This window comes from Astatotilapia calliptera, chromosome 11, assembly GCF_964374335.1.
Source record: "Astatotilapia calliptera chromosome 11, fAstCal68.1, whole genome shotgun sequence".
Taxonomy (NCBI): domain Eukaryota; kingdom Metazoa; phylum Chordata; class Actinopteri; order Cichliformes; family Cichlidae; genus Astatotilapia; species Astatotilapia calliptera.
The window spans coordinates 38640686-38710190 of NC_137432.1; the positions used below are offsets into that span (position 1 = coordinate 38640686).

The window sequence follows — 69505 nt, forward strand, 5'->3', positions numbered from 1 at the left end:
ACTCCTGCACCTCAGCTAAAAAACGCCTCCCAGGTGCTCGGATCAGCTCAGACTAAAGGCAGGAAGCATCATCGTGACTTCTGCTGGTTAAAGGTTGCTCCTGCGGAGGAGCCGGCTGGTGTGTGCAGAGGCTGAGCTGAGATGCAGGTGTGATACCTGCAGGGGGTTCGGTTACAGTGAGATTCAGCAGACAGCGTGCACCACATTTATTATTCTAAACCTCTAAGGACGAGAGCGGGACACTGACGGCGTCGTGACCAGCCTGTGAAAACTTTAGAGTCATGAAAAGGAGAACAAAGCTGAGGAAGAGCAGGCCCACTCATCAGTGACGTCTGAGAGCTTCAAAGTCCCTCGCTGGTCACCGCCCTGCGGTGGACACGCCTACCCTCTGGCTACGCCCCTGCTGCAGTGTAAAGCAGGTGTTTTCCAGCATCAGCAGGTGTGCAGGTCGCTCTCAGACGTCTCATTCAAACTGGATGCAAACTGCAGATCATTTGCTTATCAGGTGGAGCCTGATGATTGAAACAAATCAAAGACATTTACATACACACACACACACCTGCAGCACACAGGTGAGGCACACACAGGTTAGTCGCCTCCCTGTGGGAACATCACCAAGTGCCATAAACAAAGTCAGTAAATGTCAGGTGAACATCAGATAGATGGATCGGCTCAGATTGACTGATCAGAGTGTGTGTGTGTGTGTGTGTGTTCAGTTAAACGGCGTTACCTCATAAGTGTCAGCTGACTGTTTTATGACTTTATGAGTCTCATGATGAACTTTGACCGCCTGATCGTCACCATGACGCTGTAAGACGCCCGAACGCTCGTCTGTGAAAAACAGACTGCTTCAGATTCTGTTTAATTTCCTCCTTTCTATAAAAAGTGAAGTAAAACATTTTTATCACAGAAATCAGAGCTGCGTGTGCTTGGCTCCGCCCCTCGTTGTGATGTACATCCATATAAGGAAAAAATAAATCTTCAGAGGACCGAGTGCTCATGACAGGAGTATATCGAGTCAAGACACACACGCACAGCAGGAAGCGTGACTGCAATGATGTGAAATCATTTGATGAGCTGTCAGCAGAAAGAACCAATCATCGGTCAGCAAGTGATTCATGTGCTTATTACAAAATATTCAAAATAAAACATCTGAAAAATGGGCGTGGCTCACCAGGGAACTTATTTTAACTTAGACAAATATCTGGCCTGTTCTCAGGTGACACATTATGACCCTCACAAAGGGACAACTCTGCCCTCTGCAGGCAGAGAGCTGCAACTACAGCTGGAAACCAACAGGTTGGAAACCTGCAGCAGATTTCCACAAAAAGGATTCATCACTGGATACTGATCATGGCGGCACAGGAACACACTCCAGGAGCTGGGCGCTGCCACAGCAGCCAAACCCGAGACATTCCTGTTGGACAAACTGGACACGCACGCCGCAGTGATAGATGTAGCTACACCGAGAGACGGCAACATCAGGAAGAAGAACACGAGGAGCCTTTCCATTTCTGATTGTTCTTTATTCTAAAGTGAAAAATAAAATTGTTTTCATAATTTAGGGCGTGAAGAGATGTGACGAGAAAGGAGAAGGCGTGGAGATTTCAGTCATTTTATTCAAAAACACTCTGGTTACAGCAACACGATCAGAACACAGGAATAAAAAAATAAAATTACGGAGGAGGAGCATCGCTCCAGCTTCACGCTTCCAAACTTAACACGACAGATCAGGCCAAACGGACAACAGCACGAACCTACAGAGACCAGTTCACTTCTATTTACACAGGGACCCGTGGGGGTGGGAAGGGAGGCCGCAGACCCACAGGTGACGGGGGCGGGGTTAAAACAGTAACAGTCAATTTAAAAGAATGAAGAAAAAAAGCTTAGGGGAGGAGCCAACTACAGAGAGCTTTGGAGTCATCCAATCAGAGAGCAGAGAGGAGGGCAACTCTGGATCCATGTTTGGCGCAATCAGCTGCTGAGAATCATGGGTAGTGTAGAGTGGAGTCACAGGGTCAGAAGAACTGGGTTGACTGGGAAGAGCTCCGCCTTCCAGCTGATCAATAATCAATAAAGGAGAGACAGGAACACGCCGCGTTCTCTAGGTAGACAGTCTGGCAGCGCTGTGATGTCTAAGAGCTTGGAAAGAAAAGCGTCTGGACGTCTTTAAGTGGCTTGAAGATGTTTCATCTCTCATCTGAGACGCTTCTTCAGCTCTGCCCTCTGCAGTCCAGACGCTTTCCAAGCTCCTTAGACTACGATGACCTGGATGACTGAGAACCTTCACAGACATAATTGAGAAACACCAATCACGAAGGGCGTTCCTGGGATTGTTAAATATTCTGTTCACAGGAGTGGGGAATGGCGTGTTGCCGCCCCCTGCTGTCTGTGATGAGGATGAGGAGGTGATGAATCTGGAGCAGACTGAGGAGCTGCTGAGGTGTTCCTATTTTTTTGTCCTTCGTGACTTTCTTGAATTCCATATCTGTGCGTGACATGTCTGAGGGAACGCGGCGCATTTCTGAGCTCTGTTATCGACCTCCTGCTGACCAGCTGGCTGGCGGAGTGACATCACCGCGGTGAAGGACAGCGATGAGCCTGATCGCAGTTTCCTGTTTGTCTGGAGCTCCAAAACCACATCCTGCCAGGGTCAGGGGGAGGTGGGGAGGGGCGGGGGTGTCAGACGATATAGCGTACGAAGGTGATTGGACTACTCGTCGTCGTCATCTTCACCTTCATCATCGGCGTCTCTCTTCCTCTTCTCGCCCTGAACAGCAGCGCCGTCCTCATCTGAGGAAATCAGAGCAGCCATCAATCACCTGATCAATAATCAGTAATCAATAACATGGTGACACTGAGGAGGAAGCAACCCTGACAGAACTACGATTCCTTCACTCAGCCGAGAGAAGAGCAGAAAGCGTTTTTACCACTAGGTGGCGCTGCACTGAACGGGTTTCATTGAACACATCAATCACATGACAGCGAAACTCGCAATGACTCATCATCGGGTAACTACGCACATGTAAAAGCTGTCACCAGGGAAACGTGGCCTAAGCGTGCAGTTTAAACGCCATGATGTGATCGTTACTGTAACACAGACATCGACGGCGAAGTCACCGTGACGACCGCCACAGGGGCTGTAAAAAAACAACAACTCCCCTCCCCCCAAAAGAATCCAATCACGTTTCAGCGACACAAACCTCCATCCTCTTCTTCCTCCTCGTCCTCTTCGTCCTCCTCGACGTAGTCTCCATCGTCCTCTTCATCCTTAAAATATGTTAAAAACACGTTAAACTCAACTGTGAGCACGCCGTGAGGCAGGCTCCTCCTCCTCTGCTCTCTGTTTACCTTCATTATAAATGAAGTTGTAAGTCATGACCTCTCACCTGGATTCCCTCCTTCATCAGGTACGACAGACCGACCTCGTCTCCCTCAGAGCCTTCCTCATCCTCATCGTCGTCTTCATCGTCGTCATCTCCCGGCGGGCCGGCTTCATCATCCTCATCTGGAACAAAACATCCTAACATCAGAAACAGGACGTTCGTCCTCCCCGTGGACCACTTCCTGTCCTTAATCCGAATTAGGCGGCTGAAGGCGACCAGCAGATCTGCACGCGCTCACTGGACGGAAACGTTTATGGCTTAACGAAGTGTGCACATGAAAAACAAATAGACCCCGCCCCTCGGTCAAGCCAGAGAGACTCCGCGTTAGCAGCTCACCGTTCTCGGCCTCGGAGTCGGGCACCTCATTGTCTTCCTCGTCAAACCCGTCCAGGTAAGTGAGCTGAGGCAGCAGCTCGAAGACGCCCTCTCTGTAGTCGTCCAGCGCTGAGACCTCACAGCTGTACAGGTCCAGGCTCTTCAGGTTCTTCAGGTTTTGCTGCAGTACAAGAACAAAGCAGAGGAACCCTCAAAAACATGGACAGCAACGCCAGAATCCCCGACTTTAATCTGCTGCTACGTTTCAGGGTCTCCCATCGACAGGTTCGGGTGTTTCGTTAGCGATCGGCCTAACGAGCTTAATGAATGGACGTACCAGAGGCTCGATGGTGCTCAGATCCTTGATCTTGTTCCCGCTCAGGTTCAGGTAGGTCAGGCTGGGACATTTCTCCGCCAGCGCGTCCAGACCCCCCGAGATGGTGTTATCGCTCACCTCCAACTGAAACACAGGAAATGCATCATCATGCGTGCTGAGAGGAGGAAGCAGCACACAGACAACAACTACTCAGCTCATTCCCGCCAGATCTTTCCTCATCTATCGACTCTGTAGAAGTACTACAGTAGTACAGTACTGCAGCAGTACTTCAAATATTTTCATTCATCTCCAAAAGTATGAAACTTTGTTTCCACCACTGAAAAACAAAGTCAAACATAACTCCAAATTCTGAGTTGAAATTTCAAGTTAGTACTGCTAACCAGGATCTAGCTCGGTGGATGACATTTCCTTATTATCCGGATGCAGATGGATGATGTGTGTGGGCCATATCCCTAAATTTGAGTTCGGTATCTCAAAGTGCACAATACTGCTTTCCTGTGGCAGAAACAAGCTGATGCATAAAAGTGGAATATCGTTCATCTTCTCAGTGTGAGGGTCAGTGCTGGGGTCAAAAGTCATAAGACACATTCAGAAGGTACATCCAATCAGAGGTCACATGTGATGCTCATCACAGCACACACGCCGATCCTGACTGTGCTGTGTTCAGGTGTCGTAGCTGCGGGTGAACTGACCTTGCGTAGTTTGGGCAGTGAGGGCAGTTTGGAGAGCGAGCTGAGGCCGACATTCACCATGCTGAGGATCTCCAGCCCTGTGTAATCGTCTGTGAGTCCTTCCACCTCACCGTCGCTGGAGCGACAGTTATCCACCACCAGCTCGGCCACCTGAGCGCCACCGCATCACATGACAAAGAGTAAAATTTACACCACATTATACATCACAGGTTTATTCAAACTTTCAGTTTGCATGCCTCACACTCACCTGTTGCCACCTGGTGGCGTACACACAGACTGCAGTCTGTGACCGTAAAATATAATGTGTTAAATAAACGATCTTCCGACGTGTGCGCATTTAAAAATTACTGTAGCCCTGGGGGGGGGGGGGGGGGGGGACAGTTTGCCCGGCTATTACACACTCACACATCTCCCTGCCCACAGTTACAGTTACCCAACTTCATACACACCTCTGGGCCTCGCTTCTTGAAAACGAGACCTCATATAGAATACAGGGCGGGCCATTTATATGGATACACTGTAATAACATGGGAATGGTTGGTGATATTAAAGTCCTGTTTGTGGCACATTAGTATATGTGAGGGGGCAAACTCCTCAAGATGGGCGGTGACCATGGTGGCCATTTAGAAGTCGGCCATCTTTGATACAACTTTTGTTTTTTCAATAGGAAGAGGGCCATGTGACACATCAGACTTATTGGTAATGTCACAAGAAAAACAATGGTGTGCTTGGTTTCAACGTAACTTTATTCTTTCATGAGTTATTTACAAGTTTCTCTTTGTTCACAGCCATTGACATGTCGAAGGTTAACACGTGAGGAACGAAATCGTGTTGATATCTGGTGAACGCAGTAACCGGGTCATTGCAACAGATTTCAATGCAAGACACCCTACGAGACCACCCATCTCCCATGCTACAGTCAGCAAACTGCTTGCTAAGTTTCGTGAAACTGGTTCAGTGTTGGATTTGCCAAAATGTGGACGCAAGAAAACTGTCACTAATGAAGAAACATCAGTGGCTGTCCTAGCTTCATTCAGCAAGAGCCCACAGCGTAGCACTCGCCGCATGTCACTGGAGAGTGGCATTAGTCGGTACAACTAATGGACCCACTATCGGTACAACGATAGTGGGTCCATTCTTCATCAATGGAAACCTCAAGGCCACTGGATATTTGAAATTGCTACATGATGATGTGTTTCCCTCTTTATGCACTGAAGCTGGCACGTTCCCTGAGTTTTTCCAGCAGGATGGTGCACCACCACATTATGGGTGCCAGGTCCGAGCATTCCTAGATGAACAGTTTCCTGGAAAGTGGATTGGTCATCGTGGGCCAGTTATTTTGCCCCCAAGGTCTCCCGATCTGACCGCCTTAGACTTTTATCTTTGGGGTCATCTGAAGGCAACTGTCTATGGTGTGAAGACACGAGATGTGCAGCACCTGAAACTACGGATACTGGATGCCTGTGCTGGCATTTCTCCTGCGGTGTTGCTATCAGTGTGTGAAGAGTGGGAGAAGAGGGTTGCATTGACAATCCAACACAATGGGCAGCACATTGAACACATTTTATAAGTGGTCAGAAACTTGTAAATAACTCATGAAAGAATAAAGTTACGTTGAAACCAAGCACACCATTGTTTTTCTTGTGACATTACCAATAAGTGTGATGTGTCACATGACCCTCTTCCTATTGAAAAAACAAAAGTTGTATCAAAGATGGCCGACTTCTAAATGGCCACCATGGTCACCGCCCATCTTGAGGAGTTTGCCCCCTCACATATACTAATGTGCCACAAACAGGACTTTAGTATCACCAACCATTCCCATGTTATTGCGGTGTATCCATATAAATGGCCCACCCTGTAGAATAGAATTCAACTTTATCGTCATTGCTCATGTCACAGCTACAAGGCAACAAAATGCAGTTTGCATCCATCCAGAAGTGCTTTAGCTATGATATAGTGATCTCAATGAGATTTACCTGTACAAAGGTGAAATAAAAATATCAAAGAACACACGTAAAGCTTCACCAGCCCTGGGTTTGAGCATGCGCGGTTCATCATGATTTATATGTTTCGATGACAACGAAGACAACAACACAGTTCCAGCATGCGGGGGGGGGGGGGGGCTGCATGTGTAGAACAAGTAAGCAGGTATGGCAGTTCTCAGGTACATGAATAACCACGTGGTGTAACGCTGTATATGCCCAGCAATTGGTGAAGAGGAGGCATCTAGTAAACCCAGGTTTCAGACGTTTCACAAAACTAAACGAGGGTCACTTTCCTTCCGTTTCGGTCAGAGCTCTTCGCCCGGGCCAGCACTCCCCCTCTCCCGTTGGATCTCATCCATATAGCGGTTAGTACGTGACCAGAAAACTGGCGCTCAGCTTCACCGTTACGATCACCGGTGGGAGAGCACACCTCACCCACCAAAGCTGTGCGTGCGAGAAACTTTTTAAAAACCCTCTCCGTCGTTTAAATCCGCCTCCCACCGAACCTCGTGCAATTTTTGTGAGATTTAAGCGCGCGGCACTCGTGCGCCTGAAAACACAGCGAGGAGGGCGGGAACAGCAGACTGAACAACAACTGTTAAAACTCCAATTTAACGTGAACAAAGTATCAATTTTAGACTGCGCCTGTGTTGAGCTGACCCGTGCCGACAAAGAAACTGTGGAGACCCTTTAATGATGTTATGGCAGAAAAAATGACTTGACCTAGAACTATGTGCACTTAAACGCTGAAATGAGAATGGAGTCCGGCTGCAAACGCCATCACAGCACGACCATCGCAGATCAGTAACTCTCTAACGGTGAAGGTTAAAATGGGAGCCGGCTCGGCCGAGCGGTCGCCCCGGGGCGTTCAAACAAATGCAGCGGAGCCCATCCACAGTCCGCGACTGCATTTTCTCGGTACCGCCGAGCACCTGCGGCGGCTCTCGGCGCACTCACTCGGCCGCGGTTCTGTTATGCGGGCTGGGCACTCGGCAGGTTAGCCTGTTAGCCCGTGTGCTAGCTGTGGGAGGCTCGCGCGAGGCTGCCCCGCGAGAAGTGAGCGCGGGAGAGGGAGCGAGCCTGCACGCAGCGGATTCCTCCTCCAGGACCAAGCGGAGTTTCCTCCATGTTGGAGCCACAAACATGTCGCGTCTAATCGTTCAAAAACACCGACAGAAGATCAGTCCGCGGGTTGGGAAAAGTCGACGGCCGCCCACGCCGAATGTTATCAGCGTCGTCATAGCTTCACACTGCATCCTTCACCAGTTTCTTCAGGAAATAAATAAATTAAAGTGTTGTAGTTACTTGCCTCGGCTGGATTTCTGTTCCTCAGCTCCAGACTAATCCTCTTCTTCATCTCCATGTCGAAGCCCGAACAGAAGGCGAAAAAACAAAGTATAACAAAGGAAAAGTGAAAATAAAATGCGCGTCAGTGAGACCTTCCTTCTCTAACGGACACAAGGCGACAACTAAACCTCCATGTTCGCTGTTGCCGGTCCGCCACTGTTAGACCACGCCCCAATCTAATGAATATCCATATTTTTAAGAAGCTTAACCTGCTACTGGTCCAAACACGATCAACTCACTAAGCCCCGCCCTAGAATCTTAGTATGCAGAGACCTCGTCTGCGAGTGGCTGTAAATGCAAATACGTCACTTTAGTGTTACCAATGAGAGGATGAGCACGAAACGTTTAAACTTTACAGGCGCCCTCTCTTTGTCCTTGTTGGCGCCATATTGTAATGATCATCGTGATCATTTTTCATTGATTACCGCAAAATAACCACAGTGTTTACATCAGTAAATCACTTATACACACATTATAGCATCCAGCTTTGTGCCTTTGATCTGACCACAGAAGCTGTTTGTTGTTTCAAGTATTTATTGCAACAATAAACATGATCCATATCATAGTTAATCAAAGTAGTTTCTCAATCTTTTCATATTTATTAAAGGTTCTATTCTCCTTCTTCTTTTTCTTGTTATTAAGAGCCATGGGAGGTGACGTGGTAGAAAAATATGAAACAAATACATCAGATAATTTACTTGAACATTTTTTCTGTAAGGAGCAAAGTGACCGAAACACAGATTTTCACGTTTTCAAGTTTAGACTTTGCTTTCATCAGATAATCAGATGATCCATGATTTTCCTGACCTTTAACCTTCCACCTGTCTGATTGCTGAGGTAAACATTAGATACCACCAAAGTCTTTCCAGACACAAATCTAAAGGCAGCCAGAAACCCTCGGGAGCACCTGTGTGGGAGTTATTTGGAAGAGTCAAAATTTGAGAGTCTACAGAGTAACAGGTGTGTCTGCAGAGAACAACAGTTGCCTTAAGGTGCTTTATGTTGTAAGGTAAAGACCCTTCAATGATACAGAGAAAACCCCCCATGAGCAAGCACATGGTGACAAGGGGAAGGAAAAACTCCCTTTTAACAGGAAGACTCCTCCAGCAGAACCAGGCTCAGGGAGGGGCGGCCAACAAGCTGCAGTCATTCACGCATCACTCTCTGTAACAGTTGGAAACTTTTTGTCCATCAGCATTTTCGGCACTGTTGCCATTTGGTTCCACCAACCCTGTGCGCTGGTCAGATTTGACTCTTTCAGCTCCTCCAGTCACATTTAGACTGGGACTCATGCATGCCTGCAGGGGGCAGTGTTCGACCTCTGTGTGCTGCTGTTCTTTAGCATCTGACTTCCATTTCCTCACTGGGTGCTGCATGCATGTAAGTACGGGCATGTACAGGCGCCATGTTTTCATTTTGGTTGGTTTTCTTCAACACGGATGTTCTGGATCTCATTGTGCATGTGTGTCGTGACAATAGAAGCTATTCTATTCTATTCATTTTGAGGTTTTAGGTCACTGTGAGCAGCATTCTGAGAACAGAGAGCAGATCTCTCTGCTGAATGCTCTGAGATGAGATTATGATGCAAATATGGTTAACTTCACTGCACTGTGTTGACCCGGTGTGCATGAGCAAACACAGATATGCATAAAACAGGAGCATGGAGACCTGATAGGCTGAGAACACGCGTGTGAGAGTGGCTGAGTGGGACTGAGGGTGTGCTGTGAGCTGAAGTCCTGCTGGCAGCACGAAGCACCTAAAACACTCAAAACCAGACAAAATGTCAGTGCAGTGTCTGAAAGAACCTCAGGGAACTCTGCATCTTTGAGGTACTCAGTTTGGACTTCTTTTAGAAAGCACATTTTGGGGGGGGCTATGACTGAGTATCAGGGCCACATTAAGAAAACAATTATCACTGATCTGTGCAGATAACAGATGTTGTATCAGGACAAACTGTGAGGTCATACCTCACAATAGTTAAGGATGTGATTTGTGCTTCAGCTCACAGATGCAGGGTGGTGATCAGCGTGAGGACGCTGCAGAAGCTGCTCAGACGGGAAATCATGGAAGAGCGGATTTTTACAGCTGTGAGGTCATCGACGGCCTGGAACAGTAAGAGGACAGGTACAGGCTGATTGACTCGTTTCACTGATTGTGGCCTTTTTTATGGACCAAGCGTGGCCTGTTTTCTGTTACAGCTCCCTGCTGCACTACGTGGAGCAGCTCTCGTGCATGAAGTTCCTCGTTTGATCGTTTCCAGCGCAGATCTTTAATCATCCGGTCAGCTGAGACTGCAGAAGTCACCTGGATCAGTGATGAAACGTCCTGACGACTGGATGGACTTCCTGGGAGCGCCCTACCTGATCACTGCGTGTGGATGGAGAGGAGAGTGTTCCTCTGAAGTGTCTGAATGCAGAGTGAAAGACGAACAAAGACGAAGATCTTTATCCACCAGACTTTTAATTTGAAGAGACAGCTGATGATTCAGAGCTTTACACCCTTTCAGTATAAAAGCCTTTAAATGAGTTAAACGTGAGAAAAAAAGCAGACGACAGAATAAATAATGTGACCGTCAGGCGGAGCAGAAACGCAACGTAAACAGGATATGATGTCATCAAAGGAACAGGAATGGCTCTTTGGTCGACAATTAGCTAAAGGAACTAAAAACCGACAGAAGGAGGAAGATGACGATGACGAGGTTTTTTTGGTAATCAGCTGATTTCTGACATCAGGCTTAAAGGGTCAGTTCACCTGTTGAGGGGCGGAACTAATAAACTGCAGGCCAGCATGGATGCTCGAGCAGACGCCAAGCTCGCGTGAACTGACCCTTTAACGAGTCACGCTGGTTTCCACAGAAACGAACTTAAATGACAGCAGAGACAAGACGCTGCGATTGGCTGATTGTCTGAAACCCGTGTGAACCGACCCCTGCTGTGGTGCGTTTGTGGGCAGAGCGCGGAGGTCCTAGAGTGCGTGCTCTCGCGGCGGCAGCATGTGCAGCACCTGGTCGAGCAGCTGCAGCGCTCGGTGCAGGTGCACCTCCAGCCAGCAGGGGGTGTCCTTGATGCTCTGCCGTGGGTAGTCACACCCCCACCCTTTGACGAAGCTCAGCCGCACGATGCACAGCCTGCGGAGGTCGTCCACGCCCAGACCGGCCGCTGAGCGCACACCTGCGGGAGGAAGCACAGGTGAGACACAGAAACTAAAACATGTGAAATTAAAACCACGAGGCTTACACCGAGGGCCGAGGCCGCCCACCGTAAAAAGGAAGTGAAATAACATTAAATGCATGAAAAAGCAGGAAGTCGCACTGAGGCCCAAAAATGTCCAACGCGAATCTGACTCGATTCACTCTGCAGGTAAGTCTTTTAAGCCCTGCGTCTGGTTCATGTTATAATTTATTGACACCTGTGCCTGTCTGTCACTGGCTGTGTTGGGCAGGTGATACTCACTGACAGCAGGCGCGATTCCTCCCACACTGTTCGGACCGGGAATTGCACCGACCACCGCGGCTGCCTGAGTCTCCACAGCTGCCTGAGCCGCTGCCGCCTGCTGCTGCATCTGCCGGTGACACTGCCGCAGGTCGAACACCTGAACACAGACGGGTGAGACAGGCAGACGGGTGAGGCACGCAGACGGGTGAGACAGGTACACGGGTGAGACACCGGGGTGGCTGTAGCTCAGGTGGTAGAGGTGGTCATTCGATGCCAGTCTGCATGCCAAATATCCTTGGGGAAGAACCTACCGCACGTTTCTCTGTGATGGATCCATCCAGGTGTAAATGTGCGTGAACATGGTGGGCAAAAACGGCCACATACTGAACACGCCATAATGAGCTAGGGTTAACAAAGAGCAAAACTGCCAGCAGAGCCAAAACCACCTGATAGAAACCGTAGCCAATTCACACTTTTATGTCCAATCATGCACAAATCTGTCCTATAAAACTGTCAACAAGCTGCTGAAGAAGTTACAACAAAGCTGTCCAAGTATCGAGAAACACGGCCCAAACAAACCTCTCAGAGAAACTCGGATCTCTTCACAAATCAAGAATATCAAATCTGTAAAAGGAAGATGGACTCGCTGCTTTACTTCCTGCGATCCCCAAACACGTCTTTGTCTGTCTGTTTTACGTCTGTTTGGACCTTAGTGAATCCGAGCCCGTCTGGGCTCAGATGGTCATTCGCGGTGTCTACCGCTCACCTTGATGTATGCTCCAGGGTAGATCTTATGAACGCCATCGCCTGGTGCTCTGCCCGCCTCCCGGTCCAGATAGAAACTCTGGACAAACACAGAGTGGTCGCTAAGGCAACGCATCCAGATGTCACCCTCCCCCCGACACTCCAGCTGAACCCCCCGGCCGATGTGGAGCCTGCAGGGCAACAACATCAGCAACATTAAATACTAACACTGCAATAATTCTCATGGTGCCACCCACTAAACGACCGCTCACCTGGCGCGGTGGCTGGCGGCTGTACGGTGGACATTGCTCAGCTGTCCCAAACAGAATCGATCTCCTCCCGAAGGATCCACGTACCCGTCCACGGTCACCAGGGGACAGCTGGACTGGACCTTAAACATCTCACCAACCTGAACGTCCAGCTCAAAGTAGGAGATGGAGCACCAGAACTCTGGACCTGAGGATCGAGACACAGATCAGGACATGGCGGACCTGCTCCCCAAACATCCTGACAAACTGGAGACAAAAGTGCTTCTCAACCTTTTATTACCTGAGCTTTTACTTCTGTAAGTGAGGACATCTTTGTTTCAGGGAATTCAGACAGATAGGTGTGAGTATCAGGGCACTTTATTTTTACATTAACATTTTTTGGACCTGCTTCACTAAGAAGGGACATTTTGTATTTTGGGGACGTCGGCCACTATGTTTTGAATCTTTATTAATAAAGTGAGGTCAGAGTGAGGGGGCGGGGTTTGTGGACAGGTGTGGTACCTGGGTGGTTGGATACTGGCTGTGGATACGGAGCGGTGCTGTGATGCTGTGACCCTGCAGAAACAAACACAGACCCAGTACTCAGCAATAATGCAGTACTCGCAGTACTACGGTACTGAATAGAGCAGTAACATTTAACATGCTGTCTTACAGAAGTGAGTGTTGGGGGCGTGGTGTTGTTGATGATGATGAGGATGATGATGCAATGGTGGATGTGGCTGGTTGCCCCGCCCACTATGCGCAGAGGTGTAGGGGGCAGGGCTGTTACCTGCCCAGTTGGCTGTGGAGACACACAGGACACTCATTATACTACAGAAGTAGTACTAAGCACAGGTAGTACATAGTACTTAGGGTACAGTACCAGGTTTGTGGGGGCCACTGTACTCTGGGCTCTGCTGATGTGGGGAGGCTGGGGTCGGGGGATGGGGGGGCTGGGGAGTGTGAGGTGGATTTGAGTGAGGCGGTGAAGCCTGGCCGCCGTGGTTAGGAGGCGGAGCGATCTGAAGGAGGCCAGGTCCGTCCAAACCGCCGCCGACCCCCCTGGCAGTCAGAGCTGCGGGCACCATGGAGCTGCTGCCTGCAGGAAACACGACTGTGTTACAACAGCGTCACGGCGTCTCGCACGCGCTGACAGCAAGGAGCAGCACACTGACCTGGGGGAGACAAAGGCATGCTGGGATACATGCCGACAGGCCGTGGGTGGCCATAGGGGTTGGTGTGGGGGGGCAGGTCGATCTGCAGACACTCCTGCATGAACTCCTCTTTTATGAGAGACTGAGGACCTGTCAAAGCAGACATTACAAACATTTAGACTGTACCCCAGGTTTGACGTTTGTACCCCAGTCACTCAACTGTAGCAATCCGAGTCCTGGTGATGACTGTTTGCCCCTGTTAAAGACTGTTTGCCCCTGTTGATGACTGTCAGCTCCTATTGATGACCGTCAGCTCCTGTTGATGACTGTCAGCTCCTGTTAATGACTGTCAGCTCCTGTTAATGACTGATAGCCCCTGTTGATGACTGTTAGCCCCTGTTAATGACTGTTAGCTCCTGTTGATGACTGTTAGCTCCTGTTGATGACTGTTAGCCCCTGTTGTTGACTGTTAGCCCCTGTTGATGACTGTCAGCTCCTATTGATGACCGTCAGCTCCTGTTGATGACTGTCAGCTCCTGTTAATGACTGTCAGCTCCTGTTAATGACTGATAGCCCCTGTTGATGACTGTTAGCCCCTGTTAATGACTGTTAGCTCCTGTTGATGACTGTTAGCTCCTGTTGATGACTGTTAGCCCCTGTTGTTGACTGTCAGCCCCTGTTGTTGACTGTCAGCGCCTATTGATGACCGTCAGCTCCTGTTGATGACTGTTAGCCCGTGTTAATGACTGTTAGCTCCTATTGATGACTGTCAGCTCCTGTTGATGACTGTTAGCCCGTGTTAATGACTGTTAGCTCCTGTTGATGACTGTCAGCTCCTGTTGATGACTGTTAGCCCGTGTTAATGACTGTTAGCTCCTGTTGATGACCGTTAGCTCCTGTTGATGACCGTCAGCTCCTGTTGATGACTGTTAGCTCCTGTTGATGACTGTCAGCTCCTGTTGATGACCGTCAGCTCCTGTTGATGACTGTTAGCTCCTGTTGATGACCGTTAGCTCCTGTTGATGACCGTCAGCTCCTGTTGATGACTGTTAGCTCCTGTTAATGACCGTCAGCTCCTGTTGATGACTGTTAGCCCCTGTTGTTGACTGTCAGCTCCTATTGATGACCGTCAGCTCCTGTTGATGACTGTTAGCCCCTGTTAATGACTGTTAGCTCCTGTTGATGACTGTTAGCCCCTGTTAATGACTGTCAGCTCCTATTGATGACCGTCAGCTCCTGTAGATGACTGTTAGCCCCTGTTAATGACTGTTAGCCCCTGTTAATGACCGTCAGCTCCTGTTGATGACTGTTAGCCCCTGTTAATGACTGTTAGCTCCTGTTGCTGACCGTTAGCTCCTGTTAATGACTGTTAACTCTTGTTAATGACTGTTAGTAATACTTTATTTGAAGTGGCTGTTCGTCGCAGGACACGGACGCTTGGTGAATAAACTCTCATACAGTCTGAGAATGTAGTTAAACTGTTTATCAGAGGGAAAGTATGATTTTAGGACACTGGAGCCTGACATTAGTTTGCCATGATGTTAGCTTACAACAAGCTGTTGTTTAGCTATCTGGAGACGGCAGGTCTAAACTGCTGAAAATAATTATCTGTGACAATATCGGGAATAAATAAGCATGTTTATGCACATTTTCAAGAGTTAGAGCCCTGACTTCAGTTCAGGAGATGAAGCTGGAGGTCAGGAGGAAGAAGATGAGTGTTTGTTAAGATGGCGGTGGCGTTGTCTCTTTCTTTATCTTTGGTGAAGAGGCCCTGTTCACTGAAGAGAAAACACTAGTATCAGCCTTCATATTTTGAGTCTGAACACATAAGAAGTCCTATGACTTCTTCCCTCGTCTGCCTACATATGCAGCTGTCTGTAGCCACATGTTTAACACACCATTAGTCGGACGCACGCTCCTCTGTTGTTTTAATACTTTAATTATACGTTTATAAGAATGCTTCAGGTGGTTGGAAGACATAATTACCCACTAATGTACATGTATTTCTGAGTACAGTATCCTTTTCACCTGTTTGCAATATTAGGGGCGTGGCCTCTTTGACTGACAGGTGGATGGTGACACAGGCAACTGTAGCTTCTAACTGTCTGTTAGCTTCACCTGATCTGGACCCAATGACTGTAGAAAACATGGACAACGTGACAGCACCTCCTCCCATTCTACAAAAATGAAGCCAAAATATCCCGCCTCTGGAAGCTGCCATCTTGCCAGAGTCTGCGCAGTAGGGACTTAAGGTGGAGCGACTGTGTTACGCTCCCACCGACACACCTGCTGGACGTGACCGCAAACACGCCCCCTACACTTTTTACGTAGCCCGGCTGCTCCAGTTTATTTGCTGATGGGTTTACCGCGACTGACGACTTGTTTAATTAAGGTAAATACAACCATGTCACTGTTATGGAAAAGACACATAGATTAGCAAGGCGCTAGATTAGCCGCTAGAATACGCAATGTGTTTGAGGCTTGTTGTTAGCTAGTTAGCGATGCTACACATCCGTTACTCTAATAGTCTGTATTATTGAATGATTCAGCACTGCTTAGGTTTTGTTATCCATTTTTAGACAGTGATGAGATCATCTGCACACTCTACAGAAGCCCAGAGTTACTGTTAATATCAAAAATATAATGCTGTCCTTTGAGATTTTAACATAAAACTGTGAGTGTAATGGATCTAAAACTGTTTAAATCTTCAGAGCCATCTACTACGGTGGCCCAACTCCAAAACACTTGCAAACTCCAAAACACATGCAAATTCCAAAACACATGCAAACTAAAAAACACTTGCAAACTAAAAAACACATGCAAACTCCAAAACACGTACAAACTCCAAAACGCTTGCAAACTCCAAAACACATGCAAATTCCAAAACACATGCAAACTAAAAAACACTTGCAAACTAAAAAACACATGCAAACTCCAAAACACGTACAAACTCCAAAACACGTACAAACTCCAAAACACTTGCAAACTCAAAAACACAACGGAAGTGCTCCAGGACGCTAGGGGCAGTGTTGAGCTCTATTTGCAAAATAAACGGCAAGTTTGTCTGTATGGGACGGTCTAGTCTCTGTCGCGCTTCCCAGGTTGCCTAGCAACCATGATACTAACCGCTGGAAACGTGTCATACAACTTGGTTTGACAGAAATGAGGGAGAATATATTTTGTTCATTTGTTTGTTTCTACAAGAGCTTTGTGTGATTTGATAAGTATCTGAGGCTGAGACCACAGGACAGTAAAACATGATTTTTGGGCTTCATTTCTGTACTGAACAGTTATTTAAGATTAGTTAGTAAATAAGAATTAGCTAATGTTGTTCATGAGACTAAAGTCATATCACTTTGGTAATGTAAATATAATATGGCCAATATTATAGTTATTATATTAATCATTATTAGCTATTACAGCAGTGAACATGAACTCTGTGTCAAATACTGAGCCTCAGTACAGATTCAAGTTGCAGTTATGTCTTATCACCTTAAATCTTCACTCAAAGACAAGTATCTTTGACAGTGTATATATAGGTGTATCATATATCAGAGACAAATGTTGTTACTTCAGTATGTTGCCATTACTAAATTTGGCTCATTGCTTACATATATTTATAAAAAGAAAATGTACAAGCTGTGATAACTGTTTCTGATAGAATGAAGGGTAGACTGATATATGAAATACTCCTTTATTGGGTGAGAAAATCAGACCATGTCATAACTGCTTTAAGTCATACAGAATAGATATCAGAGGCTTAAACAGGCTGACTTCTGCTAAATGGGTCAAACTGGGCAGAAAGTCTACAAACACATATGTTAGGGAAAATATTCTAAAACACTTCTTCAGTAAAGACTCAGAGAAGAGAAACACACAGAACTTCTTGCTAGCAAGGGCAGCCTCCAGACTGAGACTCGCACTAAGAAACTGCCCCAATCTTTATTTATACTTCAGTAGGTGTGTGTGTGTGTGTGTGTGTGTGTGTGTGTGTGTCCTGCTGATCAAAGGGTCATGAGAGCACAAAAGGTACATCCTTGGTCAGGAAAGGGGGTAGTCTCCCCCACCCTAGATAACATGGTGAGGAAGTCCAGCAGTTCATCTATATGTAAAGAAGCACTTAAACTAAAACAGACATAGCTACGTTAATCCTGCCGTAAAACAATAAAACAAGGTATGAGCTCTCATGCTCCCAGACGTGGGGGTGCATTCCTGGGATGCACCCCAAGCCTGCAGCCTGTTAGAGATCACACACAATTAATTATATGCCTCTAAGTATACATGGTTGAATATTTCCTAATACAAATAACTACATGCAGTATTCTACCATATGCAAACTTATATCACTAAAAGATTATACTGACTACTAAATACAATTTTCCATTGACAACATAACATCCTTATAGAATATGATGTAACACTATAGATCAACTTACCTCAGAATATATAAAGCATATAAACAATTACAGCAATATGATGCAACACACACAGCAGCTACTGATCCAAAATACTCAAAGCTTCATAGAACTGAAACAAACATTTACTTTTAGCTCCATTCTGCTGCAGATACAGACTTTAGGTTTCTGAACATTAAACTTGTTGCTGCCTTTCATAGTGTGTAACTTGAAGGCCCTGAGTACTCTGAGTACTTTCTCCCACACTGGAAACACTGGGATGATCACATTATTTGAACATTACCTAATAAGACTGATTCAGCACAGACAGTTATGTTAAACTTTCCTAGCAGTCCTTCACAAACAGGGAACAGTCTGTCTATTCTCTCCATCTGTCAGCTGCTGCTGGCTCTTCCTCCTCCTCTTCCTCACACACTGCTGAGTTTGTCCTGGTGGATCATCAGGGCTGCAAAGCCTCACAGATGATGTGCAGCAGTGGGTCCCTCAGTCTGTCCTCACTCTGGACACTTGCAGTCGTCACACATGGAAATCAAATGTGTGATAAGCTGCAGGATTCAAACACAAGTGTAACTTATAAACACATGTTCATACTTTTATTCCACAATCAGAGAGAAAGAAACAGAGAGAGAGTGCAGGACAGACAGACAGGTGACAGTCTCAGGTGTACACACTGCTACACAACAGCACCAGAGAAGCAGGATTTAGTGTTTGTGTTATTACGAGTGTAAACAAGAAGAGTTCCAGATGGTGCAGTGGACACATGTGTGACTGCTGTGATTAAAGCATCTTTCTTTCAGCTTAACGAGTGAACCGTCAGCTCGTTCAAACACACGTTAAAGTCCGTTTGGCTCGACACCACCGAACAGAGGCAGCAATATAACATAGCTAACATTAACAGTGCAGTGAATCCTGCTTGTGCCGTGATGTTCAGGATTGCAAACCGAGCAGCATCACTGACTTTCAGCTTGTTGTGTTTGTGGATATATGACTGACTTTAATTATCTACAAAATCATCACAATCTCTGTAAGATTAAGGTCGACTATATATATATTTATTAAAGTAAAGGCTTTAAAACCAAGTTAATTCTGAAAGTACAAACATCGCTAATGTCAACTTTCCCGACATGTGGCCAACAATAATGGTTTCATGTTCTTCATTAAAAAAATATTTGTGCATAAATAAGTGACATAATATTCAGTACTTACTTCTGAAAGTTTACTCTTCCTCCGCTCCGCTTCCACTGTTTTTTTTTCGGCAAAATTATCCACACCACCACCGCACTATGAAGTCTGGGATATGTTGGGCCATGAAGGCTACACCGACCCATCCTTAAAATTCAGGGAAATTAAGGACGCATTTCAGGGCAGCCTTTGAATTCAGAAAGCCTTCTCTTGTCGGTGTGAGGTAATCGGCCTTAAAATGCGGCCTTTAAGGCTGCAAACCCCAAATCCGGTCATTGGTACTTCCTGGCTTGTGTAGTTACTAGGTAACAAAAGCTCAACACTGCCCCTAGTGTCCTGGAGCACTTCCGTTGTGTTTTTGAGTTTGCAAGTGTTTTTGAGTTTGCAAGTGTTTTGGAGTTTGTACGTGTTTTGGAGTTTGCATGTGTTTTGGAGTTTGTACGTGTTTTGGAGTTTGTACGTGTTTTGGAGTTTGCATGTGTTTTGGAGTTTGCATGTGTTTTTTAGTTTGCATGTGTTTTGGAGTTTGTACGTGTTTTTTAGTTTGCAAGTGTTTTGGAGTTTGTACGTGTTTTGGAGTTTGCATGTGTTTTGGAGTTTGTACGTGTTTTGGAGTTTGCATGTGTTTTGGAGTTTGTACGTGTTTTGGAGTTTGTACGTGTTTTGGAGTTTGTACGTGTTTTGGAGTTTGCACGTGTTTTGGAGTTTGCATGTGTTTTGGAGTTTGCAAGTGTTTTGGAGTTTGCAAGTGTTTTGGAGTTTGTACGTGTTTTGGAGTTTGCAAGTGTTTTGGAGTTTGCAAGTGTTTTGGAGTTTGCAAGTGTTTTGGAGTTTGTACGTGTTTTGGAGTTTGCAAGTGTTTTGGAGTTTGCATGTGTTTTGGAGTTTGTACGTGTTTTGGAGTTTGCAAGTGTTTTGGAGTTTGCAAGTGTTTTGGAGTTTGCAAGTGTTTTGGAGTTTGTACGTGTTTTGGAGTTTGCAAGTGTTTTGGAGTTTGCAAGTGTTTTGGAGTTTGCATGTGTTTTTTAGTTTGCAAGTGTTTTGGAGTTTGCAAGTGTTTTGGATTTTGCAAGTGTTTTGGAGTTTGCATGTGTTTTTTAGTTTGCATGTGTTTTGGAGTTTATACGTGTTTTTTAGTTTGCAAGTGTTTTGGAGTTTGTACGTGTTTTGGAGTTTGCATGTGTTTTGGAGTTTGTACGTGTTTTGGAGTTTGTACGTGTTTTTTAGTTTGCAAGTGTTTTGGAGTTTGCATGTGTTTTGGAGTTTGTACGTGTTTTGGAGTTTGTACGTGTTTTGGAGTTTGCAAGTGTTTTGGAGTTTGTACGTGTTTTGGAGTTTGCATGTGTTTTTTAGTTTGCAAGTGTTTTGGAGTTTGCATGTGTTTTTTAGTTTGCAAGTGTTTTGGAGTTTGCATGTGTTTTGGAGTTTGTATGTGTTTTGGAGTTTGTACGTGTTTTGGAGTTAGCAAGTGTTTTGGAGTTTGTACGTGTTTTGGAGTTTGCATGTGTTTTTTAGTTTGCAAGTGTTTTGGAGTTTGTACGTACGTAGGCCCGCCCCAGGAGATGGATACACCCAGCATTTCATCAACACTGTGATGAGACCTTTGGTTTGTGTAATGTTATAAATAGTCAGATACTCCCAAGAGGCTCCGGGCTTAATATTTAAAAATATATGATCCTCTCTGGTTACTTGGGTATGAATAACTATGTTATTTACCATAAAGTGATTCACACTATCTGCAAAAAACTGTGAAAGAATTCCAGATCACCAGTTTGTAGTTTAACATACAAGTGACGACCTTTGACCTTCATCAGGTTTTATTTAATTGTGTCAGAGAAACTCAAACGTGCTCTTCATGCAGCTGAGTACATCAAGTGTTTAAACTGGAAGCTGTGCAGGTCTGAGATCAGCAGCTTTATGAAACATCAAACTGAGGTCCTGTTAATGCTGATATACAGTGACACAGTTACATGAGTGATTAATCCTTTGTTTTTTGTCTTTAACTTTATCAATAAAGCTGCAGCTTTGACTACAGGACGTGTGGCACTTTAACCTTTGCACTGTTTTCATCAGTTCATTTTGCAGTTAACATGTGAACATGTTGGATGATCTGTGCTGTCACTGGGTGGTGCTGAGGTCTGAATCTGAGGGCAGCTCCTGTAATCACAAAGAGATCAGAATCATCACAAACTGAATTATAAAGTTTATCTCTTAAATCTGAAATAAAGCTGATCCTTCTGTCCTCACACTCAGGATCTGAAGCTCTTCTCTTACATTTTTTTCACTTCTACAGTTTAATCAATAGTTACTTATTAATGAGGAGTTACTGAAGCACAAGCTTAAAAAAAATAAAAATAAAATGGTGTTATTGTCTTTACACATGTGGAGACTGAAAACATGCTGTTGCTTGCACATATTTAATAATCAGCTCTGCACAGGAGCTGAAGCAGGATGCAGCCTGTTGCTTTTACAGTAAAATACTTGTAATAAAAGTACAGTAACAGTAATTAGTGACTGAGCAGCCCGGGGCGTTTCTCTTGATTTCTTCAGTCGGTGTAAATTCATTCACCTGCACAGATTAGCTAAACGAACCCTGACAGCCGAGTCCTCATCTTAGCTAGCTAGGTCTCAGGAGCTAGCTAAGGACGGTAGTTACGGATTAGCTGACAAACACGTTTAACTTACCGAAAAAGTGCAGCGGGGCCTCGGGTCCTTCTGTCGGGTAGTCCAGTTTACTGAAGAACACCTCAGGCTGTCAGGTTAAAACACTCGGTCGTGTTTTCGAAGCGTAAACGCTGGCCCTCCTCTCAGAGCTTACGCTCTATCTTCTATTCCCGAACAGAGATACGCAAGTTTCTCCGTGACTGCAGCTGCCAGTCAAAGCTGTTATGATGACGTTTCACCCCAATTTAACATCACCGCGGTAGGAATTAGAATCAGACTTATGGGAGAGGAGACCCCTTGGACATCAATCAGCATGATGAGAACTATTGATAACAAAGGAAAGAATCTTTGGGAAAAAATTATCTGAGGAGAATAAATTTATTTAGTCCCATCCGCTAACATGGAGGAGGCGGGGTTTATGACCTATACTGCAGCCAGACACCAGGGGGCGAAAGAGACGTTTTGGCTTCATTTTTGGGGAGCTGTCGCGTCATCCATGTTTTCTACAGTCATTGTTCTGGACATTTCAACTGTGTTTGTGCTGTTGGAGCCTTTTGGAGAATTTAATGACATCATCTGACCAATAACATGGCTGCTGTGAAGTTACCATAGTAACAGACCGAGAAGAAGGTGGAGCGAGTTCGATGAGAGAAATTGGATGGTTTTGATTGGATGTTAGTTAATTAACTGGCATTTCTGTGTGTGTGTGTCTGTTTCTGTCTCTGTGTGTGTGTCTGTGTGGGCTCCAGAGTGTCTTCGGAAATAGAAACGGTCACCACGGTGTTTAGTCTGACTTCTGCTCAGACACGAGGGCAGATAACAGAGACGCTCCAAAACCTTCAGAGCCCAACAGGAGCGACCACACACACACACACAGAAACACACACACAGAAACACACACACAGACACAGAAACACACATACAGACACACACACACACACACACACACACACACACACAGAAACACACACACACACACACACACACACACAGACACACACAGACACACACACAGACACAGAAACACACATACAGACACACACACAGACACACAGACACAGAAACACACACACACACACACACACAGACACACACAGACACACACACAGACACAGAAACACACATACAGACACACACACACACACAGACACACACACACAGACACACACACACAGACACACACAGACACACACACAGAGACAGAAACACACATACACACACAGACACACATACAGACACACACACACACACACACACACAGACACACACACACACAGACACAGAAACAGACACACACACAGAGACAGAAACAGACACACACACAGACACATAAACACACATACAGACACACACACAGTGTTTAAAGCTGTGACCGTGTTTCCATCAAAGCAGCAAAGACACCTAAAACCAAACGCTGCTGCAGCCCGATGACTCACGGCCCAATCAGACCAATCACAGAGGGCAGCAGGTGTGCAGGGTTACCTGTGGCGGGGGACGCTACCCTCTCGTAGTGGTAGGGGTTCACACACACGCTGTCGTACTTCAGGTCGAAGGCAAACTGACAGAACTTGACGTGCTTCAGCTCGTTCTTGTGGAGGTCTGGCCACCGCCACAGGCGGGCGTAGATCACATGAGGGAAGCCTTTTCTACCCGCTACCTGCACAGGTGAGACAGACAGTCAGCGAGGAAACATGTAAGCTTAAATAAACTCTGTGACAGCAGACTGAGTCATGCTGAGCACAAACACTGTGCGTGTGTGTCAGGTGATTATGCCAAACCACAAGCATGACATCACGTCTGACCTCAGCCTCAGAACGCTGCAAAAAGTTCAGGTCAGACATTTATATAGTGCTTTTCAAGGCACCCAAAGCGCTTTACAATTCCACTATTCATTCACTCTCACATTCACACACTGGTGGAGGCTACAGGTGTAGCCACAGCTGCCCTGGGGCAGACTGATAGAAGCGAGGCTGCCACATCGCGCCATCGGCCCCTCTGGCCATCACCAGTAGGCGGTAGGTGAAGTGTCTTGCCCAAGGACACAACGACGAGACTGTCCGAGCCGGGGCTCGAACCGGCGACCTTCCGGTTACAGATACGCTTCCCAACCCCCTGAGCCACTGTCGCCCCAGTGAGATCCCAACACAGAGCCAACATAGCTCCAGCCTGCAGGGGGCGTTTCTCTGTATTCTGTCCCCAGCTGAGTGTGGGCACACCTGAATGTCCTATTTCAGACAAACATTAGCTGCAGTTCACCTAGGGGGCGCTGTGAGATCAAAGTGAGCGGAGCTAAACAGAGACTTTGGATTTTAGTGTCCATGAATCCAGCCTGGATAAAAGCACTCTTCCTCCTTCAGTTCCTCTCAGTGAAGCTAATTCTGACCATAAAACACTAGCATGCTGCTAACGCTTGCTGATTGTGCTGCTAAGGTTTTAGGACAGGTGCCTGTTTCCACAGTTAAAGCCCAGCAGGAGCTCCAGGTGTGCAGGACAGGAGCAGCGGGGTGAAGGCGACGCTGTCAGGAGGCTGCTCGCTTCACGCCCCAAACCAAAATGGAGGACGCTGTAAAGCACCTCGCAGTGCTGTGACGTCTCTAACAAAAAGCGTTTACTGCAGGAGAAAACCTGTGAAACGTCTAAAGGTGGAACCATTTCTGCTGAGCTCGACAGCGCCCCCTATGGAGCAGGAAGTCCACAGAGAGGCGGGTCCCGAGTATTTAGAAGTTGTTCGATAAAACGTTTGATGATGAATGTTGCTGTGTGTTAACCGGGTCCCTTAATTGTAGGAAAACCCTAATGAGGATGTTTATTCTCACCGATGCGTTCACTAAACAAACTTTAAACTCAGAAAATCCCCGCAGGCTGTAAACGTCTCAAAGCCACAGGTTTGTGAATGTGCTGCTTTAAATCTGATGGACGAGGTCTGTTCTGTGTGCACAGGTGAAGGGCAGGGATAAGACTGCAGACAAAACAATCTCACACACACACGCTGCAAAAAATGTCCTCATAAACCTGCTCAAAGGGCCAGGTCCCCACACTGAACGTAAACTGAAACAGCACTTTCTTTTAAATCACCTTTTATCCACATTTTGAACGACCGCCTGCTCGTTCAGACTCTCCTCGTGTCTTTACTCTGTTTCTTAAACTTTAAGTGTTAAGTTCAAACTAATGTTTGTTCCTGTTTTCTGGGTTTTTTCCAAAGGTGTCGCCGTGTTCACCTCTCTGAGCTATGAGAAGCAGGCATGCTGCAAAAACAACATCCAAACCCCAAAACAAGCAAACAGCAACACAGAAAGATTTTAGCAAAACTTTCCAAAGATACCAAATATACCAGGGTTTGTTTGTTTGATCTGGAGAGCTTTCACATGATGACACATTCAGAAGGAACGTCTCCGGTTTCTTCCTGACTACGAAAAGTGAAAACACAAACTGCTCATCAGAGAAGAAACACACATCGCACTTTTCCTTCAAATACGAACACGTTAAAGACCGAGTTGGACATCATTTAGAAACATAACTGACGAGGTGACGGAGAATCAGGGGTTTACACGGAGGCCCGGGTAGAAAAATCACCAAACAAAAAGCACAAGAAAATTATAAAAGGACGTCTTATTGTTATTCATGCAAATCTACGACTGAAAGGGAGAAATTCAAGAAAAAAATCAGATAAAGTCAAATATCTGAGGAAAAGATTGTGACATAAATAGGTGAGATATTACACTAACACTGCTTATAATTCAAAACTAAGACAAAAATAGATTAAAAAATTCAGACGCAAAAGGTTTGATTTCAAAATCCAAAACTAAACCAATCAAATAACAAAACTATAGGATGACGAAAACGTCGACTCGCTGAACTAAAACTATGAGACAAGAAGTAAAAGTTTCATGTTTAAGACAAGAGTGAGAGCGAAACACTGACTGAAACATTTACACTCTGACACATGAAGCTGGGATTTTAACCTCTAAAAGGTAAACCTGTTAGAGCAAAACTAGGAAACGAGGAGAAAAGAACTCAAAGAGCCGACAGAAACCAAACAGAAACAGAAATATTTGATGTAAAAGTCAAGACAAAGCTCTGCTTTTGGCCACAGGCTGAGCTTCTCGATTTTTTAATGGGAGACAAAATCATCTCGTCCTCTCTGGGTCAATGTCTGCAGCAGCACGTCATTTCTTACAGTGTGGAAACTCTGCGGTATGAAATCCACCAGAGTCCCAGACGAGTCCACATTCCCGTCCTCTGCATGCTTACACACACACGCACACACACACACACACACACACACGACCCTGAACCCAAACCTGAGCCCTGAAACCGGCTCTGAAGCGAGGGCCACAAACGGGTCCTGAGTCTAACAAGGTGCTCACAAAGACAGCTGTACACACACACACACACACACACACACACACACACACACACACACACACACACACACCAGACTGTCTGGCTTAAGTTAACCCGGCCCCTTTCCTGTGTTTCAGACAAAACAAGCCAGCCTGCCCTTCCTCCTCCTCCTCCTGCTGCTGTTTGGATGTGAGACCTGCGACGTTCTGCAGGATCCTGCAGTCACACCGACGCTGTAACGTGGTTCTAACCGCTTCCGTTTTATTGGTTATGCCTTCGAGGTTTGATCTCTCGGGTCTTCCTCGCTCACATGCCGACCCTCAGACTGAAACGGCGTCAGCTCAGGCCCACCGCCCTCGCACAGGCACGCGCTCCAGAGCTCGCTCATCAGGCGACGCTGCGGCGAATGGAGGCTGAGGTTTAATGAAGCAGCGCTCCGTGACAGGAGCCTGCTACAGGTGTGCGGCTCACCTGTGTGCCCCGCCCAGCCCTGCATCCTTAAAGCATATTCCCACCAACCTGAACTTATCACAGAAACATTTTAACAGCAGCATACACAGGATGACGGAGTGGGGATGGAGACAATGTCCTCAGGTGAACCACGTCTCCTTTTACGGTTCGTGGGGTGGGGACGTTTTGGTTTAAAGGGTCTGTGAATGTTTCAGAAGTTCCTGAGAAGGTGTCGCATGTTTTAGTGGGACTGTGGGGGGAGGGGTGCGCTGTGGGCCGGATCAGCTGTTCCTGGTGTGAACCTGCTCAGCAGACTGAGGTGTGCTCTGTCCTCTGGTCTCATAATTACTGAGAGACTGGGGGACACACCCAGGCTGCTGCTCACAGCTCCATCATCATCATCATCATTATTATTATATCAGCGGTGAGGAGCTCCTGGAGCGCCGACAGAGGACACAGGAAGGACAGGATCAGGTGCAGACCAGGTGAGGGGCGGAGCCTGAAGACTTTAAAGACTTTTTCTTTGAAGTCCTGTTATCTTTCTAACTCTGTCAGAATAAAATAAGGTGACTACTTCCTCTCTGAGCCTCAAGCCTTCCTGTGGGCCCTCTGTCAGGTTTTCACCGCCATACCTGCAGCCGGCCGTCCAGCGTCCTCTGGATGGTGACACACTTGCTGGGGTGCACGCCGTTGGTGGTGACGGCGGTGATGAGCGAGTCCAGTTCGTCCTTCTTCTCCTTCAGCTTTTTCACCAGACTCTCGATGGCGCGCTTGGCAAAGCCCTCGTTCTCGCCGCCCTGCCGGTGGCACATCAGACTGTGGACGATGCTGAGGCAGGCGTCTGCGCTGCTGGGGGCGGGGCCGAGCACCGACATGGTCACCTGATAAAGTAAAACAGAATCTGCTCAGACGGCTCAACAATCAGATCCATAAAAAGACTTCCCCGGACAGATCTATGTGGGTGGGGCTTGTGTGCCCTCGGTGACATCACACAGACCCGTGATAAACGCTGAGGTCGTTGTCAGGTTTCACGTGAACCCACCAGCCAGAGGAACAGGAAATACATGACAGGAACACACAGACAGGTGGGACGCTCAGGTGTGCCCGTGGGCCAGGAACAGATCCTATAGCTGATCCACAGGTGACCTCATACGGTCCCTGAGCACAGATACAGAGCAGGGGCTGATATTGATCGTATTGTCAGTGATCAGAAGTACTCCTGTCCCCCCACACACGTCACTTCCCTCTGAGACAGACAGAGAGGTGAGGAGGAGACAGGATCACCACACATGCACATCCTCGTCTCACTACTGATTGCTTTCATTTTTTCATCAAACTGTAAGCAACATGACGTCGTGACCGTGGCTCTATGACGTCATCAGATGCTGACGATGCCTGACGCTCACTGGCTGACCCGACTGCTGCATCAACAGTTGTTCACAGAAGAATTACAAAAGCTCTCAGCGGGCTCCTGCGGCGCACTCACCGGGCTCGGCGCTCTCCGCTCGGCTATGATCCGCTGCCGGGTCCGTGAGGCCGGAGGTTCGTCCGTCGGCGCGTCCGCGTGCGACTCCGTCTGCATCCAGACTGTCTGCACGCTCACCGGGGGGAGGAGGAGGTGGGGGCTATGTCATGCTCCCCCGACGGCCAGACATAACAGGAAGTCTGGCGACCTCTGGGGCCTTCCAAAATAAGAGCACAGAGACAAAACTGAGCGTTGTTAAGATGTGGAGCGTTTACCTGCGGTTTACCTGTTTGTGCTTCCTGCCTGCACACCTGCCACCTGTCATCGATGTCACTGTAATGTTGCCTGTGTGCGTTGTCTGAGTTCACTGCACAGTCAATTTAAGTTTTATACAATGATAATTACAGTTTGCCTTATTTTTCTGCTTGGTTTGATTTTTGTTCTTTTTAAAATTTATGTTATTTTATTTTTCATGTTATTGAAAAGTGGCTATTCGGTTATTCACCTGTAATCGTGCTTTCGCTGTCTAGTTTTAGTTATTTGTCCCGTTCTAAAGTTTTCCTTTCTTTTAGTTGACCTAGTTTTACTTCATTGTGAACCTAAATTCATTCTCACGTCACAAAGAAAAGCATCAAATCTCGTTAGGGCAAGCTTACTCATTAAGGGTTAAAAACGATTAAAATGATTAACAGAAATATATTAACACTTATTAGAGATGTTTCCTGGGTTAAAGAAACGTTTTAAAACTCAACTCAACTAAAATATTTCCAAAATGCAGCTTCAAAAACTCTCCTTTCACTCATTTTCCCGCATCAGTTACTGCTGCTTTTATTTTGTGATACTGCCGGAAACACGCTTTGCCTTGTCAGAAAGTTTGTGCGCGTGACTTCAGCCGTGAGAGAGCCAATCACAGCCCTCCTGTGTGTGTGTGTGTGTGTCTGTGTGTGTGTTTGGCGCCATCTGGTGGCGAAAGTCGAGGAAACACATTTCTCGTGTTTGACAGAAACATTGAAGCTGCAGAATAAAAACAGCTGACCTTTATGATGAAACAAAAAGGGACAGAGTGACATTTGTCTGCACTCAGGCCCTACAATAAATAAAGACACAAAAACAAGAGTGTGTTCCTCTAAAACTCTGCAGCTGCTGCACACACTCTTTCACAATAAAACGTCCTCTTCCTCTTTCAGGCCAACTCTTGGCTTTCCGACCGTCTGCCATGGAAACCTCTGCGGTTTCAGTCCCAGACTGACTGGTCCTGCACCGAGGACGGCAGCTCTGTCAAGCTCCCACAGGGAGAACGCCCTCACCGAGCAGGCCGAGGCCTCCAGTCTGTGGACGTCTTTGGGGACCAGCATCCACAACTGAAGCCATGAGCGGTCAGTGATGGCGCTTTAATAGAAAACCAAAGTCCCAGCCTCAAATGTCTCATATTTTCTAATGTTTTATTTATATAGTAAAAAGAAAAAAGAATATGAAGGCAATTTTGAAAAACCCACCCCACCCACCAAGCCTGATGTTTTACTCATGACCACCTTTCCAGTCTTTAATTTAATTAGGATGTTTGTTTTTAACCTTTGATTTGTAGATTTTTCTTTAACTGTGTTTTCTCCTTTAAACCACGACTCGATGTTTTGGTTCACACGTAGAAATATCTGGATGACTCGCTCACCTTCAAACCACATGAAGAGAATCTCGTAAAAACACTGAAGTTAATACTGCGATTTTATTTTCAAAATAAGTCGCGTTTTTCTTGAATACAAAGAAGCAGTTTGTTGCTGCAACGTTTTTATCTGTGCTGGAGACAGATAGAAATGTCTATTCTATATATGAATGCTTCGTGTTGATACTGTGTGTCGTGCTTCTCTGAGGTTCATCACTAACAGTAAATCTCAGACTCACCACTGAGAGTTCTACGGCCTGCTTTGGCCATTAGGAGGAACTCTCATTTATACAGTTTTACATATAAGGCAATAATCGGATTGCTGCCTTCATATGTTCCCTGCTTGCAGTGAAACATGCTGGTCGTATCCTCTTCGTCCGCCTGAACTGAACTTGGCAAAAGAGATTTTGACCATAGCCCCCTCGGCTTGGAACGGACTGCAGGAAACGACTCTCATCAAGTGGTTTGAAATCTAAACTAAGAATCCTTGAGGCCAAGTCCACAACATGCAACTGTTTCAATTAGTTTGTCATTTTAACTGAATTTTATTGAATTATATTATTTTTTTGTAAATTTTATTTATTTTTGCATGCGTGTTTTTGCTGCCTGAGTTTAACTGAGTAATTTTTGTAAATGTGAGACACTTGCTGTTGCCTGTCGTCGCCAGGTCTCCCTTGAAAAATAGGTTTTTAATCTCAATGGGATCTTCCTGGTTAAACAAAATAATAATAATTATTGGCAGAAATAGCCTTCGGAACTGCTGGAGCCTTAAAGTTCTGCCTGCGGATCAAACATGTTTCTACACACATTCACCTGTGTGGGCTTCTGTGTTTGTGAGTCTGACACAGGTGTGTGTGCTGCTGACTTATAGATGTGAACTTGACCCCAGAGCGGGCCGTTAGCTGCGGTTAACCCGGGCAGAGCGTGACTTTAACGGCGGTTTGGCCTCTACATTTAGCGGCTGAGCTGTGAGAGAAACACCAGGTGCTGTTGCTCGCCTCACCGGAGCTCACCTAAAACCTGTGGAGAGGAATTAGCTGATCTGTAAAAACTAAACTTTGTAAAACTAATGCTAACAACAGCTTGTGGGTTAGCATTGCGCTTAATTAGCACGAGTGTTAGCAAGCGGAGGTGACCTTACAGTTAGTAACAGGTGTGTCTGTTTTAAGCCGTGAGCTTCTCCCGGTAGGACGTTCAGATACAGGTAAGCGTGGGTGACGTATTATAACTGAACAGGTGAACTGTGGAAGCTAACGTTAGCTGTGAGCGCTGCTTTTTTTGCGCGGACACAAAATGGCGGGCCAGCGCCGCTTTAGCACAGAGCGAAATTGGAAATTTCCGTGTTACCTGCGGAAACTGAGAGCGCTCACAGACTGTGTTGAACACCACGAGGTCACTGAGGCCTCCTCTTAAATTCGGCTGACCTTTGAACCACGAAGCGAGATTAATTAAATTTTTATCTGCGTTTCCGTCTCAAAGACGGGAGATATCTGTGTGAGTTAAACAGCTGTGTAAATGAACAGGGTCGCGTGTGGGCTCTTTGAAGAATGCCGATATGAAGGCAGACATCAAGAAGTGGCAGTTTTACCGGAGCTGCTGCTTTTTCCGCTTTCCGTGCTGAATGAAGCTTTTTATCCTTTTGAATCAGGCGGCAGGTGAACAGGGTCCGGCATCCAGAGGCAGATGGAGTCATCAGAGCCAGGTTCGTTTCGCCCCAGAGGAACATCGACGGTGTCCCTGCACGAGCGGTGAGTTACCATGACCTCCTGCGTCCTGCAAAGTTAAAGGTCAGGCACACTGTGCTGACGTTCCCTCCTCTCTCTGCCGGCAGCTTCTCCAGAGTCCTGGTGGAACAGCAGACCTGCTCCAGGTTGCATCAGAGAGCATCCGCTGCCCTGCCCGTGGTCCTGCTGATGAAGTCAGCTCCCTTATCGCTGCTTCTTCCACAGGTGAGTCCCAGAGGGGTCACAGGTCACCTGTGAAGAAGGGCGGCCCAGGTGTTCATCGGAGGACCACCGGCCTGCTCGTCTGACACGCTGCAGCCGCCACGTGGAGTTGAAAACAGTGAAACCATCCCTGGCGCGATGGGGTCGTGAGGTGTTTGTGGGACCAAACCAGTGTGAGGTTTTGTTCGACATCCTCGTGAAATCAAATGACAGCGAGTCTGAAACTCTGTCGCAATCTTCTTCCCTCTTTGGTATAAACATGCACGCTCAGCGCAGGTAGAACAGTGTCTGGTTGGGGGGCGGGGTTAATGATGCATTTGGTGCAGAATTCCATGGCAACCTGTACTGGATAGTTACGATAAAGTCATTTTTGCCATCGTACGTGAAAAACCCGCGGTGCATCGAGTGCATTCGTTATATCGCCCACACGGGTCACCGCTGCGTCATCATAAGGGTTCTCAGCATGTGCACACTCGTCCGATTTTACAAGTGGATGGCGAGCTACTGCACCGTAAAAGCGAGCTGCTGTGTCTCTGTGTTGCAGGCTGCCGGGAGCTCTGAGAGGGCGGAGCATCGTCACCTGAGGAGGAAGAGGAGCGTCTGGACTCGACTCGGCTGGCAGCGGGTAACTCGCCGCCCGTCAGCCTCTGCGCATCAAGGCTTCTGGAGCTTCATGAACAAATACAGGTGGAGAGCGCGGGTCACCTCCACCTGCAGGCGTGAGTATCTGAAACACGGCGCGCAGTGGGCGGGGCAGCAGTGTGTGGCCTTCTTCGCTAGACTGAAGCTGCAGTAGAATTCTCACCTGTGCTCCACCTGTGCGTGCGTTTCCTCTGCAGGAGCAGTAGGTCTGAGCGGTCGACTCGGGAGGCGGAGCCAGCTGAGACCGCTGACCTCAGGTGAGTTTCTCAGCACAGCTTCATGCTGAGCTGTGGAGAAAAGGTTGGTGCGATTTGGCCTGTTAGGCGGGGTTAGGAGAGCTGCGCTCTGATTCGTGCATCTGATGGCACAGCTACTGTCTGCCAGTTAAATTCAAAGACGTTTAAATACAGCTGGAGGGCTGACCGCCAGGGGGGCGTGTCCCAGTAGCTCGACTAAGCTGACCCCTACTGAGTCAGAGCTTTGAAATCTCCCCTCCTCAAAGGTTAAATGTTTAGAGGTCAAAGGCCCTTTGCCAGAGGCTAACGGTTGCTCTGGTGCACTGGCTGTGTCCCAATTCAGGGTCTGCAGCCTTGACGGTGCTCAAGCACCACTAAGAAGTGCGAGGCCTGTGAAATGCAACCATGACACCAACTGCTGGAAGCATTTCAGACAGCTTTATTTGAAAGAAAGAAAGGAGAAAATCTTTTGTTCATGTGTTTGTTTTTACATGAGCTGTGTTTGATTAGCTGAGTATCTGAGACCACGGGACTGAAACATGATTGTTGGGCTTCATTCCTGTGCTGAACAGTCATTTAAGATTAGCTAGAAAATAACAATGAGCTGATGTTGTTCATGAGACTAAAGTCATCTCACTGTGGTAATTAAATATAATATGGCCAATATTATAGTTATTATTATATTATGATTCATTACAGCAGTGAGCTTGAACTCTACTTTGAGTAAAGATTCAAGTTGCAGTTATTTACATTTCCAATCACCTTAAATCTTCACTCAAAGACAGTCAAGCATGACAGTCAGGGGTCCTTTTGTCCCTCTGTGGGGGGAAACTCCCACTAGGTTTATATCTGGGACTCTCCACCATTTGACCTTAGAACTGAAGAAGCTTCTCGGATGAGAGGTGAAACGTCTTCAAGCAACTTAAAGAAGTCCAGACGCTTTTCTTTCCAAGCTCCTTAGACTACGATGACCTGGATGACTGAGAACCTTCACAGACACACGTTAAAGTCCGTTTGGCTCGACACCACCGAACAGAGGCAGCAATATAACATAGCTAACATTAACAGTGCAGTGAATCCTGCTTGTGCCGTGATGTTCAGGGGTCCGTTCTTCGTACCTCGCTTACTACATCCAAGACCAAATCATCGCGCTAACCGTGAGCTCGCTAATCCGGTTCTCCGAACACACCTGCTGTTGACGATTAGTACAGCTGGATGAAGTAATGTGAGATCACTGGGTGTCGTAAAAGGGGCTACGCATCGATAGTAGAAACATTGATCGGCAACCCTCTGATTGGTCGGCGAAAATGTCGAAGGAGCGCGCTCGGTATTTTTCGGCAGCAGAGCAAGAACTCTTGATTGAGGGATTTCAGGAGTTTCAGAGTTTAATTAAAACGCAAGGGAACACTGCAAAGGCTGCAAAAGCAAGGAGAGAGGGCTGGCAGGAAGTTGCTGACAAATTAAACTCGTAAGTGATTTAATAATAATAATAATAATGGAGTGGATTTATATAGCGCTTTTCAAGGCACCCAAAGTGCTTTACAATGCCACTATTCATTCACTCTCACATTCACACACTGGTGGAGGCAGCTACGGTTGTAGCCACAGCTGCCCTGGGGCAGACTGACAGAAGCCAGGCTGCCATATTGCGCCATCGGCCCCTCTGGCCAACACCAGTAGGCGGTAGGGTAGATTTATTATATTACACTATATTATCCAATATTGGATAATATAGTGACTTATAATACAGACTGATAATACAGGACTGCAAACCGAGCAGCATCACTGACTTTCAGCTTGTTGTGTTTGTGGATATATGACCGACTTTAATTATCCACAAAATCATCAGATTCTCTGTCAGATTAAGCTCAGCTATCGAACGGCGCATATTGAAAGGCTTTAAAACCAAGTTAGTACAAACGTCGCTAATGTCACATGACTCTGCCGACATGTGACCAACAGTCATGTTTTAATGTTCTTCATTATTAAACATTCGCACATAAATAAGTGACATCATATTCAGTACTTAAAGTTTACTCTTCAGCTGCTCCGCTTCCGCCGTGTTTTCTGGCAAAATTATCCACACCCACTGCTGCGCTATGCATTCTGGGATATGTTGGGCCACGAAGTCTACACCGCCACAGCCTTAAAATTCAGGGAAATGAAGGACGCATTTGGAGCAGCCTTTGAATTGGGACAGCCTTCGTTGTGCCGCTGTGACGTAATCGGCCTTAAAATGCGGCCTTTAAGGCTGCAGACCCTGAATCGGGACACCGCCTCTATGGCTGGAGCTCGGGGTTACCTGTACCTAGTACAGAGGGGGAGGGGCTTCCACAGAACATTGCATGGTTATATTTACAGGCTCATGACTTTGTTCTGGCTTGGCTTTGACACCCAACAGGAAATGACCATGCGGGCCTTTATCCGCCCAGGAGGGAGGGGCCGAATGAGGGAGGGGCCTAAAGGGTCAGATAATAAAGAGATGAAGAAACTTCACGGTGTCTCTCAGGACACAAACGCACAAGAACCAACAGCAGGAAAACTAAAAGTGAATCATGTCTCCATGGAAACAAACCAAAGAGGGAGTGGCATTACATTGCTGACCTTTGACCTGCTGACTCCTGTTTGTGTAAATCTATCAATTTTGTTTCTGGCAGGACGAAGACGGCGCGGGGTAAAGCTGCGGATAGGCGGGGCCACCATTTCAAAGGGGCGTGGTGGCAGCAGAAAGGTGGTGCCAACGAAGAAGCAGCTGGACGCTGAGCTGGACGACTACATGTCCATGTCCCGGAGCCGACTGGACAAACAGCTGGACGACTACATGTCCACGTCCCGGAGCCGATTGGACGCCGAGCTGGACGAGTACATGTCGATGGCGGGACAGCCGCAGCCGCTGTGGGACTGAAACTGTGACGGGCGGGACCAAAGGTTTGTTCTTACTTTGGAACCGCCTCTCCAAGTGTACACGAGTTTTATTTGGTGACTGAAGGCCGCAGCTCTCAGGCTGCTGATTGGCTCCTGCTCTCAGGTGCATTAAGCATTTCTTTGTTTTCAAACCAGAGCGTTCAGTTTTCTGTTGGTTTGTATGTGTTCCTGAAGTGGTTGTGTGTCCTTCACTGACCCTCTGTGTGTTGGAATTTTTAATGGGTCGTTTGTAATTCTGAAGTTTTTGTTCCCAACATTTAAAAGAATAAAAGACGTTTGTTCGCTCTTGTCTGTACGCCTTCGCCGAGTCCTCAGGAGCAGTTCATCGATGTGTCTGTCCTCTCGGCCAATCATCATCTCTCCAGAGACGAGGCATCGGTTCGGTCACGAGCTGCACGTGTGCACTTCAGGTTACAAATCCACTTTGAGCTCCAAAAACCAAAATGCAGAAGCGGCGTCGACGAGGCCGCGAGCTGGGCGCCACTCCTCACTGAGCTCAGGTCAGCTGATGAGGAGTCGCCCCTGCTGGTAGGTTTGAAGTGCTTCGCATTTAAATGGGCTGAAGGAGGCGAGGTCGCTACAGATGCATCACCGACTTCCAGGCTACGTCCACAGTAATGCGTTTTCGTTTTTTGAAAACATTTTCTCTCCGTTTTGGCGTCCCGTCCACACTGAGGCGGCGTTTTCCGTGAACGAAAGCGCGGCGTTTTCAAAACGCTGTCGAAAACAAAAAGATTTGAAAACAGTGCTTCGCGTCGCAGTGTGGACAGCAAAAACGCAAACTTTCTAAAACGATGACGCATGTTAGTCATGTGATGCAGTCATGTGGCCAGTTAAACAAAGGTAGCGGAGGGCGTTACACAGCAGCTGTTCTGTTTGACAGCCCTGTTAAAGATGAACATCAGTCTGCACGCGCTCCAAAAAGCTTTTCCTCAAATTCTTTAACTCTCACTCGCTTTTGCAACTTTGTACTTTTGTGTTACTCGCAGCAACGACTCCACCTCCATTTAACAAACTCGCTGCTTTTCCTCCACATTGATAGATTTGAAAACGGCGTTTTCAGGCGGAAACGCCATTTTCAAATCTATCCGGGCCAGTGTGGACGTAGCCTCAGGAGACTGAACCCTCGAGACCGTTTTACCCTTCCTGTCATGTGACTCCTGTCATGTGACTCCTCTGGTGCTGGACGTTCGTGTTAAACAGGGTTTCTGATGATGAGCTCAGGCTTCTCCTGCATGTGCATGATGTCAGGCAGGACGTTTTCAAAGGTCTTCACCTTCCTGCTGGTTAGTGGGAGGAGCTAAACTGTCTCGTTTGACACAGATGAGGTTTTCTTGTCATGTACAGATAAACAGTGTAGCCACATTGACCCATAATGAAACTGTTTAGCTTTACATGAGCAGTTAGAAAGTGTGCAGCTGAAAGAAGCAGCTCGAACGAGCCGTGCGCAGATTCTCAGACTGAAGCGTCAGACAGGACGCACACAAAGCTGAGATCATGTGATCAGGAGCAAAAGTTCCTGTCTTATCTGTATTTAGCTGGAGGAAGCTGTGGTTCAACCACTGTTTGATTTCTGACAATTATTCAAACAAGACAATTTATAGAACTCAGAAGCTTTGAAAGAGCAGAACACCTGATGCCATCAGCACAGAGATGACAGGAGATGCTGTGGTCTCATCATTTGTCCTGGAGGCAGAACTGGACCTCGCCACATCCTTGAGGTGGCAGAGCTGATGACAACACTTGATTCACACAGACGGTAAAAGATGTCTCTGATAGATACGATATTTAAAACAACACCAGTAATCCCGAACAGGCCTTTGATCCAGTATAACCAGTACGGTGTACTCTCCAGAGTCTGCTGCCATCAACATGTCACCACACACTTTAAGTAAAGCTGTTTCAGTGCAGTTTGTGGGAACCAGACTGGAAAATGTCCAGAACATCGTTTTTCTCCAAAACGTTGGTTCAACTACAGAAGCTGGGAGCTGAGCCAGTATCAAGAGACGTGTTGGTTATTTCCAGTTGAGACCAGTAGACTCAAACACACTGATGTCCTGTAAGGAGCAACGTGTGCGGCAAGTCAGCTGACGTGCACGCACAGTTTAGAGCAGGGGCGTCAAACTCAAGGCACACGTCAGGTCGCGGGCCAAACAAGATAAACATTCACTGAACACAAACTGTTTTTTAAACATAAATATGAATAAAACAGACAGGAATATTATTCCAGATTAAATAAACTTAAAAAAATAAACTTTATCTTTAAATATTTTGCTCTTCATAAAAATATATCCTGTCAAAATTATGCAAGTTAGAAATAAGGACATGCTGCCAAAACCTAAGGAAAAGTAAATGAGAGCAAACACAAGGTTGGAGCCGCATGTAGACGGAGCTGCAGGAGTGGAGCTAATAAACTGTGCGGCCATTCAGTGTCTTTCCCTGAGTGCATCATTACACTGCAGCTGCATCTGAATCTGCACAGGTGCAGCTCAGCAAAGTGCGCTGACTTGGTTCAACATGACTTGGCAACAGGGAAAGTGAGGCAGGCTGCACTGGTGCATTAGTGACAGCTTCACTGCATCATACATGTCCATGAACTGACAGGTTTCCTTGCTGAGCTCAAAAACTCTATTGAGAACTTTTATCCCAACTCAGCCAGCAGAGCTCTGCATGAAGGAATGTCAGCAAACTCTGAATCTACTTCCCACATAAAAGACTGAAACTGACGGTGATTTAAACTTTTAGCTCAGATCAAATGTACGGTCTGCGTCACGGTGACCATTACATGCTGCCGCTGTCACTTGATGCTCGGGTACCAGCCTTGCTCTGACCACGAAGGACCGCCGAACTGAAACTGTGAGTGCTGCTCTGACCTCTGACCCCTGACCCTGCAGCGACAGATGTTCTACATCTGTAAACAAGAGCACTGACCAGCTCTCTGTCCTCCTCCCGCCCTCACCTCGTCCTGCAGGACAGCAGAGAAGGAGCTTGAGACGGACGCTGAGGGAGAAACAGGTACCGGAGCTGAGTGCAGCTCAGGTGTGACGCTCAGTTCACCTACTTAAGTAACCGAGCGTCGAGGAGGAAACACGGCGGCTTTAATCGGATTGGACAGATTTCCTCCGACCCTCGCGTTCATTCCTCACGCCACGCCCACACAGCCAGGACTTTACCTGTGACATCATCTTAAACGCCACACCAGGGGGAGGGTCTATGGACATTCTTTGCTGCGTCTTCACCTCAGCGCAACTGGAGACCACAGACTGTATATAAAAGATGGCTTGTTTGTGGACATCGGAGGAAGTGAAGCTGTTGGCGGTTTGGTGTGTGTCTGTAGGCGGGCTCTGATCTTACCTGCTAGACCCTGACACTCTGAGCCTTCACGTGATTCTCACTTAATTTTTCAGGTGAGGCCACCTGTTGGGTGTTTCAGGTGTGACTCTGTCACTAAACGGTTAATCTGCCTCCTGAAACACTTAATCTTTTCCTCATGTAGAAGAATTACAGAAACATCACTGATGACTCGCCTGAAGAGGCGGTACCTCTTCAGGTATTACAGTATTTGTGTAGCATGTCTGAGCTGACGGGCAGGAGAATATCACCTGTTTCCAGAACTCGCCTGTCGTTGGATGGCGACAGTTTTGTTTTGTTGCTGTTTCTTTGCACAGAGGCATCGTCACAGCTCGTACCTTCAAAACGAAGCAACCGTAATCAGGGTAAAGGTCACCTCCTCACTGAAGGGGGCGCCGTTTATCAACGGTAAAGCTCAGAGAGCCATGTGCACGATGGCGTCTATTCAGCTGGAGTCGCTCCACAGTGGACGTGAAATAGAAATGTTTATATTTAACCAATGATATCAATAAAAAGTTATTATTTATTAGAATTATCAGCAGAAAATAATCAGGCTGGACTTTAAACACCATCATCATCATCGTCACCATGACTGGTTTCTCGTTTGTTTGTTTAAGGCCTTGAGCTAAAAACAAATGTGACATTTAAATGGATTAAAATAGAACCGTGGGCCCCGTGTGAGGAGTGGATCACGTGTCCTGGGTTGACCCCGACCAGAGCGGCGAACCCGCTCAACTCTGACACCTGACCCAGTCTCCGGGTGCCAGCTGGCCTCAGACCCCCCCCCCCCGCCACTGCCGCCTCACACGGGATGTGACAGCACCGAAACTCGAGCAGCGACGACGTCCTCTGCGTGTCATCCGCTCACGGCTACTTTTATTTTTCGTGGATTCAAAAAACGCCTCCATCCCCGCTCCCGTCACCTTCACCAAGCGTGCCTGTCTGCTCTGAAACCATCCAGGACTCTTTCGTATCTCCAAGAGCGCCTGAACGCTGCTGCAGGATTGCTCTCCCCCCGCTTCAGGACACCTACACCAGGAGATGCCGGACTAGAGCAGCGCAGATACTGAAGGACCCGTCCCATCCTGGCAACAAACTGTTCCAACTTCTGCAATCTGGTAGAAGGTTCCGCATCTTCTGGGCAAGGACAGAGAGACTCAAGAGGAGCTTCTATCCCCAAGCCATCCGTGCCCTAAACACACACACCCGCCCTCTCACATCATCTATAATTGACTGAGTCAGGACTCTTCCAGACACTAAACCAAGGCACAATGTACATTTCAATTCCTTTAATTTTAAATATGTTGATATTGTCTATCCTGTAAAATAGTCAGATGTCTATTCATATTAATGTACAGAATTCACCTGCTTGCTGCTACTACTGCACATTCACCCAGTGTATATACTATATGTATGTGTGTGTGTGTATATATATATAATGTTCTTCCTCTACACCCCCCCCCCCCCAATTTTTGCACATGTCGAGGAGCGTGTCAGGCTACATTTCACTGTGTGTTATACTTGTATAACTATGCATGTGACAAATAAAGAACCTTGAACCGAGCGCTGCACACGATGGGCGCAGCGGCGAGGTCACGAGACGCTCCCAGGCAGGACAGCGGGCTCCCTGTCAGGAGACGCGTAGAGTCTGTTCTGACCTGAAGGAAAGATCTGGAAGCAAAGATGAAGTGATGGATGAAGGTGATGAAATGGGTGTGACGATGGCAGCTCACGTTTGAGTTCACGCTCAGAAGACGTTTTCGGACCAAGAGCTGACCTGAGAGCGGCTCCGCCTCCTTGATCCCTGACGTCAGGATACTCACACATCTGATCGCTCACACACAACAACACGTGTTTAGAAACACTCGGCGTGGGTCACATGATATCAGGAGCCTCAGCAGCAGGTTATTTCTGTCCCGCACGCTGTCTGCAGTCCTTCTAGGAAGCTGGCAGCTGGAGTGTCTGGATTTAGACGCTGAGCACATCCATGGCATGACGCTGCAGATTCCTCTGCTGCTCTGCACCTGCATGGGTGACCAATCAGAGCTGAGGAGGCGGGGTTACAGAAGTTCAACTTCCTGTTCCCTAGCCAGAAACAGGCGGTCTCTAACGAGACCGCTGCCAAAACGTTCTTCTCGGGACATGTTGGTGAAGCTGAGAGAAAACGTTTAAACAACACGAAATGTTGGTCAGAATCAAACGGTGTGAATTAAAGATGGTTTGAACTCCAGCTGCTGCAGATGTTTAAGTGGCTGGTGCTGTGGGCTGGACTCGGGGAATCGACGCCCACTCGTGCAGCTGCTCTCCGTGTGCTGCTCCAAGCCTTCATCATCATCGTGACCACGACACTGATGATGATGATGATTCTGTTACTGTTGTTCTCGCAGTCTCAGATGCTGGACCTGCACTGTGTCCCTGTGGCCAGCAGGTGGCGCTTCTGTCTTTAGCCTGTTGGTTGGTGGGAACTGGAGCTGCAGGTGCTGCTGGTTTCTGCTGGTTTCTGCTGGTTTCTGGATAACTTAAAATGAATTAGTTCAATTCAGGCTGGGAGATGCTCCTGCAGCTGTTTGATCAACATGACTGTAAAAACCTGATTACACAGTTTGAGTTCTTCTTGTTTTTATGATGAGATGACTTTTTGTCTGTCGTCTCTCTGGTTTCTTGCCCTCTGACCTTTGAAAGCAGGGCTTCACTTGTCTGTATAAAGTTGTGATTCCTTATTTGGCAGCGAGCAGACGATTGGTCCTGCAGCGCTCTCTCTGGCCCATGTGCTCCGCCTCAGTCTCAACAATAACAAAAACAACTTCAACCGTTTTGGCTGCAAGAGAGGGAGGTGGGGCAGTGGCGTGTTCTCAGAAACTGAGACTGAAGCGAGTCGGTGTCCAGAGGAACAGGCCGGCGGATAACAGCTGGCCTCGGCCTTCAGTTTGTGTGCAGCGTGACGCTTTAACACAGCTGCTCGCCGCGTGCTCATCAGTGTATTTGTTTTGAGGGCTTTGTGTTTCTTTGAGTCTTTCTTTTCCTCTGTCTTCAGTTCACTTCCTGTTTTATTTTGAAGACCAGATTATGTGTTTTTACTTCCTTCCTCTGTTCTTGTTCCCACCTGTGCAGGTGTGAGGTCACCTGTTGGCACTGCGTTGCGTGGCGGCGTGCAGCCAGCGTCTTTCCTCAGAGCTGCTGCGTTCCTCAGGTGGAAATGCACTGAGCAAGCGTCCAATCACAGTCGTCGTCAGCTCAACCTGCGGGTACGTTTCTGGTTTCAGACAGAGCAGGAACTGAGGGGCTGGATAGAGCAGCAGTGTCAAATAAAGAAGCATTATTGTGAACTGTGACTCATACAAAGCTGCTCTGATAGGGTTTGACAACAAAATGAGCAGTCCACCTTAAAGTCCACCTTAAAAACCGTTGAGAGCAGGTGAGGAACACCCTCTCAGACCCTCCATCTGACACCGTGTGTGTCACTGGGAAAGCTCAACGTGCAGGGTGTGTTCACACACGTATGCATACATACCCGGGGTGTGTTATATAACTGTAGAGGTGTCGCCCCATCAGTCATATCAGCTCTGTTTATCAATCCCACAATGCCCCGGGGCTGCTGAGGAGAACCCCTCACCGCTCACGTACATCCACGCTCACACACAAAGCACGTGGTGTGTGTGGCGGTTTCATGCACTGTTATGTAATCCATGTTTTTACTTGTGGCAGAGCACAGGGTTCAGCTTCAGCCTGATGGAAATGCTGACTTCAGTACAAACATGGCGGAACCAGCAGGAGGGCGGGGCCGACGGCGATTTAATGACAGTCATTAAACGTCCACCGTACACAATGACAGAGTTTACTCAGAGGCTTCACCTCAGCGTGACCGCAGCTCACTGCAGTTCCTCTGGTGTCCAGCAGAGGCAGCAGTGAGTCAGACCCCACAGACATTGTTCAATAAACATGTTTACAGTCTGAAGCAGACGCTGCGCCTTTCTCTGGATGATTTCCACCTTCATAACACCTGTGCGGGGGAAGAGGTTTCTAAAACTCACCTGTGTGCATTATTAGAGGCGTGGTCTCTTTGACTGACAGGCAGCTGTAGCTGTTAGCCGTCTGGACCCTGTTTGTGCTGCTGGAGCCTCCTCTGACCAATGACACGGCTGCTGTGAGGGTACTGTATTAACAGAGCGCCTGAGAAAGCTGAGCTCTGGTTTTAATGAGTGAAATTCGAGGCTTTTGATTGGATGGTGCTGATTAGCAGGTCTCTGTGTGTATGATGCGATGTTTGTCGCTCAGAGCGAGGAGCGGGCGAGCTGCTAATCTGCTGTAATGAGAGGATTTAATGGGAGTCATGTGACATGTTTGTTTTCGGTCTGACTGACAGGAAGCAGATATCATCTGCCGTCTCCATCTGGGCTCTGACCTCACCGCCCCAGAGTGCGAGTGGGGTGGAGTCGGCTGATCTGGGGGCTCAGTGCACGTTGAAACAGAGAGGAGTGTCTATAGACTTTTGGCCGGCCGAGTAAAGCTGAAGGAGGCTTGTTTGCTTTCTGCTCGCCTCGCCTTCTCTGTGTTTACAACTGCAGGGACTCATAAATCCTGTGATATCACTTCCTGCCATGTGCAGCCGCCTCACATTCCTCGTGGAGCGGGGGAGCTTCCCCCTCTCTCTGAATGAGGAAACAAACTCGGAGAACCCGAGCTGCTGGCGGCGCTCCCACTGCTATCAAAGTTGATCCTCCGGGGACAGGGGGGCGGGGGGGAGCCGATGACCACAGCCAGCAGGAGGGAACCAAACACAACACACACTGTGAACCAGGAGCTGACTGAGTCCAAACCTGGGATTCAAAAACAAATTCACTGAAATGAATCCTCCAATCAGCACCCAGAAACCACTGCGTTTAACACCGCAGGGCTTCCTGTCAGTAACCTTGCAGTTCACCTAGGGGGCGCTCTGGCATGTTTCTCAAGCTCAACGGCTAAAACAAAGATTATTTTAGTTTCCAGGAAACCAGCCTGGAATAAACCACCAGTCCCGCAGTTCCTCTGGTGCCCAGCAGATGCAGCAGTGAGCCAGTCCCCACAGACTCCCGTGTCACCGTTGGCATGTTCATGATGTGAAGCAGCCGCTGCTTTGGTCTCTGGGTGTTTCAATGATGTCAGCTGGCTCTGAGATGGCCCTGCTGATCCTACACAAACACAGGAGCGCACAGCCAAACCCTCGCTGGCTGCAGCAGAGGGGGCGACCTCTGAAACAGCCTCGCTCAGGTGTTGACGTGCAGACAGGAAGCACTCGGTGCGCCGCTTTATTGCACGGTTCACATTAACAGTGTGAGGTTCTGCTGTCGGCATGAACATGGCTCCATGTGAAACTTTCACCTGCGAGGACGTGCTTTCATCACAGCGAGCTCTCATTTTCAGTCTGACCTGGTTTTTATAAACATGTAATAGACATGATATACCTGACAGCAGGCTGAGCTAACTGATTCACTCTGAAGGTTCGACCTTTACTCTGAAAATCCAGCGTTACACACAAATCTGGCTTCAGCCAGTCTGACCTGACACGTTACAAACAACGCTTGTAACGTGTCATGTGTCTGTGTTTACAAATCGGACGTAATAAGCAAGGGGCGGAGCTGGCTGTGAAACCTCACTGGTGAGGCCTTGTGATTGACAGGTCTCTCATAAGAATGAAGACTTCAGATGTTTCTGCACTGCCTTCAGTTTCCAGAGCGTCCATGTTTCATCCTGCCAGTCTGTCGTTGGTGACGTCATTGTTTGAGCACGTCAGAGTTTGGGGGCAGTCCCCAGGTGACTGTGACGCACAGGAAGGAGGTGCTTGGATATCTGTGGGAGAACTATGATTGGTCAGCAGTAAGCATGAAAACATGAAGGCATCGGGACTGATGTAGTGCAGTGGTGCTAGCAGGACCCAACCACTCCAACGTCAAAACCTAACCCTGACCAATCAGATCATCGGACGGGACACAGGTGGAACAGGTGGCAGAGTGTGCTGTGTCAAAGGGGGTGTCCAAATTCATGGGCTGCATCCTCCTGAGGACGGGTTTGTAGGCCGATTACGTCACAGCGACGCGCCGAGGGCTGTCCGAATTCGTAGACTCCTCCGAATGCAGCCGACAAATGCGTCCTCCTTTTCCCCGAATTTGAAGGATGGGTCGGGTGTGTCCTTCGTGGCCTACCATATCCCAGAACTCATAGCGCGGCCCAGCCAAACTCTAGTTTCCGGCGATGGCGGCCACTACTAAGTTTTAAAATTACTCTTATTAATCTTTCTGGGTCACAAAATAAACTTTTAACACATTTTCAGATGAGAAAGTAGTTGTGTAAACATCAAATATCTGCTCGGTGTATCAAGACACCACATATTTGCAAAAGTGCTTCGACGTTTTCAGAGACGTCTTCTACCCACCAGCTCGATAGCTAGCCGGGAGCTCGAGGGTCACTGGAGCCGCAGAGAACGGCACAACTCCCGGCACATCATGTTCAGATCACCGCGGACTTTTGCTTCTCTGGTTAAACGTGATATATGAGTCACTTAGACCACCTAAAAATGTTATTGTTGGGCTTTTCTCAGTGTTTTATTTGTTCGTGAGTAAATCAGTTTGGCTGAGATTAAAGTTATTAGATTAGATTAAACGTTATTAATCCATCGGGTGATTTTCACACAGCTGAATAAACGTCAAACAGAAAGCTGATTAAACAGAAGTGTGAGACGGTCGAGAATTTACCCCAGTGTCCTGTTATATTTTAGATATCGAGGAGCAGACGGCCGAGTTTATTAAACTCCACAGAGACAGCGGTGACACAGATCTGAAGGCGAGACCGTTCCATTTCACAGCCGTTTACTTCCAGCCTACCCGACCTTCTGAGGACCCGGCCACGTAGACCGCGAAGGCCGGGTCCTCAGGAGGATGCAGCCCATGAATTTGGACACGACTAAAATCTTCAAACATCATTCACAACGCCTCACTGTGAGGTCATCGCTGCTTGGCCCGAACGAAACCTTGAGAATGTTCTAGAACATGTATGTTAGAACGTGTATATTACAAGATGGACGCCCGCTGCCAAGCTCAGGTGTGAGTGAGGACAGCGGGATTGTGATAAGTTGAGCGCGTTCATCAGAGGACGGCAGACAGGTGAAGAGTACCCGTGTTTCACCTGCTCACCTGAACTGAGAGTGACTTCATCATTGCTCTGCTGATTACACGTTTCAAATAAACTTTATTGGCTCACAGCCTGAAACGGTTCCTTTACAGCTCGCGCTTTATTTAAACATGGTCCAAAGACACTCAGAGCCAAAGAATGTGCTGCTGTTTCAGGAAGTGGTGACTGTTTTTACACACACACACACACGGAGGAAACCTCAGCCGAGCGCTCTGATTGGCTGCTGCACCACGTGTCTGCAGTGATAGTAGCTCCTTTTACGGTGGTGAGGCTCGTTGGCGACGGAGCATCAGGTTCAGACCGGCTGCTACTTCTCAGAAACAAACGTACACCGTGTTCCCGCGCGCGCGCGCACACACACACGGGACCTCCACCATAACAACAGTGATTTGAGTTTCCTGCCATGTTAATAAAGTTTATTGAATGGGGGACAGGAAGACAAACCGGAAACACTCCGGGATGATTTTATACGGGTGCAGAAGCGCGTGCCACCTTCACCTGAAGGCTCCCACAGTTCAGTGGACTCGTGAACGCGCATGGGCTAGCAGACAGCAGGGGGTAGCGTGTGCGCATGCTCCTCTGTGAGTGTCACACGGACTCGGGCCTTTGTTTGTTTTGCCTGCACACGCGCCGTTATGTAACGTCCGCGACGGCGGAGCGGCCCAATGCGCGCGGGGCCGGGGGGGCGGGACGGGAAGGCCCCGATTCGCGGGGCTCCGGTGCTCTCGTCCGGAGCTCTGGCACCGGAGCAGCAAGAGCGCGCCTGAGTGGATTAAGAGTAAACCGGAGCCTCGGCGCCGCGCTGTCGGGATCGGCTCTGTGTTTGGGTTCGCCCTGCTCCCCCGCCTCTTCGGGCACTTGGTACAGTCCGCAGCGCGTCAGCCATTGTTTACAAATGAACTGAGAGAGCAGCGAGGACACCGAGCACCCACACAGCACCGACCCGCACCAACACAACGAAGGACCAGACGGAGGACAGCCGCCATGCCGTGCCGGAAGCATGACTACCTGCTGCTGGAGCAGTCGGTGACCGTGGACTCAGCGGAGGTGGACGCACTGGTGACGCGGATCGGAGAGGCGCTGCAGCTGCACGGCTCCGCCCAAACGCCGGTGTCGGTGAGCCGTCTGCACGGCCTCGCCGGCGGCCCCGGGACCAAACCGGCGGCCGGCGGTGCAGGGGCTCCAGCGCAGGCGCGGACCGGCTGCTGCATGCGGCTCCGGAGCCGCCGCGGGCCGCGTGCCGGCGGCAGGCCGAGCCCGTACGGCGTGCCCGGCTCCGGAGACTCGGACTGGGACCGGATCCGCCCCTGGAACCGAAAGCGGCTCGGCGGGACGGAGGACGACCCGCACCGGCTGCTACAGGAGCTGCTGCTCTCCGGGAACCTGATCAAGGAGGCCGTGAGGCGGTTGCAGCTGTCCGCGGACTGCGGAGACTGAGCCCGGACACCGGGCACGGACTCACACCTGAGCCACTCACCGGAAACTCCGCTCGGACTTTTTCTAATTTCTCCGTTTGGTCGCGAGGCCGGCAGCTAGCTGAGCTATGCTAATGATGTTTATGTTTGACTGGGGGGGGGGGGGGTGCTCACCTTGAGGCCAGGTAAAGGTGAGGTTGCTGCCAGGCACACATGTGGCTGCTCTCTGCTTCACGAGGAAATGAGCAGCTGGGTTTGTTTACAGTCTCATGGTGGGGTTTTACCTGCACAGGTAGGGGGCCGGGCTGCCCCTTGGGCCTGTGTGGGCTCAGGTGCTCTCACCTGTGGGAACTCCCAGCAGGACTTGTGTTGTTGTACTTTTTGTTGTGTGAAGAATGCCTCTGCTCCGTACCGGAGTACCTGCCGTTCCTGAGTATTCAGGCTTTTGTTGTCTTAATAAACTCACCTGTTTTTTTTTCACACCTGTGCAGAGTGTCTTTGTCAGAGCACCGGCAGTGCTGTTACTGAATCACACCTGGACGAATACACTGATTGAACAGATCCATAAGACCGATCAGCTGATTAGCATAGGTAGCTTCAGACAGGTGTTACTGATGTGAAATCAGCTGATCTCACATCAGGAAATAACCTGGAAACACCTGCTGGTTTAACCTGCCACATTGTCCAGATGAGTCAATAGAGAGGTTTGATTCTAACTGCACAAGTCTCATAGTTTAAAGCTCAGTAATGAGCCTGCGTGCACGCACACACGCCCCCCCCTCCTCTTCCTGTGGACGACGTGGTCTTAGAGGCCACACGCTCATTATCAGCCTTTAAATACCCACCCCACCCCCACCCCTGTGTCACAGCAGGGTGACTCCTGCAGAAAAACATGTTTACCTGTGGTGGGCTGTGGGTCCTGCGGGCTGTGGCGCCCCCTGTTGTACCTGCTCTGTTACTTCATGGAGTCCTCATAGGAGCAGGTCCAACAGACTCATGGAGAAGAAATTCAAGAAAGTTACTTTATTTATCACAAATTTTCTGTTTTACAGAGGCCAGGAGGAGCAATCCAACTTTAAATAATAAAAGTAGGATGTCAAACAAAGAAAAAATGGCCAATTAACTAGAATAAAAGATAAAATAAAGATCAATAATACACAGTAAAATGTTAAAGGCTGAAAAGAATAAATATTAGAAAAAAACCCAAAACATTACAATAAAATAAAAAATTTGATAAAGAATCTTTAAGTAAAAAAGCAGAGTGAGAAGTTAAATGATCCTCTGAGTAAACTGGGAATGAAAAAGTTGATTCTGGGCATGTGACATAGCGTGTTCATCATCTTCAGGTGAGTTCTTCAGTCTCAGCTGACTGCAGGTTTCCAACCTTATAAACAGGACATCTGCACAATGACTGAAACCAGCGGACTGACTAACAATGCTGTGTATGGTTTACATAAACAGGGTGCACCTCTAAGACTGATTGTCTGTATGATCAACTCGGTCACCTACAACATCTCCAAGTTTCTGGCTCAACCTCAACCCGCTGGTGGGCAGCTCTGAACACCACATCCAGAACATGTTGGATTGTGTTGAGAAGCTGAGAGACAGATGAACAGGCAGGTGAAACCATGATCTCGTACAATGTTACATCTCTCTTCACTTGCATGATGACCCCAACCGCAGCAACATGACCGCTCTCAGCATCGACCTAGTGTGTTTGAACTGTGTCTCATTCCACCTGTTTCATAAAAGGGTCAGTTCTACAGGCAGAAACATGGGTGTGCCGTGGGCTCCCCAGTTTCACCCATCGTGGCCAATTTGTACACGGAAGAAGTGGAAAAGTGGGCTTTGCTGTCCTACCCTGGAACAGCACCAAGCCATTGGTTCAGACATGTGGATGACACCTGGGTGAAAATCAAATCTCAGGACGTTCCACAATTCACAGATCACATTACAGTAACTCTGTGGTCATCATGGTGATGATGGCCGCACAGCTCTCCTCCCAGAACACATGCCTGTGGAGAGTGCAGGAGGCGTCCTGCTCGATGCTCTGACCCTCTGGCTGTGACTCCCACCGTACCAAACCCGTGGACTCTGATCGTGCAGACATGCAGGATGTTTATGTGGTGAGTGTGGACATGAGTCCGAGGGCATGAGGAGCTGACGGGCTGTGGGACCGGTGGTCCGGAGGCTTTGCAGTGGTACACAGCTGTCTCCACGTGAAGTTTGCCAGCAGCTGATGAAGCACAAAAATGATGATAATGGTTCATCAGACGAAGACTTCATCACCTGAGGTCAGAGTTTTTATTCTAATGGAGTTCAGACTGAATCCAACCAATGAAATGTAATGTAGAGGCTCTGCAGTGCAATGACTGCATGCACGCACCAGAGGGCAGCACGACACCACGAAGCTTCTGTCCTAACGCCTCTGAACACCTGATCTGCTACAGGTGAGCAGGCACAGGTCACATGATTAAACTGTGCTAAAGGTCACTGCAGGGTCAGAAGTAGAGCTGAGGCGGATGGTGGTGAGTCATCAGCTGACTGACATCAAGAATCAAGTCATGAACACACGAGATAGAATATCAAGATGTATTTTAGAATGGAAACAGTTAAATGATGAGAAAGTAGAGCCGGGCCGGAGCACACACTGCTGTAGTCACTGACTGTGAAGGAGTGCTGAACCAACGCTGTGCCCTGCTGCCGCCAGCACACTGAAGGAACAGGTTCCTCTCTGTTGGAGAGTGGACAGAGAAAAGAGGGCTTGTTCTTCGCTTACTTTGTAAACTCGTGGTCGGCATGACCGATCCTCTGCCTCAGGTTTGATCGAGCGTCCATCATTAAAAACAGATCAGTTATGTTGAAAATTATTGACTGACTCATTCTTAGCAGTGGGTCGTCCAACCAGCTGATTTAGGTTTGCAAAGGTGAACATGGCTGGAAGCAGCATTAATGCCAGGCACTGAAAGCATGTCGCTACGACTGGAGGCTGAACCCTCACTTTTATTGGTTGTTGATTTTCTTCTTCTGTTTCGTGGTGTCGAAGCAGCCGGTGCTCGTCAGGATGCAGCGAATGATGAAACGAAGTTCTGCCTGTGAGCGCCGGCGCGTATCGCAGCAGATATTTTAGGACTGAAGCAGAGAGAGCTCCGCAGGGACGAGCAGCACTAATTTCACTTTGATGTGCGGCGTGAGTCACTCAGAGTTTGGCTGCCGGCTGGGCTCGTGTTTACTTTAATGTTTGGGACACGAAACACTGTTTACTCTGTGACGAGAGACATGACCCCTGAACAGACAGGATGTAAGCAGACAGACCTTCAGAGTAAAAGCTGCACCTGTTCAAGCCTGCTGGCTTTAAAGAGTTAAAAGAATCAGCAGCATGTTTGAAATAATGAAAACAGAGTCCGCAAGACGTCAGTACACTATATTAATGTATGTACTTGTATGCACAAGTACACTAGCAGGGAACTCTAACAATGTAAGCATGAAGCAGACGATGCAAATATCATGCAAAGGATGCTGGGAGCTTGAAACGGTGCTTTGTGCCTCTGATGTGGCGTCAGCGTCTCTGACACATGCTGATCCTCTGAAAAATATCAAAGTACAGAAAATTAGACCTTTCAGCAGCTTGAACCTGCCAGCGTCTTACCCAAACACTCTTCATCTCAGGCAGAGGCTGAGAATCAAACTGCCAACCCTGCTGCCTGGGCCCTTTAATGTTCAGTGGAAATCAAGGACATTTAACAACTTTCCAGGACGAAGGTTTTGAGCTGCTCTGCTGAGGAGAAGCTGTGATGAAGGAAGGAGAGGAGTCAGTTTCCTCTCTGAGACGAGCGCCATCAAATATTTACAGCTTTCTTCTTCTGCGCCTCGCTAAGCCTCCGTCAGCGTCCGATGAAGCTCTGACGATGCTCCGCCACTCTGACCCGATCGCAGTGAGGATGATTCAGAGCACAGAACAGCTTCGGCTCTGACCTCAGACCTAGCCCACCCCTCACGTTTAAATATAAAACGTGCTGTGTCTCAACCACAGCCTGTATATCAAAGATGGGGGGGGCACCTTGCCATCACTCGACGGCTCGGCTCTGACACGTCGGCATCTTTGTGGGCGCTGCTGCACAAACAGAAGCTCTGTGCTGGACTTTAATTGCATCGCTGTCAGCAGAGAAGCGATTGGTTCCACTTCGATGGCGTCTGCGTGTCGGCCAAGAGGCGGAGCTCCAGATGATGCTGAGGACATCCAGCATGACCCTCTGCCTTTACCTGCTGCTTCAGGTGTGGCACAGTGCCGGTTGGACACTCACAGTGAAGCCGGCAGCTGCTGACAGGCGGCGTTTACTAGAGATGACAGGAAGTGATGTAAGCAGCAGCATCAGAGGGATGTTCAGTTCACAGCTTGCAGGAGCTCCTCACTGCCTCTAGTGTTTTTCGCTCTGTGGATTTGTGTCCAGGTATAAATCTTTGAGTCCTTCAGTGTCCTGCACTAGGAGGGCAGAGCCGGGGGCGGAGCATGGTGCCTCCTGCTTGCCGTGCAGCGTCCAGGACCAGTTCAGGTATCCTGTGTCGCGTCGACCCGTGAGCGCGTGCAGACCAGCGTCTGTCGGGCTGACGGTGAACAGATTCCATTGCTGTTGGCTCTCCATCAGCTCCAGCTGCAAGGCGGAGGCGGAGCTCGCTGCTCCCCGCGCTCACTCTGTGATGATGCACTCCAGGATGTTTATTCCTGCCACAGGCTGACATTAAACACCGCAGGACTTCCTGCTGCAGCGGCTCAGATGCTGGCGTCTGTCATCAGAGTTCCGGAGTGTCGTCAGGACGCAGAAACAAAGAGCTGATGTTCTCAGAGCGCGTGGTCACGGCCACCTCCTGAAAGCGCCACGCGGACAGGAAACAGAATGTTTCCGTCCAGTCTGAGACACTTCTGCTTCAGCTGTCTCACAGCTCCACGGAACGCTTTACACCTTTCACAGAACGGGGCTAATAAGGCATCCCACTCTGGGAATTCTGGGAACACTGGGAATTCTGGGAGTGACATTCCCTGATAGCAGATCTGCTTTCAGCCCTGAAATATTAACGCTGTTCCATCCTTTAGTTTAAGAATTACTGTTTTTCTTCCCAAAGTGCTCATCAGAGCGTCAAACAGCAGGATGACCCACAAAGTGACGAGCCCTCGTCCTCGTCTCCATCCTCTGCTTGTCTCACCGGTGAAGCCTCCTACCTCAGAGAGGGTTGCTGCTCGCCTCTCTGAACAAGCCAATCACGACTCTCTCTCTGTGTGTGACCTTCCTGACCTCGTTCTGCCTCCAAGTTTTTGTTTCTGTTTGCTGCTTCAGGACACCTCTGGCCCGACCTCCGTCATCAGGCTGACAGCTTGAATCACCACCAGCATGTCCTTATTTATCTATACAGCGCCAAATCACAACAACAGTCGCCTCAGCGCGCTTGATATAGTAAGGTTGACCCTACAATAATACATACAGAGAAAAACCCAACAATCACATGACCCCCTATGAGCAGCACTTTGGTGACAGTGGGAAAGAAAAACGCCCTTTTAACAGGAAGAAACCTCCAGCAGAACCAGGCTCAGGGAGGGGCGGGGCCATCTGCTGTGATTGGTTGGGGTGAGAGAAGGAAGACAGGATAAAGACATGCTGTGGAAGAGAGACAGAGGTTAATAACAGATATGATTCAATGCAGAGAGGTCTGTTAACACATAGTGAGTGAAGAAGAAACACCCAGTGCATCATGGGAATCCCCCAGCAGTCTATCCAGTCTTTGGCCCTTCTCACGTTCTCGGCGAGACCGGACTTGCCGAGAACGCGAGCACGGACTCGTGATTTGTACAATTGGAACGCCAGTGTACTTGATGATGTCACAGGTCCGGAGTTTTTACTGCCGTCCCCTCTTAATTTAACTGTGAGTAATATGTTATGAAGCTTCACTTTAATCACAGCCAAACCGGTTTACTCAGGAACAAATTAAACTCTGAAATAAACAAACATTAACATTTAGAAGTGATCTAAGTGACTTATATATCATGTTTAACCTCAGTAGTGAAATCTCTATTAATAAAAATAGTGTACATGTACATACGTGTACATACCTTAATAAAAACAAGCAGGTGAGATGTTAGAACGCTTTTGTTTTTATTTTAGTGGACACTCAATACAATAGACAGCTGCTGGGGTTTGTTTAACCTGAGTAGCGAAAAGACCGCATTTTGCTGTGAGACAAAACTGCACATTCCAGGGTGGCCTTTTGTTGTGGGCAGTCTGAGGTACACCTGTGCACTACTCATGATGTCAGATCAGCATCCTGATGTGGCACACCTGTGAGGTGGGATGGATTATCTCAATATAGCAGATGTGCCCACTACCACACATTTGGACTGATTTGTGACCACTGTTTGGGAGGGATGGTTATATTGTGTATCCGGAATGAATTTTAGGTCTCTACGTCCATCCCATGGGGAATGGGAGCAGTAACAAAGGTGTTGCGTTTATATTTTTGTTCAGTGTATATATATATATATATATATATATATATATATATATATATATATTTATTTATTTATTTATTTATTAGGGTTGCAACAATACTCGTTCGATACAGTGCTTTCGGTTCGGTACGCATATGTATCGAACAATACAACATTTTTAATTTATTTGATCAACTTTTCTTCTGACGATGCTGTCTGTGTTGAGCGCTCAGTGAATCTGCGCTCGACAGTGCAGCCTAGGCTGTACTGTCGCATGCTTTTTTAATTTGTCATTTATTAAAATTATAAATATATATTTTAACTCAAAAGTACAGTTTTTAAATTTAATGTTGCTGAAACAACAAAATAATAAAAATAAATAAATCTATCTGATGGAGAAATCACTCATCTTTGGAAAAGAGAGTTTATTACAGAGAAATGGTTCTTTCCAAAATAAAAGCTCTACTATACGCTTCTTCTGGGCTATATTCTCAGCAGCATAAGGAGAATCCTGTGCTAACAGCTGTCTAAATGACTCGGCTAAAGTTAGTAGCATGCTTGTTGTTTTTGTCTTTGCACGAGGATGATGTCGGCGTAAATGTGCAGTCATATTCGTTGTGTTCCCACTAGTGCTTTCAGGTTAATCTCGTTGAAATGACGTTAACGCCACAACACGGCAAATCTCCGTTAACGAGTTACCGCAGATCGCCCCGTGCATGGGGCTGGACGGCCAACACGTTAACGAGCTAACTGCGCTAACACACTAGCTCCCACCCATGTAATTGAGCATTGCATGGCACATCCAACATACTGTTTTACTTTAGTCCATGACTCGCTTACCTTCAGGGTCATACGTCACATGAAAACCAAAATAGTTCCAAACGCCAGATCTGAATGAGGGTGGGGGAGGTTCATGTTGTAAGGAGAGCTTAACTTCTGTCTGCTAGCTTGCGCTGCGCTCAGTGAATCTGCGTTCGACTACTCCGCCTAGGCTGCACTGTCGAGCGCAGATCCACTGAGCGCTCAACACAGACAGCATCGTCAGAAGGAAAGTTGATAAAATAAATTAAAAATGTTGTATTGTTCGATACATATGCGTACCGAACCGAAAGCACTGTATCGAACGGTTCAATATCCATACAAGTATCGTTGCACCATATATATATATATATATATATATATATATATATATATGTGTATATATATATATATATATACATATGTGTATATATATATATATATATATATATATATATATATATATATGTGTATATATATATATATATATATATATATATATATATATATATGTATATATATATATATATATACATATGTGTATATATATATATATATATATACACATATATATATATATATATATATATATATATATATATATATATGTATATATATATATATATATACATATATGTATATATATATATATATATATATATATATATATATATATATGTGTATATATATATATATATATATATATATATATATATATATATATATATATATATATATATGTATATATATACGCACACACAGGTATATTGAACTGATAAACATACAGACAAAGGTCAATTTCAGTCCTTGCTGCCGCCATGTTGGATTTGGTTCAGGAAGTGACCATAAGGTGGAAGGGTGTTATCAGAGGACAGCGAGTCAGTGATGGTTTTCATTTTATGTCGGTGAGAATAAAAAATATGCCTCAGTAAAGTTCAGATACGAGCGAATGCTTCCTTTGCTGTTCGATAAACACCTCTGACAGGATGTGACATCATCCTGATACACACACACACTTTAAAACTTTATTGTAAGGTCGACCCTACAATAATACATACAGAGAAAACCCAACAATCATATGACCCCTATGAGCAGCACTTTGACGACAGTGGGAAGGATGTCCGTGTGAGGCCTGTTCACTCGTTGCTCCGGGGCTAATTCGGGGGGCAGAGAGAGAGCAGACAGATGAGGAGGGTCCGACCAACAGCCCGGATCACCCTTCAGGACACACCTGAATCCAGCTCACACCACCTGAAACACCGCAGAGTGGTCCCACATCCTCGGTGGGACCAACACAAACCCATTACTGAGCGAAGGAACAGAACTACAGCAGGTCAGATACAGAAGAAGCTTCCAGCAGTCACAGCGTGTACATGTGAACGTGCTGATGGTGAGGCGGAACAAACACAGGTCCAAGAAACATGACATCAGCGTCTGCTGCGTCGCTCCAGCCTGCTCTGGGTCAGCTCAGGTGTTTCCTCACCTGCAGAGGGTCAGGACGTACTCCTGAAGACTCCAGGATGTTGCCTGCATGGTGTTTTTCTCTGATGACTCTGTGGTGGCCTGCATTAGTGAGGGTGATGAGTCAGAGTACCGGGCTGTGGTCGACTCCTTTGTCACGCGGTGCGAGCAGAATGATCTGCAGCTCAACGTGGCAAAGACCAAGGAATTGACTGTGGATTTTTGGAAGACCAGGAAAACCTGTGACCCCTGTTTCAATCCATGGGGTCAACATGGACGTTGTGGAGGACTATAAGTACCTCAGAGTACATACAGACTATAAACTGGACTGGGTTAGAAACACCACTGCGCTTTACAGGAAGGGCCAGAGTCGTCTCTGAGGTCCTTCAACGTCTGTCGGACAACGTTCAGGATTTTCTGTGAGTCTGTTGTGGTCAGTGCGATCCTCTGTGCTGTTGCATGCTGGGACAGCAGGTTGAGGGTCACAGATGCCAACAGACTCAATAAACTGATCACAAGCCTGTAGGGATGGAGCTGGACCCTATTCGGGTGGTGTCTGAGAGGCAGATGTTGTCCAAGATAAGGACGATGCTGGATAACACCTCCCACCCACTTCATGGCATGCTGGGCAGTCACAGGAGCACGCTCAGTGAGAGACTGAGATTACCCATAATGCACCACTGAACGACACAGGCAGTGATTCCTGCCTGTGGCTCCCTGTATAACTCCTCCATGTAACACACTGTAAACGCTGTTTGCACGCACTCTGTTCTACTCAGTAATGTTGCCGTCAGTCTCTGATATTTATTACTGAGTGATTCGTATATATTGTGCTATTAAATCTGTAAATCTGTAACATACTGTACTGTTAAATAGTTTAGTCTGCTTCTGTTACTGTGCTGGAGCAACTGTAACCCACATCCTTTCCTTAGGGATTAATAAGTATGCTGATTCTGATTCTGTTCGGCTCTTTGAAGGGAAGCTTGTCCGTCACCATCTACGTCCTGGAGTCTGTGCATTTAATTAGCCTGCACCTGAGCAGAGGAAGAGCAAACACAGCATCAGATTCACCCTCAGCTCTCAGCTTCTGGAGTTTGGTTGTGGTTTTTAGGCGAATACACTTCATGTTCCTGTAAATGGGCCTCCGTGTCCTCACTGCGAGACTGTCTGTGCTTCATTACAGTGGGACATAAAACAGCTCAAAGGTCGACCGCTGTGACACTCCGATCATCAGGAGAGCCGAAGAAACACTCGGAGCGCCTCTGACAACAGAGCCTGCGACTTCCTGAAAGTGTTTCCAGATGCGAGGACCTTCATCCTGTTGGCTGAAATGATTTAACTGCTCCTGTTTTTCATCCAGCGGCCTCAGTGTTTGGAGTGCAGCTGCACAGCGTCAGCGTTCCTCTGGCTCCGAGGTTCAGCAGCTTTGCTGTGCTTCGCTTCAGGCTCCTCCCCCAACCGTCAGCAGGAGAGTTTCTGAAGAACAGCCATGATCTGAAGCTGAACTCAGAGACAACACTGAGGTTTTATCCATGCTCATGATTTTAATCACACCAGATTAAACCGACTCCGACACGTTATTCACACGTTTTGTGTGAGAAGGCGAGCTGAATGCATGAAGGAACAAAAATGAGCCTTTCGGTAACCAATAACAATACCATCATCATCACCACCATCATCAGCGTGGATTGTTTTAAGATTAGGCTTCAAACTTTAGCATATAGTTAGGGCTGGACCAGGTGACCCTGAATCCTCCCTTAATTATGCTGCAGTAGGTGTAGGCTGCCGGGGGATTCCCATGATGCACTGGGTGTTTCTTCTTCACTCACTATGTGTTCACAGACCTCTCTGCATTGAATCATATCTGTTATTAATCTCTGTCTCTCTTCCACAGCATGTCTTTTTCCTGTCTTCCTTCTCAGCAGATGGCCCGCCCCTCCCTGAGCCTGGTTAGCCTTGGACATTTCCAGGCAGAGTACCCGGGGTGCTGTGATGACATTGAAAAGGTGTTCAGGTGCTTCATGGAGTCAGATCACATCAGCAGAGATTCCTTTGTGAGCTGCAGGTCAGGTCTTGTCTGCTTTTAGCCTCATTACCACTCGTTCGTTTCCCACGTGACTTCAGCTACTGATGAACTTTTAAGTCACAGCGAGATCAGGGCAGGGTGGATATTTTCTTCTCTGAATTCTGAATTCTCAGACTTTCAGATGAACCCCAACGCTGTGACCTCTGCCCTCCTGGACCCCGTGTCTCTCTGCTCTCCCTTTGCAGTCTCTCCCGCTCTCTGTGGATGTCTGCGATCTTCCTCCTTAAATGCCTGAAATGCAAATGTGATGTTCCAGTTTCTGTGTCACTGCACTGCTGCTGGCATCAAACCGAGAATCCAGGTCAGCCATGAATGCAGCCAGCAGGAGGTCATGTGATCTGTACCTGTGCTGCAGAAACAACCCTCCGTCAGCATCAGCGTGTCCTCAACAACGCAGCAGCTTCACATGTCCTCTGAGACACCTGCACACAGACATGTTCACGTGTTCAGACTGTCATGTTTACCTTCCACGTGGCGAGCTTTCTGAACGCTCATGCTGCGGTGTTCTCGGCCTACGGCATGCATTCAACCAGTCACAGCAGGCTTCCTGCAGCTTCAGGCGAGTTGGAATGAAATTAGATCAAATTAGAGACACTGGGAGCGAAGCATGCATCTGTGGCACAGACTTGGGTCACACTGAGAGACTGTTTGGAGGTTTTTAGGTGGGAAAATAAAGTCAGGTAAGAAAAATGTAGAGACTTACCCTGATCTAACAGACAGTGAGGGCGGGCTGATGGCGGTGAAGGAGATGATGATGGTGGGTCACACTGACAGAGGATGCTGACCATCTGCAGAGATCAGAGAAATGAGAGCTGCTTTAAACACCCAGCGGTTGGATTCACGACTTCAGGCGTTACCGTGGTATTTGAGGCGACCTCTGTGACCTCAGCAGAGCGGTGGCCTGGAAACAGGAAGCAGCAGGATACCAGAAACACCGCGGGGGTCCTCCTGCTGCAGCCGCTGAGGCGTGCGTCCACTGTGAGATGATGCCACAGGAAGGTCAGAGCCATCACGGAGGTGCGTGAACATCTCACGTCTCACTCAGACCTTCACCGTGCTGACCTCACAGCCTCCACCAATCATCTCAGTTCATTTCTATTGTATTTATACAGCACCAGATCACAACAACAGTCACCTCAAGGTGCTTTAAATCGTAAGGTAAAGATCCTACAATAATAGAGGGAAACCCCGACAATCTGACAACCCTCTATGAGCAGCACCTTGGTGACAGTGGGAAGGAAAAACTTCCTTTTAACAGGAAGAAACCTCCAACAGAACCAGGCTCAGTCAATGAGTCCCACCTGTGAACAGGAAAGTTTTTATTCTTCAGCAGAAAACTGCTGAGAGCTCGTTAATTCAAACAAACAATAAATCTGTCCAATGAGAGCTGAGCTCACGTGTTCCTGGACGTCTCCTCATCTGCAGACCATCCCAGGAAACATTTCCATGATGAACAACTGTCAGCTGACACAACTCAGATCATGTGTCCAAATTAACAGCATCACCCGAGTGCTCCTGTTAGGCTTCCTGTCAACAATCATGAAACACGTTCTCAGCTGGAGGAAGCGCACAAGGAGAAAGTCCACCCTCACCTCTGACCTCCAGCAGACGATAGTCCAGACACGTTAAGTTTATCCTGAGTGTGAGACAGACACTATCTCTACTTTTAAGATTAGGCTCCCTGAGCCTGGTTCTGTTGGAGGTTTCTTCCTGTTAAAAGGGAGTTTTTCCTTCCTGCTGTTGCCAAAGTGCTGCTCATAGGGGGTCATGTGATTGTTGGGGTTTTCTCTTTGGGGTTTACCTTACAATACAAAGTGCCCCGAGGTGACTGTTGTGGGGATTTCAAATCAAATCAAATCACTTTTATTGTCACATCACATGTGCAGGTACATTGGTACAGCACATGTGAGTGAAATTCTTGTGTGCGAGCTTCACAAGCAACAGAGTTGTGCAAAATACAACAATGTAAACTAGAAAAATTTGCATTTCCTGCAAAAATGCTGTGTGGATGCCTTACGCTGAAGATTTCTGCTGAAAAAAGCTGAAAAGGTTGAAAGTCGAAAAAAAAGGGTGCCCTGAGCAGGATTTGAACCTGGCCCTTCTGGTCTCAAGGCAGCTACTGATCTCACTGCTCCAATGTCACTCTCACAAAGAAGAGGTGGAGAGACTGACAATTTTGCTGAAATGAGCAGAAGTTGCTGAGAATTGTGCTGATAAGAGGTGAAAAGGCTAAAAAGTTTACAGAAAAGAGGTGAATCAGCAGAATTTCTGCTGAAAAGAGTTCAATTAGCAGAATTCTGCTGAAAAGAGGTTTTTGCTGAAAAGAGCTGAAAAGCTGGTATTTGTGCTGAAAAGAGTTCAATGAGCAGAATTCTGCTGAAAAGAGGTTTTTGCTGAAAAAAGCTGAAAAAGCTTGGATTTGTACTGAAAAGTGGTGAAAAAACTGAAAATTCTGCTGAAAAGGGGTGAAAAAGATGAAATTTGTGTTGAAGAGAGTTAAAAAAAAAGTTTTACTGATAACTGAAATAAATTTTGCCATAAGCGGGATTTGAACCCCGGCCTCCCAGTCTGAGAACGGATTTTTATCTCACTGAGCTAAAACACAGGTCAACCCGGCAAGGAAAATCAGTGAGGCCACTGATAATATGGCAGAAATGGGCAAAAAATATTGCAAAAAAAAATTCAATATCTCAAAAAGTATAGAAGTTATGAGCACCAAAAGATATAGCCGTCATTAGCAGAAATAGCAGAATTTTTTTAAAGTTTGAACGGTATAAATAGCACAAAAACTGTGGGAGTAGTTGCGACTCAAAAAACGTACGGAAGCGACAGGAATAATAACTAGAAAAATTTGCATTTCCTGCGAAAATGCTGTGTGGATGCCTTAAGGGCTGAAGATATTTGCTGAAAAAAGCTGAAAAAGTTGAAAAAAAAAAAAGCAAAAAAATGTTGCCCTGAGCAGGATTCGAACCTGGCCCTTCTGGTACGCAAGGCAGGTTCTCATCTCCCTGCGCCAAACTCTTTCTCACAAAGAAGAGGTGGAGAGACTGACAATTGTGCTGAAATTGTAAATGGTAAATGGCCTGTATTTATATAGCGCTTTACTAGTCCCTAAGGACCCCAAAGCGCTTTACATATCCAGTCATCCACCCATTCACACACACATTCACACACTGGTGATGGCAAATGAGCAGAAGAGGCTGAGAATTGTGCTGATAAGAGGTGAAAAGGCTAAACATTTGGCAGAAAAGAGGTGAATCAGAAGAATTTCTTCTGAAAAGAGGTAAAGAAGCAAAAAGATGAGCTGAAAAGAGGTGTAGAAGCAGAAGTGTTTGCTGAAGATGGCTGAATTGAATGACATAATAATATTAGTGTAATAACATTATAATAACAGCTGATGACATAATAATAATGATGATGATGATGATATACTAATGTTCGTTAGTAATGAGTAATTTTATAATGATGGCTAGCTTTCAGTTAATCTCCTCCCCCCGAGTCTGTATTTTATTTACCTTCCACATCGACACCATGACAGAAATGAATCACAAACCATCCTTGAATAAAGCTTTATTGATCGTGACGATGATGATTGAACACAAGGTTCATTGCCTCTGAGGGAAACGTGTGAATGTAGCTTAAGATCAAAGCACAGATTTAATGTTAGACATCTGAGACGTGTAAGACAAACCCAACAGCCAATCAGAACAAGCCTGAGTGCGCTCATCTGAGTATTGTTCAGACTTGCAGAGTTACACCCACTGCGCATCAGGAAGACATCTGCGCCACCTGCTTTACTTTGGGGGTGGGACTAATGTTCAGAGAGAAAATGTGTTTTGTAAATAAATTCATGAGTTAAACGGGAACACGCTGCTGCTGGACACATACGTGACACACCGAATGTACAGCGTGCTGCTGCTGGGGTCATCGTGTGTGCGTTTCTCAGAGGGGTCAGAGGTCATAGGGGCGGGGCTGTTCTTGCTACCACCATAGCTCGTCACCCCCGCTGCTTCTAGTGCTCGCCCTCTCCCGCCCGTGCAGCCTCATCATCTCCAGCACACTCCGGGCATAGGCGTCCCTCAGGTTCACGCCCGGCCCCGCCTCCCCCACCGAGCCACGGGCCAGCCGCTTCAGCATCTCGCCGTGTCGTATCGCCGCCTCCTTCACCTTCAGGGTGAAGTAGCAGGCAGAGAAGCGGTCGTTGATGATGGCGATGGGGAGCGCCAGGATTAGGATCCCAGACAGGATGCAGAGGAAGGCGAGCACCTTACCCACCGCCGTGTCGGGCCGCACGTCCCCGTAGCCCACCGTGGTCATAGACGTGGTCGCCCACCACCAGGCGGTGGGAACGCTGGTGAAGGTGGTGGCAGGAAGGTCGTGCTCCAGGGCGAAGACTGCGGTCGCGAAGATGGAGATGCCCACACCGAGGAAGAGGAGCAGAAGGCCGACCTCCTCGTAGCACTGCGCGATGGTCATACCGAGAGACTTCAAACCTGGAAGGAAGAGAGACGGAGGTCACAGACGGCGTTTATACACCTCTTACTATTATTGATCCTGTTTTCTCACGACTTCCTCCCCCTAACCCAACAGCTCCCTTCCTGAGCTTGGTTCTGCTGCACGTTTCTTCCTGTTCCAAGCGAGTTTTTCCTTCCCGCTGTCGCCAAAGTCTGATTCTCTGGATTATTGCAGGGCCTACCTCACAATATAAAGATCCTCAAGGCAAGTTGTTATGGTTCTTTGAATATATATGTAATGTGACAATTCATCCATCCATTCGCTCCCGCTTATCCTTTTCAGGGTCGCGGGGGGTGCTGGAGCCTATCCCAGCTGTCATAGGGTGAGAGGCGGGGTACACCCTGGACAGGTCGCCAGTCTGTCACAGTGACAGACAACCATTCACTCCCACATTCACACCTATGGGCAATTTAGATTTTTCAATTCACCTGTCCCCACAAAGAGCATGTCTTTGGACTGTGGGACAAAACTGGAGAACCCGGGGAGAACCCACGCAAACACGGGAAGAATGTGCAAACTCCTCCTATATATATATATGTATGTATATATACATATATATATATATATAGGTATAAAAAAAAACACCCAGCACGCCCCTGCGGGCGGTTTATCCTTCAAGCTCGGGTCCTCTACCAGAGGCCTGGGAGCTTGAGGGTCCTGCGCAGTATCTTAGCTGTTCCCAGGACTGCGCTCTTCTGGACAGAGATCTCCGATGTTGTTCCCGGGATCTGCTGGAGCCACTCGCCTAGCTTGGGAGTCACCGCACCTAGTGCTCCGATTACCACGGGGACCACCGTTACCTTCACCCTCCACATCCTCTCGAGCTCTTCTCTGAGCCCTTGGTATTTCTCCAGCTTCTCGTGTTCCTTCTTCCTGATATTGCTGTCATTTGGAACCGCTACATCGATCGCTACGGCCGTCTTCTTCTGTTTGTCTACCACCACTATGTCCGGTTGGTTAGCCACCACCATTTTGTCCGTCTGTATCTGGAAGTCCCACAGGATCTTAGCTCGGTCATTCTCCACCACCCTTGGGGGCATCTCCCATTTTGACCTCGGGACTTCCAGGTTATACTCGGCACAGATGTTCCTGTACACTATGCCGGCCACTTGGTTATGGCGTTCCATGTATGCCTTGCCTGCTAGCATCTTGCACCCTGCTGTTATGTGCTGGATTGTCTCTGGGGCATCTTTACACAGCCTGCACCTGGGGTCTTGCCTGGTGTGATAGACCCCAGCCTCTATGGATCTTGTGCTCAGAGCTTGTTCTTGTGCTGCCATGATTAGTGCCTCTGTGCTGTCTTTCAGTCCAGCTTTGTCCAGCCACTGGTAGGATTTCTGGATATCAGCCACCTCCTCTATCTGCCGGTGGTACATACCGTGCAGGGGCCTGTCCTTCCATGGTGGTTCCTCGTCTCCCTCCTCTTTCTTGGGTTTCTGCTGCCTGAGGTATTCACTGAGCACTCGGGTCAGTTGGGGCCATCTTCCCAATGTATTCTTGGATGTTCGTTCGTTCGTGTATATCTATATATATATATATATATATATATATATATATATATATATATATATATATATATATATATATATATATATATCCATCCATCCATCTTCATCCGCTTATCCGAGGTCGGGTCGCGGGGGTAGCAGCCTAAGCAAAGAGGTCCAGACCTCCCTCTCCCCAGCCACCTCCTCCAGCTTGTCCGGGGGAATACCAAGGCGTTCCCAGGCCAGCCGAGAGATATAATCTCTCCAGCGTGTCCTGGGTCTGCCCCGGGGCCTCCTCCCGGTGGGACATGCCTGGAACACCTCGCCCAGGAGGCGCCCAGGGGGCATCCTTGCCAGATGCCCGAACCACCTCAGCTGGCTCCTTTCGATGTGGAACAGCAGCTGCTCTACTCTAAGCCCCTCCCGGATGGCCGAACTTCTCACCCTATCTCTAAGGGAGAGGCCAGCCACCCTTCGGAGGAAGCTCATTTCCGCCGCTTGTATCCGCGATCTCGTTCTTTCGGTCACTACCCACAGCTCGTGGCCATAGGTGAGGGTAGGGACGTAGATCGACCGGTAAATTGAGAGCTTCGCTTTTACACTCAGCTCCCTCTTCACCACGACTGACCGGTGCAGCGTCCGCATTACTGCAGCCGCAGCCCCAATCCGTCTGTCGATCTCCAGCTCCCTTCTCCCATCACTCGCGAACAAGACCCCGAGATACTTGAACTCCTCCACTTGGGGCAGGAACTCATCCCCGACCCGGAGTGGGCACTCCACCCTTTTCCGGCTGAGAACCATGGCCTCAGATTTGGAGGTGCTGATCCTCATTCCCGCTGCGTTACACTCGGCTGCGAACCGCTCCAGTGCGAGCTGGAGGCCCTCACCCGATGAAGCCAACAGAACCACATCATCCGCAAAAATCAGAGATGAGATTCTGAGGCCACCAAAGCGAAAGCCCTCCGCCACTTGGCTGCGCCTAGAAATCCTGTCCATAAAAATTATGAACAGAACCGGAGACAAAGGGCAGCCCTGGCGGAGCCCATCACCCACCGGGAACGAGTCCGACTTATTGCCGGCAATGCGAACCAAGCTCTTGCAACGGTTGTATAGGGATTGAATGGCCCGTAGCAATGGGCCAGACACCCCATACTCGCGCAACACCTCCCACAGGACGCCCCGAGGGACACGGTCGAATGCCTTCTCCAGGTCCACAAAACACATGTAGACTGGTTGGGCAAACTCCCATGCACCCTCAAGTATCCTCGAGAGGACAAAGAGCTGGTCCAGTGTTCCGCGACCAGGACGAAAACCGCATTGTTCCTCCTGTATCCGAGGTTCGACTAGCGGACGAACCCTCCTCTCCAGCACCCTGGCATAGACTTTCCCGGGGAGGCTGAGGAGTGTGATCCCCCTGTAGTTGGAACACACCCTCCGGTCCCCCTTCTTGAAGATGGGGACCACCACCCCGGTCTGCCAGTCCACAGGTACTGCCCCTGATCTCCACGCAACATTGCAGAGACGTGTCAACCAAGACAGCCCTACAACGTCCAGAGCCTTCAGGAACTCGGGGCGGACCTCATCGACACCAGGGGCTCTGCCACCAAGGAGTTGTTTAACTGCCTCAGTGACCTCGCCCCCGGAAATTGGTGGGTCACACCCCTCATCCCCAGACTCTGCTTCCTCCCCGGAAGACGTGTCAGTGGGATTAAGGAGGTCCTCGAAGTATTCCTTCCACCGCCCGACAATTTTCTCAGTCGACGTCAACAGCGCTCCGCCAGCACTATACACAGTGCAGGTAGAGCACCGCTTTCCCCTCCTGAGACGCCTGACATTTTGCCAGAATCTCTTCGAGGCAGTCCGAAAGTCTTTTTCCATGGCCTCTCCGAACTCCTCCCACACCCGAGTTTTTGCTTCAGCCACTGCCCGAGCCGCATTCCGCTTGGCCTGTCGATACCTGTCGGCTGCCTCCGGAGTCCCACAGGCTAACCAAGCCCGATAGGCCTCCTTCTTCAGCCTGGTGGCTCCCTTCACCTCTGGTGTCCACCATTTGGTTCGGGGATTACCACCACGGCAGGCACCAACCACCTTGCGGCCGCAGCTCAATGCAGCAGCTTCGGCAATGGAGACGCTGAACATGGTCCATTCGGACTCAATGTCCCCAGTCTCCCTCGGAATGCTGTTGAAGCTCTGCCGGAGGTGTGCGTTGAAGATCTCGCGGACTGGGGCCTCTGCTAGACGTTCCCAGCACACCCTCACTACGCGTTTAGGTGCACCAGGTCTGTCCAGCGTCCTCCCCCGCCACCTGATCCAACTCACCACCAGGTGGTGATCAGTTGACAGCTCAGCCCCTCTCTTTACCCGAGTGTCCAGAACATATGGTCGCAGGTCTGGTGATACGATTACAAAATCGATCATCGACCTACGGCCTAGAGCATCCTGGTGCCACGTGCACTTATGGACACTCTTATGTTCGAACAGGGTGTTCGTTATGGCCAAACTGTGATTAGCACAGAAGTCCAATAACAAAGCACCGCTCGGGTTCAGATCAGGGAGGCCGTTCCTCCCAATCACGCCCCTCCAGGTCTCGCTGTCGTTACCCACGTGAGCATTGAAGTCTCCCAGCAGGACAACAGAGTCTCCAGGTGGAGCACCTTCCAGCACCCCCCCCAGGGACTCTAAGAAGGCTGGGTACTCCGAACTGCCACTCGGCGCATAAGCGCAGATGACAGTCAGGACCCGTTCCCCGACCCTAAGGCGCAGGGAACAAACCCTCTCGTCCACCGGGAAAAACCCCAACGTACCGGCAGCAAGCCGAGGGGATATAAGAATACCCACCCCAGCCCGCCGCCTCTCACCAGGGGCAACTCCAGACTGAGACAGAGTCCAGCCCCTCTCCAGGAGACTGGTTCCAGAGCCCAGACAATGCGTAGAGGTGAGCCCAACTATATCTAGCCGGTACCTCTCAACCTCACGCACCAACTCAGGCTCCTTCCCCACCAGAGAGGTGACATTCCATGTCCCTATATATATATATATATATATATATATATATATATATATATATATATATATATATATATATATATATATATATATATATATATATATATATGTATGGTAAAAAATATATATATATATGTATGTATATATATTTTTACCATATATATGTATATATACACATATATGGTAAAAATATATATATATATATAAAAAGCTTTCTGGAATGTTCATTTCACAACGTCAGGGTTTGGAGATCCTGGTGATATTGTTGGATCTTCAGTCCTGATCTTTAGTTCCCTCGGTGGTTCCCGATCGTTTTTAGGTCACAGGAGATGAAGCCTCTTCAGGACTCTGGCGTGTGATGTGCTCAGTGAGTGTGTTTGTGCAGCAGACCGTTAGTCACCCTCAGCTGTTATACCTGCAGATTACACTTGTAACCTATTTTTCTCTCAGTTTTACAGCCCGACTTCAGTCTTTGCCTTTTCTCTGTATTATTTATTTCAATAGTTTAAGATGATTAAAGTTCCTCCCTCTGCCTTTTCCTTTTATTATTCATGAGCTGAGTCCAGGGATGATCAGCCTTCCCCAAATCACTCAGATCAAAGCGCTCGTACGTCAGCCTGACACACTCGGGCTCACGTAATCATACTTCCTCGCTCATTCGCCAGGATGAGAATCTATATATATTCTGGTCTTTGTTGTCCTCGGAGAACCTCCCGGCTGTAATCTCACAGCAGCGGCTTCGCTCTGACAGGATTTCCATTTCTTCTTCTCCCCCCGGATCTTTGCATCATGTCTTAAATCCGTCACATGCAGCGCTCTAATAAAACTGCCATTTCAGGCGAGTCTGATCTCACACCTACTTTTACAGGAACTGATTTCACACTCCAACCCTCTGCACATCCTCCTTCACTACATCCATGAACCTCCACCTGCCTGCAGCTCAGACCATCTCAGCCTCTCTGACTCTGAGCCGTCCCTCACGTCCAGCCTGCTCACTGAACACCTGAACACCTTCAGCTCGGCTCCACCCATCACAGCAGGTCTCACCTCCATCCTTTGACCTTCCCTTTTCACGGTGTCCTTCTGTCACACTTGCCTCCACCCGCTCCACCTGCCTGCACTCTCTTCGTCACCTCTCTGTAGACGGTTGAGCCCAGGTATTTAAACTCATCCTCTGCTCCAGCATGTTCACCTGCCTCTCTCTCATTCGCACACATGGATTGTTTCATCTTCTACAACTTTCATTCCTTTTCTCTCCAGGCTCACCTCCACCTCTGCAGAGCAGACCTCCACCTGCTCTAAGCTCTCACTGGAGATCATAAAGACTCCTGCCTGACATCATCTGCAAACAGGAAGGGCCTCAGAGCAGATCCCTGATGTACTCCCACCTCCACCTTTATCCCAGCTGTCACTCATACGCACCCTCACCACTGTCTCATAAACAGTGCAAATGAAGGCTTTCAGGTGCTGATGTGGTATTTTGTGCTAAAACCTAAAGATAACTAGTGCTGCTGCGATGCACATGCAGAGCAGGAAAGCCTTTAAAGTAACTCATTAACAATTATCATTGACCGGCTGGAATACATCCAACACGTTTCATTTCTCCTTTGTTAAGATATTTGAGTTTAAAGAAAAGACAGAGCAGCTGGAAATGTGATAAGAGTCAGTGAGACTGATCCTTTCTTAGAGTATTTGAATCTGAAAGGTGTCTGAAGAAAACCCAGCAATCATATGACCCCGATTGAGCAGCACTTTGGCGACAGTGGGAAGGAAAAACTCCCTTTTAACAGGAAGAAACCTCCAGCAGAACCAGGCTCAGGGAGGGGCGGGGCCATCTGCTGTGATTGGTTGGGGTGAGAGAAGGAAGACAGGATAAAGACATGCTGTGGAAGAGAGACAGAGGTTAATAACAGGTATGAGGAGTTTTTACCTGTCAAGTGCCGGCCCAGCTTCAGCATGCGGAGCGACCTCAGGAGGCGGAGCACCTGCACCACACGGCCCATGTTCTCCAGCTCAGTGGATCCTCCGTGGAGGTTCTCCACCGCCAGTGTCACGTAGAACGGGAGGATGGCGAGCAGATCGATCACGTTGGGAATGCTCCGACTGAATCGGCACTTGTCCCTAACGCAGAGGAACCGAAGCACCAGCTCGATCGTGAACCACACGACAC

The 69505-nt window shown here is 47.9% G+C and overlaps 6 protein-coding genes and 2 long non-coding RNA genes across 21 annotated transcripts in view; 4 read left to right on the forward strand and 4 right to left on the reverse strand.

The window, feature by feature from the left end:
* Window positions 1–2225, forward strand: part of LOC113031382 (pleckstrin homology domain-containing family O member 1-like) — a 21766-nt gene extending 19541 nt beyond the window's left edge. The window contains exon 6 of the mRNA XM_026183413.2: window positions 1–2225. This exon is cut by the window's left edge and continues 2890 nt beyond it. The gene's annotated coding sequence lies outside the window, so the exon portion shown is untranslated.
* On the reverse strand, window positions 1602–8292 carry LOC113031458 (acidic leucine-rich nuclear phosphoprotein 32 family member D-like). 3 transcript variants are annotated; one of them, XM_080308631.1, is made up of 8 exons: window positions 7442–7943; window positions 4978–5013; window positions 4731–4880; window positions 4039–4161; window positions 3723–3882; window positions 3390–3508; window positions 3204–3270; window positions 1602–2793 (listed from the first exon to the last, which is right to left on the reverse strand). In XM_080308631.1, the coding sequence occupies exons 3-8, from the start codon at window positions 4788–4790 to the stop codon at window positions 2714–2716; spliced, it is 609 nt and encodes a 202-aa protein (XP_080164757.1). In that variant the 5' UTR covers window positions 4791–4880; window positions 4978–5013; window positions 7442–7943; the 3' UTR covers window positions 1602–2713. The 3 variants fall into 3 exon arrangements, with proteins under 3 accessions (XP_080164757.1, XP_026039336.1, XP_026039335.2); XM_026183551.2 differs by lacking the exons at window positions 4978–5013; window positions 7442–7943 and adding an exon at window positions 8028–8292; XM_026183550.2 differs by lacking the exon at window positions 7442–7943 and having other exon boundaries at window positions 4978–5263.
* Window positions 8293–10506: 2214 nt separating this feature from the next.
* LOC113031457 (SMAD family member 4-like) lies at window positions 10507–43196 on the reverse strand. Of its 7 annotated transcripts, XM_080308624.1 has the most exons (15): window positions 42957–43196; window positions 40703–40949; window positions 40479–40596; window positions 28187–28382; window positions 27333–27581; window positions 23389–23563; window positions 13667–13795; window positions 13375–13590; window positions 13165–13293; window positions 13014–13067; window positions 12793–12822; window positions 12516–12699; window positions 12266–12434; window positions 11518–11656; window positions 10507–11235 (listed from the first exon to the last, which is right to left on the reverse strand). In XM_080308624.1, the coding sequence occupies exons 4-15, from the start codon at window positions 28280–28282 to the stop codon at window positions 11030–11032; spliced, it is 1776 nt and encodes a 591-aa protein (XP_080164750.1). In that variant the 5' UTR covers window positions 28283–28382; window positions 40479–40596; window positions 40703–40949; window positions 42957–43196; the 3' UTR covers window positions 10507–11029. The 7 variants fall into 7 exon arrangements, with proteins under 7 accessions (XP_080164750.1, XP_080164749.1, XP_080164751.1 ...); XM_080308623.1 differs by having other exon boundaries at window positions 40479–40949; XM_080308625.1 differs by lacking the exons at window positions 40479–40596; window positions 40703–40949.
* On the reverse strand, window positions 21014–23373 carry LOC145432018 (uncharacterized). Its single transcript, XR_013912359.1, has 2 exons — window positions 21928–23373; window positions 21014–21399 (listed from the first exon to the last, which is right to left on the reverse strand). It is a non-coding gene; the product is annotated as an uncharacterized LOC145432018 (long non-coding RNA).
* LOC113031459 (uncharacterized) lies at window positions 29227–35865 on the forward strand. Of its 6 annotated transcripts, none has more exons than XM_026183556.2 (6): window positions 29227–29541; window positions 31474–31573; window positions 31657–31774; window positions 32316–32490; window positions 32611–32670; window positions 35307–35865. In XM_026183556.2, exons 2-6 carry the CDS (start codon window positions 31509–31511, stop codon window positions 35552–35554), a joined length of 666 nt encoding a protein of 221 aa, XP_026039341.1. In that variant the 5' UTR covers window positions 29227–29541; window positions 31474–31508; the 3' UTR covers window positions 35555–35865. The 6 variants fall into 6 exon arrangements, with proteins under 6 accessions (XP_026039341.1, XP_026039339.1, XP_026039342.1 ...); XM_026183554.2 differs by lacking the exon at window positions 29227–29541 and adding an exon at window positions 30178–30288; XM_026183557.2 differs by lacking the exon at window positions 29227–29541 and adding an exon at window positions 30504–30673.
* On the forward strand, window positions 40946–42885 carry LOC145432019 (uncharacterized). The gene is made up of 2 exons (XR_013912360.1): window positions 40946–42170; window positions 42631–42885. It is a non-coding gene; the product is annotated as an uncharacterized LOC145432019 (long non-coding RNA).
* A 3453-nt stretch (window positions 43197–46649) lies between the features above and the next one.
* On the forward strand, window positions 46650–47984 carry gbp (glycogen synthase kinase binding protein). The gene has a single exon (XM_026184436.2). The coding sequence runs from the start codon at window positions 47074–47076 to the stop codon at window positions 47524–47526; it is 453 nt and encodes a 150-aa protein (XP_026040221.1). The 5' UTR covers window positions 46650–47073; the 3' UTR covers window positions 47527–47984.
* A 13898-nt stretch (window positions 47985–61882) lies between these two features.
* Window positions 61883–69505, reverse strand: part of kcnv1 (potassium voltage-gated channel modifier subfamily V member 1) — a 16046-nt gene continuing 8423 nt past the window's right edge. Inside the window, exons 3-4 of the mRNA XM_026185940.2 lie at window positions 69266–69505; window positions 61883–62820 (exon numbers count right to left, since the gene is read on the reverse strand). The exon at window positions 69266–69505 is cut by the window's right edge and continues 428 nt beyond it. Of these exons, the coding sequence (XP_026041725.1) occupies window positions 62309–62820; window positions 69266–69505 (752 nt within the window). The 3' untranslated portion in view covers window positions 61883–62308. The remainder of the gene's footprint in view (window positions 62821–69265) is intronic.

What these genes read in the sequence shown, in the direction of transcription:
- gbp (XM_026184436.2), top strand. Translation starts at nt 47,074, where the DNA reads ATGCCGTGCCGGAAGCATGACTACCTGCTGCTGGAGCAGTCGGTGACC.
- LOC113031458 (XM_026183550.2), bottom strand. Translation starts at nt 5,067, where the DNA reads ATGCGCACACGTCGGAAGATCGTTTATTTAACACATTATATTTTACGG. An exon ending in CACTGCCCAAACTACGCAAG is followed by an intron (nt 4,162 to 4,730) that starts GTCAGTTCACCC and finishes CCTGTGTTTCAG; the next exon opens with TTGGAGGTGAGCGATAACAC. An exon ending in GGAGGAAGAAGAGGATGGAG is followed by an intron (nt 2,794 to 3,203) that starts GTTTGTGTCGCT and finishes TGATTTCCTCAG; the next exon opens with ATGAGGACGGCGCTGCTGTT.
- LOC113031459 (XM_026183556.2), top strand. Translation starts at nt 31,509, where the DNA reads ATGGAGTCATCAGAGCCAGGTTCGTTTCGCCCCAGAGGAACATCGACG. An exon ending in TATCGCTGCTTCTTCCACAG is followed by an intron (nt 31,775 to 32,315) that starts GTGAGTCCCAGA and finishes TCTGTGTTGCAG; the next exon opens with GCTGCCGGGAGCTCTGAGAG. An exon ending in GCTGAGACCGCTGACCTCAG is followed by an intron (nt 32,671 to 35,306) that starts GTGAGTTTCTCA and finishes TGTTTCTGGCAG; the next exon opens with GACGAAGACGGCGCGGGGTA.
- LOC113031457 (XM_080308625.1), bottom strand. Translation starts at nt 28,282, where the DNA reads ATGCAGACGGAGTCGCACGCGGACGCGCCGACGGACGAACCTCCGGCC. An exon ending in CGCTGGACGGCCGGCTGCAG is followed by an intron (nt 23,564 to 27,332) that starts GTATGGCGGTGA and finishes TCACCTGTGCAG; the next exon opens with GTAGCGGGTAGAAAAGGCTT. An exon ending in GGTAGCGTCCCCCGCCACAG is followed by an intron (nt 13,796 to 23,388) that starts GTAACCCTGCAC and finishes CTGCTTTGACAG; the next exon opens with GTCCTCAGTCTCTCATAAAA.